Source organism: Ictalurus furcatus, chromosome 29 (assembly GCF_023375685.1).
Source record: "Ictalurus furcatus strain D&B chromosome 29, Billie_1.0, whole genome shotgun sequence".
NCBI lineage: Eukaryota > Metazoa > Chordata > Actinopteri > Siluriformes > Ictaluridae > Ictalurus > Ictalurus furcatus.
The window spans coordinates 3,424,096-3,496,003 of record NC_071283.1 but is presented as its reverse complement, the minus strand read 5'-3'; the positions used below and the strand labels follow the sequence as shown (position 1 = coordinate 3,496,003).

The 71,908-nt window shown below is 40.3% G+C and overlaps 4 protein-coding genes and 1 long non-coding RNA gene across 7 annotated transcripts; 2 read left to right on the top strand and 3 right to left on the bottom strand.

The window, feature by feature from the left end:
- Nucleotides 1-3,996: 3,996 nt before the first annotated feature.
- LOC128604411 (uncharacterized) lies at nt 3,997-6,685 on the bottom strand. Its single transcript, XR_008385180.1, has 3 exons — nt 6,181-6,685; nt 4,493-4,611; nt 3,997-4,369 (listed from the first exon to the last, which is right to left on the bottom strand). It is a non-coding gene; the product is annotated as an uncharacterized LOC128604411 (long non-coding RNA).
- A 6,753-nt stretch (nt 6,686-13,438) lies between these two features.
- Nucleotides 13,439-19,052, top strand: marchf1 (membrane-associated ring finger (C3HC4) 1). Its single transcript, XM_053619527.1, has 6 exons — nt 13,439-13,664; nt 16,727-16,794; nt 16,976-17,503; nt 17,578-17,758; nt 18,246-18,402; nt 18,760-19,052. Exons 1-6 carry the CDS (start codon nt 13,566-13,568, stop codon nt 19,035-19,037), a joined length of 1,311 nt encoding a protein of 436 aa, XP_053475502.1. The 5' UTR covers nt 13,439-13,565; the 3' UTR covers nt 19,038-19,052.
- A 2,045-nt stretch (nt 19,053-21,097) lies between these two features.
- Nucleotides 21,098-24,433, bottom strand: tma16 (translation machinery associated 16 homolog). The gene is made up of 7 exons (XM_053619658.1): nt 24,364-24,433; nt 24,144-24,253; nt 22,712-22,749; nt 22,474-22,558; nt 21,869-22,017; nt 21,724-21,766; nt 21,098-21,488 (listed from the first exon to the last, which is right to left on the bottom strand). The coding sequence occupies exons 1-7, from the start codon at nt 24,364-24,366 to the stop codon at nt 21,299-21,301; spliced, it is 618 nt and encodes a 205-aa protein (XP_053475633.1). The 5' UTR covers nt 24,367-24,433; the 3' UTR covers nt 21,098-21,298.
- A 3,121-nt stretch (nt 24,434-27,554) lies between these two features.
- On the bottom strand, nt 27,555-30,806 carry med28 (mediator complex subunit 28). 2 transcript variants are annotated; one of them, XM_053619642.1, is made up of 5 exons: nt 30,192-30,806; nt 29,891-29,957; nt 28,418-28,477; nt 28,216-28,328; nt 27,555-28,060 (listed from the first exon to the last, which is right to left on the bottom strand). In XM_053619642.1, exons 1-5 carry the CDS (start codon nt 30,378-30,380, stop codon nt 27,863-27,865), a joined length of 627 nt encoding a protein of 208 aa, XP_053475617.1. In that variant the 5' UTR covers nt 30,381-30,806; the 3' UTR covers nt 27,555-27,862. The 2 variants fall into 2 exon arrangements, with proteins under 2 accessions (XP_053475617.1, XP_053475618.1); XM_053619643.1 differs by lacking the exon at nt 28,418-28,477 and having other exon boundaries at nt 30,192-30,798.
- A 3,399-nt stretch (nt 30,807-34,205) lies between these two features.
- npy1r (neuropeptide Y receptor Y1) lies at nt 34,206-49,185 on the top strand. 2 transcript variants are annotated; one of them, XM_053619523.1, is made up of 4 exons: nt 34,206-34,399; nt 40,324-40,346; nt 40,441-41,242; nt 47,827-49,185. In XM_053619523.1, the coding sequence occupies exons 3-4, from the start codon at nt 40,526-40,528 to the stop codon at nt 48,241-48,243; spliced, it is 1,134 nt and encodes a 377-aa protein (XP_053475498.1). In that variant the 5' UTR covers nt 34,206-34,399; nt 40,324-40,346; nt 40,441-40,525; the 3' UTR covers nt 48,244-49,185. The 2 variants fall into 2 exon arrangements, with proteins under 2 accessions (XP_053475498.1, XP_053475500.1); XM_053619525.1 differs by lacking the exon at nt 34,206-34,399 and having other exon boundaries at nt 40,204-41,242.
- Nucleotides 49,186-71,908: the final 22,723 nt, after the last annotated feature.

Here is a 71,908-nt window from a genome sequence, read left to right as displayed (position 1 = left end):
ACGACTTTAAGAAGTCGTATCGTCATTTCTGAATGTGATGGAAATATTTTCTAATCACTTCTATGCCCAACCTTTGTCTGAAGAGCTTTTAGATGCCCTCAATTGTAATATTCACTCCATCATTCTTCTTGATATACCTATTTTAACTCTGCTGTATGTCATACACCGCTTTCTCCAAATCAGGACAGGGGTCATAGCAAAAACTCTGGCTTCTTTCTTTTGGTTCTTTTCAAACAATGTGGTGAATGCTTCATTTGTGGCCAATGTGTGCCAAGAAAGCGTTCTCCACAACATTACACCACCACCAGCAGTTTGAATTGTTGACACAAGGCAGGTTGGGTCCATGGATTCACGCTGATGACCCAACGTCTGATTCTACTCTCTCTATATCTGCAGAAATCAAGATTCTTCAGTGTACGTATAGTATCGTGATATATCTGTGCTCTCTCTCTCTCTCTCTCTCTCATTCTCAGCCAGACCTCTCTCTCTCCCCTGAGTTCATCCCACAAGAGCAAAAACACATTACGTTCCACTCAGAGGCTACACACACACACACACACACACACACACGCCTGAGTGTGTGTTCAAAGTGAGATTGTTATTGTTCGTGTCAAGTGTGTTCAGTCATATACAAACAGTGTGTGAGTAGTCAACAGGATGTTTTATCAGTATTGAACTTTATTGATTGTTCCTAGAGCAGATAAGAGTGGCATCCTCCCATAACCTTGCTTCCTCCTTAACCTTCAATTAAACCCCCTCTTCAACTTTACAACACACACACACACACACACACACACACACACAGTAGACTTTACAATGCCTATATAGTTACTACCAGGAAACAATCTCCCAAACCACACCCCATTCTACCTTTTTCACACACACACACACATGATCTACATCTGTTTTTGGCTTTTTCACACACTCATCAATGATCATCAGCATGTATGTATTAGAAACACTGGGTAGGACCCCGCTTTGCTCTCAGAACAGCCTCAATTCTCCATGGTATGGATTCCACAAGGTGTTGGAAAATTCCTTTGAGATTCTTCTCCATGTTGACACGATCACATGATTACTGCCGATTTGTCAGATGCTCATTCATGCTGCAAATCTCCCGTTCTATCACATCCCAACTGTGCTCTTTTGGATTCAGATTCAGTCACTGGGAAGGCCACTGATGTTCCCTGAACTCACTGTCATGGTCATGAGACCAGTTTGAGATGACTACTGGAAGTAGCCAGTAGAAGATGGGAAAGGGATTGCACGTGGTCAACAACAATACTTGATGCTTGATTGATACACAATCTGTGCCAGGAAACCATTATCCACACCATTGCATCAGCAGCAGCACCTTGAATTGTTGACACATGGCAGATTGTGTCAATGGATTTTCGGGTGTTAATATCAATTTCTGACCTGACCCTCTGCATGTTGCAGCAGAAATTAAGATTCATTAGACCAAGCCAGTTTTTTTGTGAACTGTCGCCTCAGATTTTTGTTTTTGGCTGACAGGAGTGTCAATTTGGTCTTCTGCTGTTGTAGCCACCCTGCCTCAAGTTCTGACCTCTTATGTGTTCTGAGATGCATTTCTACTCACCATAGTTGTCAAAAATGGTTAATTGAGTTACTATAGCCTTTCTGTCAGCTCGACCCAGTCTGGTGCTCACTGGAACTTTTCCCCACATTGTTCTGTGTAAACTCTCAAGACTGTTACGCGTGTGAAAATCCCAGGAAATCGTCAGTTTCTGAAATACTCAAACCAGTCTGTCTGGCACCAACAACCATGTGACAGTCACATTCCCCGCCCACTGTGATGGGGTGGGGAATGTGTTAATATGAGCAGTTAATATGAGCATTAACTGAGGCTCTTGATCTGTGGCTGCATAATTATATGCATTGTGCTGCTACCACGTGATAGGCTGATTGGATAATTGCATGAATGAACATGAGTACATGTGTATACATTTAGAATTTGATTGATGCTAGAGACATTTAATATGCTAGTGCCACATTATGTAAACAATAAGTGGATCTGAAAGTAAACACAGTGATTATTATTGCACTTCCTCCTGATTAAGTCGAGTCTCTGCCCTATGTCCAAACCGAAATGTTGATTTAACAGTGTTTAACAGTGGCTGATGAACTCAAAGCTCCTTGGTGATAATATTCAGTCATCAAATAAATTTTTTACGGGGGTAGTGGATTCAAGTGATAGTGATGAACCTCCAGTTTCACCCTGGTAGATGCAGAAATGTTAATTAGCTAGTTAGCCTACTGATGTAATAGTTTAATTACTGCATAGTGTAAATAAATAATGGGAGGATCCTTAAGAATATAAACTCAAATGTACTGCTCTGGTCACTCTGAAGACTGAAATTGAAGCCTGATGTACGAAAACAGTCAATGCATTACCAATGAACTGTGTGCATTTCTACTTAATACACTCTTTAGAGATGTATGTCGCTTTGACGTGTTTATGACATGTTGATTTGCCATAAAGAACTGTCAGAACATCTAAAACATCTAATGCAACTTGGTGTGTAAATCGTATGAATTGAACTAAAATATTGATAATATTGATAATATATACTTAATCCATAGTAGATGTACAAGGGATAGTAGTTTTAGGAGGTGTAATTCTGTTCTGTTCTGTTCTTTTCTTTATTAATTTTCTTTAACTGAAGGAGATGGCACCAGCTTGTAACCCTCTGTGTATGTGTGTGTGTGTGTGTGCGCGTGCGTGTGTGTATTACCATCTGACCGTAATGAATGACGGCAGGCCAGCAGAGGGCAGTATATTCACAGTTATGTGTACATGAAAATCTATCTATCTATCTATCTATCTGTCTGTCTGTCTATCTATCTATCTATCTATCTATCTATCTTACTAAAAAAAAATCCTACATGAATCCTTAATTTTTCACACTGACAAACTGTACAGGATATTCCTACAGGTTTTTTTTTTATTTTTTTTTTTTTAGAATTGATCCTTCAGTACAACAGAAAAATGTGGAAATTTCCAGCAGATTTGCTGCACAACGGAAAAATCCTGCAGGATTTTATCATTCCTGCAGGATTGATGCACATCTCCTGCAGAAATACAATGTTTTAGTCATGAATGACTCAGTGTTTTAACGAATCGGTTGAGCAAATGATTCAGTGAGTCATTCGCAACGCACAAAAAGACGCCAGTGAATGAATCTTTTTCGAGAAAAGATTCGATTCACTGAGATGACGTCACTCTTTGGCACAGTAGTCACACAGGTATTCGAATGCACAAAAAAACTCTTACCTCTTATTGTTTTTTTTTTTTGTTTTTTAGGTGTGAATTGGACTCAAAAACGTTTTAAATAGAGCTTTAGGAAATAATTCCTGGAGGATGCCATTTCTGAATATAATTGTTTCCTTCTTAGAATTCCTGCAGGTATATATCTACAGGAAAATGAGCTGAAAATTATGTAGGATATCTGCATAATATTCCTGCAGGATTGCTGTAGGGTTTTTTTTTTTGTAAGTAAGTAAGTAAGTCAGTCAGACTGTCTGTCCGTTTGTCAAGTCCTGCTGTAATATAACAATGAACAACACACACGCCACCCTTAAGTACGTCCTCTTACATTTTATTCACTCCACTGGTTATTTCCTTTTACACAGGCTATTCTATACAACATAAGGTCTTTTTCTTTGACTACACAACATATGACTGCACAATATCATCCACATGAAAATACACATATTGTCCATTTTACCCCCATGTACCAACATAAAAGACCACCATAGGCCCACCATTGCCCCGAGGTTATTTGGGTGATGGACCATTCCATTTTCAGCACAGCACTGACACTTTAGTGGAATAATAAGTGTGTGGTGCTGATGTGAGTGTATCAGCGTTGTGTAGCAGCACTGTGTACACTTACTAGCAACTTGATTAGACTAGTAGACTAGACTAGTAGACAAGGTTCTGTAGCCCAGCACCTTGCTGGTGCTGTAGGTGTACCGGTAAAGTGCATTAATCATGTTAATCGTCTTCTAGCCCTTAATCCGTGGTCAATTTCTGACAGCAGGACGCCATTAGAAAGATATTTTTGGTTGGTGGCTTGTTCACAACCCAGCAGTGATGTTTAAAAAGTTCTCCAAGTTTCTAGAAATCGTCTTGTACTTCAACTTAATGCAGTAACAGTGTCATTCATCAGGTCCATAAATACTGAGGAGCATAGAGTGTCTGGAAGGTTATGGATAAAATAGCCTTTTTCTCTGCCTGAATGTTTATGGAAGCCCCGAGTTTATTTTCTTGATGGTTGGAATTCCTGTTTTCTTTTTACTGTACTCTTATGATGGGTTCTGTTCTGCTCTGTCCAAATAATTTCACCTGAAATAGACATGCATGCACAGAAGCAGATGATCAACAGACACATACAAAAGAATCATTGGGTAACCGAATACGTATGTACATATAAGCTTCTGTGTATGTGTAATGTTGACACTCATATACCTTGGTTGCCTGTGTGCTGGCTGCGTTTATAGACAGCAGCCAGGCCGAACACACAGAACACGGTGAAGGCTAAGACGATGAAGAACAGCTCAAAGAATGAGAAGGGAATCTCCATAACACTATACACAAACACAGGTACACATGCATGTTTACAACACAAACAACACAGTATTATAACTACTATAAAAGTCTCCACCCAATGGAAGAAAGTATAATGTCCTTGGACACTGAGATACTGTAAAGACAGACAGAAAGCGTGATCTAGAACTATATAGAACAGTATGTAGAGGAAGTAGTAACATAGCATATCAAATAACAAAAGATAAACAATCCTCCTTTACTTATTTTTCTTGTGTCTTACTATCCCATACTGTACTTCTAACCTATACAGGCTATACTTTATTTCCAATAGCACCAGTGTAGCTGTAGATGCTGCTGCCTCCTTGTGTGCAGTCCCTTGTGTACAGTTTTCACTATACACTGAAGATGTTTGGGGTTGAGATCAAAACATGAATCCAAGATGATAGATCAGCTTTCATTTCCTGATATTTACGTCTAGATGTGTTAAAAAAAATATGGCACTTTTGGTGACAAACAGCCCAATTTTTAGGTGAGCAAAAGTATAGGAACATATAGTCTTAAAGTATATAACACTTAATATTTGGTTGCATATCTCTTGCTTGCAATAACTGCATCAAGCCAGTGACCCAGTGACATCACTATACTGTTGCATTTTTCTTCTGTGTTGGCCAGTCATGCAAGCCCAAGCCACTGTCACTAAGTCTTCCCTTTCAAAACAAACTCAACATTGCATGAGCTTCACACTGTGGGAAGCGCCCTCGTACGCGACTGGGCTCAGAACCTGGGGATCCCGTATGGATCTGAGGGGAGCGGGGGAACCAGAGGTGAGCACTGCTCTATCTCTTGCACTTTCCTCTGGATCTGACTCTCCACTTCTGGGTTTTGGAGCTTGCGTAGCAACTTCTCCTTCCAGTGTGGGGAATCAACCCACCCTCTCTGACTCAGAGGAGCCACAGGGTGGAGCCAGTGCACCAAAAACAGAAAGCAGCTCTCAATCCTATAAACAGCTGCTCGAAGTGATCACTAGGGCTGTTGAAAAACTGAATTTAGACTGGCCCGGGGAAGAGGAAGTGGCTTGTGGCATGCTGGACGAGCGCTTTCTCCCCAGTGAAAATAAATCTCCCTCACATTGCAGAAAACTCCCCATTTTCCCAGAAATACATGATGAAATATCACGCTTCTGGGGAAAACCATGCACCGCTGAGCTTGCATAAGTAGCTGGAGTCCGCTAGCGTGCACACGGGCCTTCCAAGAACTGGCATTCCAATAAAGTTCTACAGGTGTGCTACATGACAGCACCAAGGATGGCATTTCCCTGGGGGCTCATAAAATTATTATAACCGTTCAAAAAGAGGCAAAGCACCTACATCTGTCACAATTGCATAAGACAAATAAATTGCATAAGACAAAGACAAAGAAGTCTCTAAGGATGTAGACACTGCCTCGCACATATACGAAATTGTACTTTTAAGTGGACCCCATCTGATTTACAAAAGTTTCACATTCCAAACAATGCAGATCAAAAAGAGTAAGACAGAGAGAGAGAGAGAGAGAGAGAGAGAGAGAGAGAGAGAGAGAGAGAGAGAGATAAAACAACTGTATTTTACCTTCAGAGTTAAAAAATCTTGTTGCTTTCATGTACAGTACAAATGTGTGTTACAAAAGCCATACACTTCTTCTAAGAGTATCTGAGGTTCTAAGAGCCTTCAATAAACCACGTCAGCACATTACATCCACACCTTACAGAGTTGCCCTTTAGACAAATATAGCCACGCACTCCTTATCAGTCTTTGTTGATGGCTATAAATAATTGAATCTGGAGCCGGCCCCCAAACTCTCCGCTTTTGGATATGCCATATGAAAATCCAACAAGTTCCAACATATAAGTTCTGCTATGCTGGGTCCCAGGAGAGTTTTAAAATTGCATATATCCTATAAGTCTGTTGGTGTAGCTCTCATTCCAAACAAAGCCTAGGCTCAGACTATGAGTGGGTCTTGATGTTCTTCGCCTTCTTTAGCTAGAGAGCGAGAGAGAGAGAGAGAGAGAGAGAGAGAGAGAGAGAATTATGCAATGTTATTTTAGAATTCCTGTAAAACTTGTTTGGCTTGGTCTATATTATTTTTCTTTCTTTTCTTTCAACTGATGTCCAAAGCTATGTGCAGTGTGCATGATTTCTCTCTTTTCTCTTTATATACCTAATTTAGTTATAAAGATACACTATATGGCCAAAAGTATGTGGACACCTGGCCATCATAGCCATATGTAGTTCTTCCCCAAAACTCTTGCCGCAAAGTTGGAAGCACAGATTTCCCTTCACTGGAACTAAGCGACCTAGACATACCTTGGCACGACAATGCCACTGCCCCACAGCGAGCTCCATGAAGACATGGTTTGCCAAGGTTGGTGTGGAAGAACTTAAGTGGCCTGCACAAAGCCCTGACCTCAACCCCACTGCACACCTTTGGGATGAACTGGAACGCCGACTGCACCCCAGGCCTCCTCGCCCAACATCATGAATGGACACAAATCCCCACAGCCATGCTCCAAAATCTATTGGAAAGCCCTCAAAGAAGAGTGGAGGTTATTATAACAGCAAAGGGGAACTAAATCTTGAATGGGATATTCAACAAGCACATATACGTGTGATAGTCAGATGTCCACATACTTTTGGCCATATACACCAAACAGCCATAACATTAAAACCACCTGCCTTAGATGGTGTAGGTTCTCCGTGTGCCACCAAAACAACTCTGGCCTGTCGAGACATGGACTCCATAAGACCTCTGAAGGTGTGCTGTGGTATCTGGCACCAAGACGTTAGCAGCAGATCCTTTAAGTCTTTACGTCTGGGATGTGCTGGACTTTTTTGTCCAGCACATCCCACAGACGCTCGATCAGATTGAGATCTGGGGAATTTGGAGGCAAATCAACACCTTGAACTCTTTGTCATGTTCCTCAAACCGTTCCTGAACATTTTTTGCAGTGTTGCAGGGAGCATTATCCTGCTGAAAGAGACCACTGCCATTAGGGAATACCGTTGACATGAAGGGGTGTACTTGGTCTGTAACAATGTTTAACTGGGTGGTATGTGTCAAAGTAACATCCACATGAATGCTAGGACTCAAGGTTTCCCAGCAGAACATTGCCCAGAGCATCACATTGCCTCCGCCGGCTTGCCCCGTAGTGCATCCTGGTGCCATCTTTTCCCCAAGTAAGCGACACACACACACCCGGCTGTCCACATGATGTAAAAGAAAACATGATTCATCAGACCAGGCCACCTTCTTCCATTGCTCCATGGTCCAGTTCTGATGCTCACGTGCCCATTGTAAGTGCTATCGGAGATAGACGGGGTCGGCATGGGCACTCTGACCGGTTCACCGGTTGTTCTTCCTTGGACCATTTTTTGTAGGTACTAACCACTGCATACCAGGAACACCCCACAAGACCTGCCATTTTGGAGATGCTCTGACCCAGTCGTCTAGCCATCACAATTTAGCCCTTGTCAAAGTCACTCAGATTGTTACGCTTGCCCATTTTTCCTGCTTCCAACACATCAACTTTGAGAACTGACAGTTCACTTGCTGCCTAATAAATGTATCCCACCCCTTGACAGGTGCCATTGTAATGAGATAATCAACGTTATTCACGTCACCTCTCAGGGGTTTTAATGTTATGGCTGAACGATGTAGTGTATATCTGATATATCTGAGTGAGTTTGTATGGGTTCACGAATAACAATGCTATTCTATTCCGCTTTCCCATACTTCTTCTTTTCTAAAATGAGGAAAGTCAATACAGATTGTGGCCTTATCCTATTCAGTTCAGTTCAACATTAAAGCGCAAAACACCATAAGGTGGACCACCATAACTTTTTTGGTCTCATATTTGTCCTTTTACCTTCAGAGTTTGAGGTCATAGATATCCATATCAAACAAACAGAGATCAGTCTTTGAAGGAAAGAGCCATCGAGTTTAAAAGTCTGTAGACTTCAGAAGTTAGAAATTAGCTACAATTTTACTGGCACTATTTTATTTTCAAGTGACTAACAAAACAGCTAAACAATTAACGTATAAATGTAGCGCTGACATCAACACAATATATAACGTCAACAATGTCCTTTGCTATGGTTTTAAGTAGCCAGTTACTCCGTTTTAATGCAATTCAATTTTAATGTTGTTTTAGTACCTGTTGGAGGTGTGCATCGCTCATGTATCATGCCATGCAGAGTAAAGAGACTGAAGACTAGCAGAGAAAGAAGAATGATGTAGCATTCCAGCTCTGTGAAGGGAGAGGCCATCTGCTACACACACAAACACACACACACACACACATACGCACACCAATATTATATTAATTTCGACGGTAAAAAAAAAGGCCAATTCTTTTTTTAAAGTATGCATATGACTTATAGCAATTTTGAACAAACATGTGACTATTTACATTAATTATGCAAATAACCACCAGTTCTATGTTACACTGCAAACTAGCAATGAATAAATCACTAACCGACCTAGACGTTTGGTCCCAAGACACACTAACGTTGATGCTTCAACAAACTAAGGCATTACTAAGGCATTATTGCACACAACATACTCCAAACGACATGTACACTGAACACACGATTCTTACTGTTGTGTCAAGACTTCAGCAGGAATCCACAACACTTTTAACACTTTTGGATGCTCGCTGAGAGACAGTTAACCGTGTCTGTAGCTCTGTGTGTTTGTGTGTGTGTGTACACTCTGTAATGTAATATGATGGAACAGGTAAAGCCAGTGCCTGGCTCATATTGCCAGCTGAGTTAACCTACTGAATGGTCTGCCTTAGATACCTGCAGTTTGACAGACACACACACACACACACACACACATATACACAAACAAATGTTTACTGAATAATCATCCAAACCCCAGGCTGACTCTGAATGTGTTGTTTGGACAGTATGGGTTCCAATGTTGGGTATATGTGTATCCGTGTGTGTGTGTGTGTGTGTGTGTGTGTGTGCTTTCATACATCTTCCACCCCAGCTTGATACTTGTTGTCCTTGGTAACCCTGTTGTATATACATAATAACAGTGTTTTCACACACTGTTTTTGGATTTGGTGTAGCCTGGTAGTTTTATACCCCTACCTGTTACTTGTATTTGGTGATCTTTGCTTTGCTTTAAATCTTCGCTTTATTGCTCTACTCTCTGGTTATGCCTATGTGCAGTATAATGTAGCAGGTGATGGGTGTGGATTAATGGAAAAGAGTCATTAGCATTGAATCATTGAGTCATTCAGTCTCTTCTTCCAACCACAGTGTCCCATTCCTACCACTCTGAACAATGGAACAGGAAGTACAAGTTCAACCAATCAACCATTGGTTCTTAACAGAACAGCAGTTCTTAACCTTTTTGCGAGTGCGACCCATTTTTAAGAATGACAAACGTCTCGTAATACTCACACAGTGGGATGGTTGGGCGTTGACTATTAATGTTATTTAATGGGATGAATTTGAATGTTTTGTACAGCACTTTGGATCAACTGCTGTTGTCTTTATAAATAAATTTGACTTGACTTGACTTTGACAGAGGATGCGAGATGGTCCCGTCATGGCTGAGATGGGCTGAGGAAGAGACGCAAACTCTCTTTGACCGTGAGTCTGGCTCTATACTTGCTCTTCTTGTATACCAGCACTGAAAAGTGAATGTTTTTTTCAATGCCTCGTCACTTAGTTCTCTGTATTCGGCGTGTACGGATATCCAAAAATCCACCTGTGGCTTCTCTGTGAACCTCTGCGTACAATCGTTTTAAATTAAAAGTTTTCCCGTGGCCCCCCTTTTACCACTTTGTGACCCCCAGGTTAAGAACGGCTGAACATGAGGTTATATACCACAGTGTTTTTTACCAAAAATAATCATAAGGAGGGGCAACTAAACACAGGTGATGGAGTGGAGAATAGACCAAACATGTGATACGGCTGTAAACAAGGAAGGATTTCCAATTCAGGATGTATTCCTGCCTAGCGTCTAGTCTTCCCTGGATAGGCTTCGGACTCACCGTGTCCCTGATCTGGATAAAGAGGGTGCTTGAGATGAATGAATCAGTGAATCAGTTAATGAATCAATAATTGAGCCAGTTGAGGTGGTTTAGGCATCTGGCTAGGATGCCTCATCGATGCGTCTCTGCGGAGGTGTTTTGAGCATGTCCAATGGGAAGAAGACCTCAGGACTGACCAAGGACTAGATGTAGAGATTATATCTCTCGTTTGGCTTGGGAGCACCTCGGTATCCCCGTTGAGGAGCTGGAGGAGGTGGCTAGGGGGAGGGAGGACTGGGCATCTCTGCTTAGACTGCTACCCAGGCCTACTGTAGGTAAGCGGAAGAAAATGGATGGGTGGAAGGATGGACGGATGAATCAATTAGTGAATCAAATAGAGCCACTGTAAAAAAAAAAAAAAAAAAAAAAAAATTTCAAAAAATCCAAATAAACAAGTTCTGGAAAATATTGTCCGTAGTGTGTGAATGGGTGTGAGAATGTGTCGACGATTGTGTCCTGCTATGGGTTGGCACCTTGTCCAGGGTGTCCCCCGCCTTAGGATAAGTGGTATGGAGGATGGATGGATGGACATATTATAGCTTACTATGTATATAGGAAGGGTATAAATAAAACCAAACACTGCATTTAAGCAGAAACGTGTGTGTTTATTCTTAATTTTTTCACACTGCAGTGTAATTTGCTGCTTGCAAATTATTTTCTACACAGATTATCGTTTTGACGCGCCATCTTTGAAAACATGGTTATAGCAGCTATCTGTAGCCAGGCATGCAGGAAGTGACAAAATCTGTTTAATCTATTGCTTTATCAATATTTCTGTTGATTTTTTTTTTATTATTATCTCACTTTGGATTTAGTAAATACTATACATGTAAGAATATTAACAGGTACATGCCTCTTTTAATGAGATTTATTCATTCAGTCATCCGTTTATTATTAATTATTTCTAATAACTGGATCAATAAAGTTAGACGCTCACCGTTTTCTTTTTATCCGTCATCTATTGGCTGGTGGTTGAAGGATCGTTAGGTCTCAGCAATGCTGGAAATGGACTTTGGAGCAGAGTATTTATAGTTTTCAACACCTTTGAGAATCATTGCGTGCTGCTATCACAAGCCCGATCAAGACGTCTAACCACAAACCATTTGTGCTGTTTATGCCATGTTTCTCTTCCTGTTTTTTTTTTTTTTAGTCAGGTTCCCACAACATGAAATGAAAGAAAGAAAACAAAAAGCTGGTTATAAACGATAAATGAAATGCCATCTTTTTTCTTTCAGATGTTTTTTTAATGATTCATTTCAACAAAATGGAGAGGTGAAATATAGTAGTATAAAGGAATAAATACTAGGTATAATAATAAAGGGTAATACTAAAGTAGTATTAAGGGATAAATACTATATTTAATATTCAAATATTAATTTCAAAGGTTTTTTTTTTTTTTCATCAGACTGCTTGTTGTAGTTTACTGCGTCCCAGTGAGGCTTTAAAATCAATACGTGTCAAAATGATGAGAATATTAGCTAGTAAAGGCTAACCTAACAGGATTTCTAAGTGGATTTTCAGCTATAAATATATTATACATCATTACATCAAGTGGTTTACTCATCCAGGTATTACGTTCACCAGTCCTCCTACCCTATCAGCACTAAAATACTTTAATCAGTGGAAACATTGATTAAATGTAGAAGGACTGACCAGTTTAACAACATTCTTACCTCAGTTCATCCACCTTTTGTCCTTGTTAGTGATGTAAACATGAATCCATGCTCATCTCTGTACCAGGTGCAGAGAGGTGAGTGAATAGGATTTTTTCCCTAGACTTTTAAAAAAAATGTAAGTCCAACCACAAACCCCTTAACCAAGTTTCAAACACTGGATTCACTGATTTTTCTCTGGCCAGTTAGCATGGGCTAGGTTGACGTTTGGGCTTCCACATCATTTCCACACTCAGCTACAAGCTAGATGTGGTTTTCCCAGAGTCAGCCAAGCATCACCTGCATATAAACACTCTCTTTGGCAGACCATATGCATGCCACATGAGGGACACACATATCACCTGTGCCAGATACTACAATGTCGCTGGTGAGACAAAAGACAAGTTCCCACCAATTTTGAAGGTATAATAAAACATATATTGCTTGGATCTGGCCCGGGTCTGTTTGCCATATCTTGGCCAAATGTACAAGATTACAGCCACATGTGGATTCTATTTGACTCCCTGCTGATAGTGGTGCAGGTGGGATTTAGCACTCGCTTCATCTCTTCCTTAAAAAAGAGTGATGCGGCAGCGCTTTAGTTCTTTAGTCTGACCAGCTCTCTCTCATCTCATCATCTGTGCCCTCTGTACACACAGATCAGCTCCCAAAGCTTCAGCTTTCATGCCGGGTCTGTGCTGTAATGACACTTGCATTGGTGTAAAATGATTTGCCAAAATTACTAGAAATAAACCACACCAATGTAATTACACAATAAATAGGAAAATGATATGTGTTTAATTCTATTACTGTAAGTGTTCATGTAAAAAGGCAGCTTCTCTCTCTCTGTGTGTGTGTGTGTGTGTGTGTGTGTGTGTGTGTCTGAAAGAGGATGAGCCCCTGTGTGGAGGTCCTGTGAGTCTAAGTTGATTAGCTGCTCCAGGGCCATAGGGGAGGAGATTTCAGGACAAAATAACCACTAAGTCCTCACAACCACGTGTTCAGTGACCAGTCTAATACCATTAGTGTGACGTTCTCACTCACTCTCTCGCTCTTTCAGGTGGACTGTCGACAGCCAGGCTCTACTGAGTAAGGCCTCACTGACTTTCTGGATTTTACTATGCCTTGTAGACCGGATTTCAAGGATATGTGCATTTAAGTTCTTGAACGTGCAGCAACCATGTGAATGGTCTAGTTTGTTCCCGTTGGACGACTAAGCGAGGAGAAGTATCCCAGGATCCACTACACCGTTAAAATGCCTGTGCATCAGATATCCGTCAAGCCTATTAGTAGGGATTCCACGTGTAATGACCAGGGCAGCATCAGAACCAGAAATAAGCGTAAAGAAAATGAGGTGAGTACATCACCTTTATAGATATCACACTTTGCGTTTCATAATATAGATGTCCTGTAGTAAAGCAGTTGCTGAAGATGAATTCATGTATTGTGTAGTCAGTGTATGACAGCGTATGTGTAATTATACCACAGCGCTGATGAATTCTCAAATCTGATTGGTCAGAAGGTCTTCTTTCATTTTCGATAACAGCAGCTCTGGCAGCAGTTCCAGCTATAATCCCAATCACAAGTTTATATTAATTCACTTGCTCTAATATGTTATCGTTTCCATAGTAACAGCTTATTCAAACAGACTTGTACGGTACATGCTGTACATAATCCGAAACACACAGAGGTAAAGCCGTATGTAAAGGAAGAACCTCCAGAACGGAGGACATTGCAGTTTCTTGGTAACACGACAAGCTGCATTTTCTTTCCTAACAGGAACTAGCATGTCTCATAGACGTCCCACAACATTAAATGGCTAAAAAAGCATGACTTGTCGATCATCAATAAATTAAAATAATTCACCGTTGGCAAGCCGCTGTGATATAAGAGGAATAAAACGCTTCAGGAAATGCTGTGGGGAAATAATCAGCTTCTCTATAACAGCACTCCCTGTCGTTTTATCTCTTAACTTGTTTTCTTGTATCTAGTATCTTCATCTTTTCAGTGCAATGCTTTGAGAATAAATCTGATTATATTACTGTGAAGCATCTAAATGTTTAGACACTTTAATATAAGGGTTAAATAGTCAGATCAGCAAAGCAAATAAAGCTTCCAAACCGGATTTGGGTCTGGGACTGGATGGAGCCCAGACTGAGACTTGACCCAGGGATAGAGGCCAAGCATGAGGTATGATCAGTGCCAGAGACCAAAACTGGAGCAGGATCTAAGATCTGAAGCTGTGATGTGGCCAAGGAGCAGAAATAGACAGTGAGATCAGTGCTAGCTTGGTGACTTTTGTGAACTGAAACATTACAGCAGTCTGGACAAATGCCATCTTCATACTTTAACAATTGAACACCTATCACTTCTATAATAATGAAACCTTTCATGGATAGAAGTAGATTGCCCTGTCACCAAGACAATATCCCTTTTGGCAACATAGTACTTAGATAGTACTTATTCTTTAGCATGGTGTGTGTGGTAGTATGCAGTAGAACACCTCATTTGTCCTTAAAATTCTTAGCATTGATGAGAATGGGTGTCATTTACATACCACTGCCTTACTATTATTAATTATAACAATTCAATGGTAAAACTGACAAACTTGGCCTTCTCCTTTTCCCTCATGATTTCCTTTAATTTAATCCTCACACTAAACTCTGTACATTTCCTATTGATGGTCTAAGAGTTAACCCAGAATGTTGACGCATGTAATGGTGCAGCCTTAATAAGACTATAAGACTATAGGAGTCGTAGTATCATATGAGAACACATATAGGTCTCTTAATGGTAGGGTTTTAAACATAGAACGCACCAAGGTGGTTGAAACTCAGCATCATTAGTAATATTAGTGTTAGGTTCATAACGTATGTGCGTAGGTACATGTTTAATCCTTTGTCTTTAAGTAGTAGAAGTATAGCATTCTTTTATGCTCCAGGTCAGATGAGTGGACATTTAGGGTCACTATCTGGAGGTATGCTGTATGGAAGTGTCCTGATTTACCTCGTGTTTTAATATGCACAGCTGCAAAGTGCTCATTGCAATGGCACTGTTGCCCTTTCAAGATGAAACGGGCCTGTTTAGGACGTTCATTACGCCCACAACGTTAGGCAGGTGCATTCTGGAGTGGTATGGCAAATTCGGTCTTTTGGTCACTTACATATTCTGAATTGGCTTCACGGTTGTACAGAGCAAGCTAAAGATCCTGAGACAAAGCAATCAACAGCATGGCTTCAATGACTTGCTTTGGAGTGCAGACAAATGAATCTTGCTCATGCTTAGAATGGCGAAAAACATGATGCTGTTCTTGAAAATGTTCTTAGGGGAATGCTTAATTGTGTGAAAATAGTTTCATTCTCAATGCAACAATGCATGTTTCCTTGTCAAATTATGAAACTGCTCATCCCCCCCCCATGAAAGCAGGACCCGTCTGATTATCAAGCGAGTCCTGAGCAAATCCGCAGTGAATTTGATTTAAGTTGCCATTAGGGGTTTAACTTTGAGTTATAAATGACCTAGTACAATAACTATACGACAAAAAAAAAAAAAAAACGGATGCTTTTCTCTTTACATTTTGATGGTATAATTTTTTACAGTACAGTATAATATTAGTAAATGTTTGTTACATTGACTAAATACGCAATTCTGTCTAAAATGTTATCTAATTGACTTAATTTTGTCTTTATGTACTGTGTTCCTGTAATGTTTTTTTTTTTTTTTTCTTAGCGCCTATGAGGCATTGCTCACAATGTCAACTCAAAATGGCAGGAAAAATCAACAGAAATGCTTAGGACTGACCAAAATGGAGGCTAAAAATTCAAACAAACAAGCAAACAAACATAAAAGATTGGTAAAGGGAAGATTATGAGCATTATGAGAAAAGAGTACCTTTTTCCCAACAACGTTCTGTGTTTGTGTTCCTGAACTTCACTGAGATGCGTATGTTTAATAAGAACTTATAAATTGTAAGATGATTTGCTTTTGAAACTAAAGTGTATTAACCATGCTGAAAAGTAGTCATGTTCCCACGCACAAAACAGGCCGGGTTTCTTTATCCCGGCTTTGGTTCGAGTAATAGGATTGGTTTGTCTTAGAGCTTTGGTGACGTTAAAGTAAAATGTTACTTCAACTCTGCTAGAAAAGCATTTACTGTGGGCACCCTTTGGCCATTTTTAAACAAATCAATCGAAATCTGTGGAGGAAAACGAAAGTTTGTTTATTTTGTTCATCATTTGCGTAATGAGAGAAGTGAATTGTGAAGAAGGCATGATGTCCTGGGTTTGTTAAATGACTAATTTATTGTGTCACTGACTTCATGCTGACAGCCAGTAGCCTGAAGCTTGAACACCAGCTGGTGTTCTATATTGGTTCCATGTCTCCAGATAAATCTTTTATAAATCTATGTTGTTTTAGGCACATAGTTCCACCCAGGGGGCAGTACTCACTGGCACATCACAGCCTTCCTGTCTGGAAACGAACAGGTGGGTGGAGCTAAAGCTATTGTGCCATGACTCTGAGATCTTCATATTCTCCCTAGAATTGAATTTCCATATGTTTGGAGAAAAAACAAAACGATTTAGATATCATAGCAGATCTAGAATTACATATTAATATTTATATTTGCTTCTGTTTATCTTATGATTTCAACTCTGGAAATCCTAGCCCAGATCATACCACAGCCATCATTTCTGTAAGCCACACCCCCATCACTAAGCAACAGGTGAAGCGTCGTTACCGGCAGCAACGGAAGAGCGGTGGTTGCGTCGTAGAGTGTGTGGACCAGTCAAAGAGCGCACACACCCATAACGACTCATCTTCGGGAGACGAACAGTACCACAGGGCAGCTCGATCATGGAGCCGTGAGAAAGCCCGGCGCAGACGACGCCCACGCGTGCTCCCGTGCTCCCGTAAGGATGAGGCCCAGAAACAGGACCTCCAGACCTCTCAGGGGACATCCTTAAAGATGGAGGAGCTAGACAGCAAGTCAGCCAATCACGCCAGAGAGAGTGAGTGCGGCACTGAAAAGGGTAGCGAGGACGAAGAGCCAATCACGAAGACGTATGAGGAACGAGGATCAGGAGACGCAGATATGGCCATCCAAACAGCTCAGAAGTACACAGAGGCGTCCAATCAGAACGGGAAACTACAGGAAGCGTGCACTGATGATGATGATGAACTAGAAGTGTGCAGGTGAGAGAAAAAAAGAGACAACATTGAGAAAACATATTGAATGGTATTCTGTTAAAGGTGTGTTGTGTGTGTAGGATCTGCCACAGTGAAGGTGATGAGGAGTGTCCTCTCATCATGCCATGTAGGTGCACAGGAAGTCTACGCTTCGTGCACCACGCCTGCCTGCACCAGTGGATCAAAAGCTCAGACACGCGCTGCTGTGAACTGTGTAAATACAACTTCATCATGGAGACGCACCTCAAACCCTTGCGCAAGGTCTCTTTCTCTACACACAAGTACAACACACTATCTCGCTTATACGCAAACACGCCACCGGGTTCGTCATTGAATCATGCCACAAAGTCCTGCACATCTTCTTCTCCTGCATGCATACACACAAACAACGTCATTATGGAGACATGTCTACGGAATGTCTAAGAAAAAAATATCAATTTCAGGGCGGTAACAGTAACCCTACCAAACTATGTCGCTGATTAGTTTCCTGAAAAGAAGGAGCACTCGACCAAATCTTGCTCAGTCAGTGCTCTATCTTTGACTTGAGGGACATTTTTCAAAACCAAACGGTCCAAAACCCTCAAAATCAGACCATGAATGGTTCATGTCCACTTCCCCTTCCTACGTATATCTGCGTTTAATAAGATGTTTAAGGCTTTCTGATGTCAACTGGGTTCTGATGTGAACGCAAAGCTTCTTTCTCAGTTTATTTCGCTGCTTTTACTCGTTCAGTCTTTCTCTCTCTCAGTGGGAGAACTTGCAGATGTCTACAAACGAGCGCAGGAGGATCTTCTGCTCGGTGATCTTTCACCTGGTGGCTGTGGCATGTGTCGCCTGGTCGCTCTTCACCTTCGTCCTCAGGAACCACACTGCTGAAGGATTACAGCAAGGCAAAGAGCACAATGGTCAAATCCCTCTCTCTCTCTCTCTCTCTCTCTCTCTCTCTCTCTCTCGTGTTCTCTTACACTCACAGTGTTATTTATACCACAGAATATTTTTTGTATAACAACAGCTCTGTTAGTGGTGTTTATTTTTATATTTGTTCATTCGAATACGTCATCGTTTCTATAGCAACGACTTATATGGATGATGCTCTATATAATCTAAGTCTTAGTATAACAGTAAGTTTGGGAATCGCACCATCTTGTTGTTGATTATTTTCCTAGAACAACATGACCCACGCTATGCTCATGTCTTAGTGTAGCTGTGTTCTTATTGGATACATACAGTGTTGCTGCAATTGTCTCCTCTTGATGTTGCAGGACTGCTGGAGAGGCTGTTCTGGACCAAGCTTGGCATTGTGGCCCTCAGCGTGGTGGCAGGCCTCATCTTCATGTACATCCAGTGCAAAGTTTACCTAAACCTGTGGAGGCGCCTGAAGGCTTTTAACCGTGTCATTTTTGTGCAAAACTGCCCAGACTCGGTGTGCAACGGAGCTGAAAAGGCCCCGCCCCCTCACATTGTTCCCAACCACCAGACCCAAACAAACGTTACCTGCCCTGTCCCTGCAGGAGGAAGTGCAGATACGGTGCCTGTTTGATTTTCTATTCAGATGGTGGTTCAGTTGTGTTTCTGACTGTCATGGGAAAAGAAATTTCCTTCAACTGGATATGGACAATGGGTAGCTTAACTTCAAACAGAGCACTCAGAAATCAACCAAGACTTTGGCCATCTCAGAAAATCGTATAATTTCAAAGCCAAATCTACCGCTTTTACACACCAGGAACATTCGACAGAACCCAAAAATCAGTATTAAGTACAAATGCTTCAACGATCCACTAGCTGGTGCTCCATATACATGTCTTACAGATAAGATTCTCTTAGTTTTCAGTGACATTTATTCTTTAAAAACGGTTTTGAATCAAGTCAATTAATTTGTAAAATATATATATATATATTTTTGGAATGATTTTACAAAGCGAATTATTTTTGCTCTTTCTCTCTTTGCTCTGGTTCTGTTTTATAGCAAAATACAGTAGGAAAGCTGGGCACTCGTGTCCACTCTAATCACTAATGATGTTTGATTTCTTTTTCACACGTTGGACTGGAGTACTTTTCCTTGATGCAATAATCTTGATGTAAAAACCGGTGTCTGCGGTCATAACACTAAGGTCAATTATTTGACACTTTCATCCATGAATCTCAAAATGCAGGTCCGTGAAGCATAAGCAGGGTGTGTACATGACAATGTACTTGTTTAAAGTTGTTTGGTGGTGCCAGAGCTAAATTATTCAGCTGATGATTGTTTTGAATGACTTATTTGTTTGTATTTTTGGAAACACAACCAATGGATTCCATTAGAAAACACTGGGCTTCATTTATCAAGGTGGATATGAACAACGTGGATGCGAATATATATTTTATATATATATAAAATTTGTTTCACTCTGCCCAAGTTTTACATTCTTTCCTACATTCTTTTGAATAAAATAAAATATCAGATGCAACGAGTGCACCTTCTGCCATCATTTACACATTTGAATGGTCATGTAATACAAAGTAGATGTGATAACATGAAAGCGGTCATTTGCTGCTATTGTCAAGCAACTGTTTGACGCCGTAGACAACAGCGCTTCGTTCAGTGAGAGTGGGCTAATGGTTGAGAAGCAGGAATTTGGCCAGTAGTTTCTGAGAGCCTTTTATAATCGACCAATTGGTGCGTGAGAAGGCGGGAATTACAGAGAGGGGTTGAAGCAATGCAAATACGCACACACATGATGCAGTATTAGACCATAAGCACATCATAATGAAACTAAAGTCGAATCCCGGACACTCTCCCGAATTTTTAAATCGCATCCGGACGCTTTTTTTAAGGTCAGAAAGAGAGGACGCATTTAAGAGAACAATTTGTGTTCTTTTCTAGCAAATTAACTTCAAATTTGACAAATTTAGATGTATTTGCGCCTGCACCAGGAGGTTGCTCACGTGAGCCATGACTGGCAAGAGAGAACCAGAACTATAATCAAACAGCTGTCTATATTGTGTTATGCCAAAAGATTAATTTCTTTGGGTTTAAATGAAAAAAAAAAAAAAATGTAATCCTGATAGTATTTCTTTTTCTTTTTTTTTACAAAATGTCTTGACCTTTTATGGAGTGTTGTAGGCGGCACAACATGCGAACGTATCCAGAATGCGCTTTTCACTTTAAAGCTGGTCAACATACGCACACAAGTATAAACAAAAATCTTTTTTTTTTTTTTTTTTAAATCTAGCAATAAATTGTAGCTCATTATGGCTTACCAAAACATTTACACACAACTTGACTAAAAGATGGATGAACGAGGGCCACTGTGAGCAGGTACAATTCAAAATGAAATAATATAACAACAGCGGGATTGGTCGGAATTCTTTCAGGAGCGGGATTTTAAACATGCAACGATCTCGAATTCCAAGGGTTCAACTAATAACTTTGACTTGAGCTGATAAAGTAACGGGACAGTCCGTCATATACGGACATGTCTTTCACCAAAGGACGAAACACTAGCATGGGACATACAGGGACTCCATGCTTGGTCCTGAAACCCAAACCCAAGCATGGAAGATATGAATAGATCAGTGATAACGGAAGTCTAATAAATCGGTATAATAAATCTGACTGTAGAGATTTAAATAGGGATTTGTTTTTATTTTAAAATGGATGTGGCAGTGTCACAGAACCCCAACCATATTCTATACACATACATACACACAGAAAATCCTGACACGAATGAACTTCCATCACTTTGCACTCGAACACACACTCTTTATCAGTCATCCACACCGAACAAAACGATCACGAGTTTAGTCCAGAGCTGTTTGGCGTCATGCTTCATCTTCCAAAAGCTCTACATCAGAGTCCTGAGACACATCCTCCTCCTCAGCTTCATCTTCCTCATCCTCCTCTTCTTCAGTGTGTGTTTCTTTTACTGCAGTGTTTTTCTTCTCCGGGCCTTTCGCCGAAACCTTGCGCATCTTGATATTAGGCAGTTTCTTCAGGTCACCGTTCCACTCTCTGTTAAACAAATAACAACCAAAAGTTTACACCACTCTCAGGTTCTCAGTCACCCAGAGACATTTCTCTTGCGTTACATATATGCTACATTCCCATCGTTTGATTTCCATCCTATATTCCTAAGCAAGTAGGTTGTATATACACGGCATCCTCCAGAATTATTCTTGAAGGGTGCTAATAATTCTGGAATGTACTATAATTATAACATCACCTCACCTCAATTCGGTGTTCTCACCTGAACGTCTTCAAATGTTTGCTGTTGATTATATCCGGGATCTCTGTGAAAGCGAAGGAAGATGAAGTGAATTTTAAAAAAAAAAAAAAAAAAAAAAAAAAGATATCAATGGGGTTTTGGATAATAAATGTGAAAGATTACTCACCGAAGCCGTTCCCCTCGTACTGGGCTCGCTCTCTTTCCATCGTCTGCTTAATGACGGTCTCTCTGGAGAAGTGCAGTCGACCCTGACGCCCTTTGATGCTGTTGGCCAACTCGATTTGCTCTAACTCGCCATCAAATCGGTGCAGATACCTGTGTAAGACAGCACACGCTGGCATGACTACATCATGAGGTCCACTCTCAAGGTGTCCGCACGTATCCTCAGGTCAAACTGAATCGTTTAAAGGTGTTTAAGTACCGATTACTTGTATTCGGTGCCAGAAAGGCTGGTTTGAGTATTTCAGAACCTGCCTGATTTTCACAAAATGGTGCGAAAAGCAAAAATACAACCAAACAACATCATCCAGCAGCAGTCCAGTGAAAACACCTTGGTGATGAGAGAGATCACAGGAGGATGCTCAGACTAGTTAGATGCTGACAGGAGGTCTACGATAACCACTCTGTACAACCACGTCGAGCAGAAAAGCATGTCAGAACGCACAAACCGGAGGCGGATGAGCAACAACAGCGGATCACATGGGGTCACGAATGATTCGTCCGAACATCCGAGAACACGCTGTTAATAGCCATTCGAACGGACGGTCTTACCTCTCGATGATTTCACAAGCGTCTTGTTTGGAATATTCGACCTTTCCTGAGTCCAACTGACTTTGGAACCACGAAAGTTTTTCCCCTGTGGACGGAACAGGACAGGTAACGCTTACAAACTCGTACTAAACAGCAATGCTCTGTAAACGTATTAAGTTCTTATAATGATATTTATATATACAATATATTAAAAAAGCAAGAATTTACCAGAAGGCTATGAAATACTTGCAAGACTTACGAATTAAGTTTAAACGCTGGGCCTTTTCATTTTTCAACCTGGAAAAAAAAAAAATCGATTAGTTGGCCGATTATTTATTTATTTATTTTGATTACTCGATTATTCGGATGGGGCGGGGCAAACTTTCAGTGCCTTTTGTTTTGTTTATTTAAAATAAAATCCACATACTGAGGGTTACAAATATAAACTTTACACAACTAAAACTTTACACAACTGTTTGTCCAAAACAAAAAAGAACCCAATACACTGCACCTTGTGGTTTCTGTTACTCACTGTCTTCAGGAATATTATTTTACTTGTTCACTTTTGATCATGATGTTTTAATTAGACATTACAGATCGTACTCGCGCTCACACTCTGTATCAGCTCGTCTACACCGCACGTGATCAGCAGTACGGCCTCGTTACTAACACATCGCTTCCGTTATAATAAACGACAGAATTGACACCGCAAGCACGCAAATACACCATATAATGACAATAAACTTACATTAAACTAAACCTTTTAAGCAGTTTGCACCAGTTTCCCCTGCCCCTTACACACAGTAGAGCATTTTGGATATAAACATAAGTTTGTCCTCATGCATCAGTTGAATTTCCACGGTGTTTCAAATCCTTCGCTGCATTAGAGGACTTGGAGGATACACACTTTCTTCCTTTCTCACTTTTATTTCATGTTGGGAATAAAAGGTAACGCTGACAGAAAGTAAACTGTAGAAAGTCGTCTGCTAATGCTAGCGTGCGTATGACGTCACGCGCCGTCGCCTATGACGTCACGCGCCGTCGCCTAGGAGGTGGCTTATACTTCCGGTTAGTAAGAAAAACAAACAACAACAACAAAAACACACTAGTGTTATATTTGAGATGATATTACCTTTCTAAAATCCACACACTAGACGGTAGTGCAGAGTGCATAGTGTAAGTGTATAGGACGTCATTTGGGACACAACTTTAGTATTTACTCTCCGAAGCGTGTTTTCGGAACAGAAGTAACGTAATGAGTAAATCTCCCCCGTGCCGCACGCAGACCGACGAATCGATAATGAGATTCGTTTTCATAATCGATTATTATCGATTAGTTGTTGCAGCTCTTTTATATATATATATATATATATATATATATATATATATATATATATATATATATATAAACCTATACATGGGTTGTATTAGCAAAGTGATTTGTGTCATCTACTTTTAATATGAAATGGCTATTTATTCAAATGAAATAAGGAGTTGTGAGACGTGTGCATGTATTCAACAAGTCTATGGAGACACAATATCTGGCATAATTCATAAACAAAAACACACACAAGACATAATAGCTAAGATTGTGTTTCCACATTAGTGCATGTTTGTAAACAGTGAATGAAGGAGCTGTCCACTGTCCAAACTGTCCACGACAAAGCAGGGCACTACACTTACAGACTTACCTCTCTTTTCTGTCCTGTCTGTGAGCTGATCTGGCCAGACACGCAGCTTTTCTGCTATAAGGATGAATCACTTTCTTCTCCACCGCGCTCTTCCCTTTCAATGCTTTCGGCTGTGGGGGAAACAAATATATATGATTAGATAAATATATGATTTAACACACGCTCGTAGTGCTTTTTATTTGTCTACATCAATCTAAACGTATCATATAAACACCCTTGCCATGTCTGCTGGTTTAAGTCAGCGTCTTGCACGTGTGTTGTTTATGGTCCGTCTGTGTTTGCGGTCCCGAGTTTCACGTACGGACACAAAAGGTTCCGCTTTGTTAACGAAGACTGAGTCAATGAGACCTGCCCTTTTGAGCATCTAAAAATGTACAGGTTATAATGTAGGAGGTTATTATAGCAGCAAAGGGAGATTAAATGACTATTAATGCTTGTAGTTTATGTAATAGGATGTTCAGCAAAGCACATATGGGTATCATGGTCAGGTGACCACCTACTTTTGGCTTTAGAGTGTATGTACATGACAACAGAGGGTCAGAATTGGGGAATTCAGTGGACGCTTTGGTCTCACCTGGACAGACTTTGTAGATGACATAGTTCTAGCATTTCACAAACACCAGCACATGGAATCCATGATATCCTGGTTAGTGGTCATATAAGCCACAGACAGGCCTAACCATTAATAATGCCAAGATCATGTGCATAAACAAGACCAGTGACAAGCTGGGGGACCTTGGCAGCGCCATGAACAAGGATGGAGGGATCGACGCAGACATCCAGGCAAGGATAGAGAACGCAGACCCTGGAAACCTAAAAGGTAACCAAGAACACTAAGATCTGAAGATTTAACCCAAGTGAATACAGGGCTCGTCTACGGCTTACAGACAGCAGCTAAGTCAAACACAAAACTGGAAAAAGACCAGGCATCTTCAACTTGGACAGTTGCATGAAGGTGTACAGGGGCACACGGTGGCTTAGTAGTTAGCACGTTCGTCTCACAATGTCAGGGTTGGGGGTTTGATTCACGGCGGTGTGCAAACTCTGCATGTTCTCCCTGGGCTGTGGGGTATCCTCCCCCAGTCCTAAGACATGCATGATAGGCATGATTGGCATGTCCAAAGTATCTGTAGTGTATGAATGTGTGTGAGTGTGTATGTGATTATGCCCCGCCTTGTGCCCGATGCTCCCTGGGATTGGTGCTAGGTTCCGCTGCTTATAACCCTGAAGGATAAGCAGTATAGAAAATGGATGGAATATAAAGTCAACAACATTGCTATGCTGTATATACCTTTGGGATCATATGTGAACTTTTCATCCTTCATATCCTGTAGCTCCTGCTGGTATTAGCTGCACTCAATATTATGCAGGTAAAACTTCAATGCCCTACTTACAATGGATTACTTCTGGATATTTACGACCATTACGACAAAATGAAATATGGGTTCGGTTGTTTACCGGCCCGTTAGGACCTGTGCTTATGGTGGCCTATAAACATCTTGTAGGGTTTTGACAATATCAATGTTCATTTTGTGTCAGTGTTTCAGGAGATGAATGGTCATGGTTTTGTGGAGCTTATGAAAGCTGGAGGGAGAGGGAGGGAGAGAGAGAGAGAGAGAAGAGGGGCATAAAGGAGGAATAGTGCATATTACTGTAAATCACTAGGCTTTAATATTGAGCTCCTTAAGTTACAATGAGATGGACACACACACACACACACACACTTTTTAACACTCAGAAACTTTTGAACAGGATGATTGGTGTAAATTGTTATATCTTCTGGGAGACATGTAAATATCTTATGTAACTTCTGAAGGGCAGTACTAAATGAAAAAAAGAAAGATCTTCAATCATCCTGTTCAAGAGGATGATGCCTTCATGATCATTCAAACTCTGCACACATGCATATTCAATGTGACCGACACATGACTCCCTTTAAATTTCCACACCAGTAAAGATGACTAATTAGGAAAACGTGTAACGTGATCATATTATTATTATAATTCCCCGCGGCCCACGTGACACCTACTGTTCCCGAATATGCTAGTCCCAGTGATAAAGTGGGAGCCCCTAGAGTAACTTAATAAACTTAACCTTAGTAAAACCAGGTTCAAAAGGACAAAACAAAACACCGCTGCTGTGCATCAGTATTTTTAATTTGATAGAATAAATGGTGCTCACTCCAAGTGTTTAAAATAATTGACCTCAATAGTACATTTCTATAGATCAGTGGTTTTCAAACTGAGGGCCACCAGGGGGCGCCCGGAGGGCCTCAACAATTTGGTGTGAAAAATAAATAAATGTATGTTTTCTCATTCTCACTCTCAGACAAGCACACACACACACAATCAATTCGTAATGTAATGTAATGTAAAGATGTAAGATGTAATTATTAAAAAAAAGGGGGATATATTCAGAAGTCTGTATTTTTAATGTGTTTTAAAGACATCTTGCAAAAGGGGCGCCTCAGTCAAATGTTAATGCCATTTGGGGGGCCTTGCCCTGGAAAAGTTTGGGAACCCCTGCTATAGATGACTTTAGGGACACTTTCGATGAGACACACGAGAGTGTGGTTTTGATTTATTTGGAGATTACTTCCACTAGGCTTTTTTTTTAAAACTCAAAAAGGTAAAAATAGTGCATTATTAAGTACACACTTATTACATCACCCACTCCTTTCTCTAGCTAAACCACACCCCCTGACTGCCACACATGGGTTGCGTTGCACTCTTCACAACAGTGTGGATTAATCTGAAGGATTAAAATCGAGAGGTCTTCATTGAGAGTTGTGTCCCAAACTGCTTTTTGCATGCATCACATCCGTATGTGCTTGTTGAACAGCTCATTCCTGATTTAATCCCTTCTTTGCTGGTACAACAGCCTCCACTCTTCTGGGAAGGTTTGCCACCAGATTTTGGCGCATTAGTGAGATCAGGCACTGACAATGGAAGAGGAGGACTGGGGTGCAGTCGGTGTTCCAGTTCATCCTAAAGGTGTTCAGTGGGGTTGAGGTCAGGACACTCGAGTTCTTCCACTCCAACCTTGGCAAACCATGTCTTCATGGAGCTTGCTAATGTGCACAGGGGTATTGTCATGCTGGACCAGGCTTGGGCTTCTTAGTTCCAGTGAAGAGAAATTGTAATGCTAAAGCATACAAAGACATTCTATACAATTGTGTATTGATACCACAATACTTTGTGGCAACAGTTTGGTGAAGAACCACATACGGGTGTGATGGACAAGTGTCCACATACTTTTGGCCATATAGTGTAGCTACTCTGACATAAGCGATAAAAAGAACTAACTTGCTTCACAGTAAATGTAATTAATAATTGATAAAAGTACAACGTGTCGTCCTTGGCAAACAGCTGTAATACAAAATATCTAATAAACACATCACAACACACAAACTACAAAATGTAGACATTTATTCCAACACTCACCCTTCTTAAACTGTACCCCACATGATGTTTAGTATTGTATACAGTATGTATTTATCAGAATCTTGACTCCAGTGCTCTGAACAGAACTACACGATCATAACCAAAAGCCATTTCAGTTGAGAAAGTTCCCTCTCGGTTAGAAGTTTTAATTACTATCCAGACAGTGAATGATAATCTCACCAGAGCACTGGATTTATACAGGCCAATGTTGCATCAGAACTTTAAACACGTTATTAAAAATACTCCAATGAAGACGCGCACCATCACAGGCACTGCTCAGTTGGGTTTCATGGGTGCGGGCAGGTTAGCTGAGGCTTGTTCTAAAAAGGCCAGCGGCCCCTGTGGTAGCTCTGTAGGCTTTTTGTGCTGGACGTTAATGTCCTCCAACACCTGCTGCCAGTGATGAATCTTGGTCAGGTGCTTCTGTATCAGCATTTCCTTCCTCTGGAGCTCGTTCCTCAACTCTGATATGTCCTGCGTCACACGGTACATACACACGTACAGAAAGAAACAGGCGGTATGTTTTGATCACTACAATGGAGGAGAAAAAGTCTGAGGTCTAACGCTTGACAGACGTAGTCACAGTAACCAAGGATACTTAATGAGGGAGGAAGCAAAATGAAACCCACCTCTTTCTCCACCTGCTCTGGTTTCTGTACTGACAGCTGGAGCCTCTTTTGAAGAAAAAAGCATTCGGTCTGTCTGGCTACGTCAAGAAACCTCTGTATGCACTGGTCAACCCCTTTAGAACATGCACACAAAACACAAAATGGGAGGAAGTATGGCTTTTTTCTTTTCTTTTTTCTTTTTGTATAAAGTGTTTCAGCTCACCAATAACATCTGACTCTCTTTTATAACCAGTGTTCTTATCATAACCAAGTTGGGTGGTACCTGCAGATAACCGATTAATCAGCAAATAAGCATAACACTCAAAGTAAAATACTGCTGAACTTTATTACAAAAATAAACAGTACTGACTGTAGCGTGAAAATGTACTGTACTTTTTAAAATACAAAATTTATGAATATTAACTATTAAGATATACATCCAAACTGAACCAAAATAAAAGTAACATCCCAAAGAACAAATTAAAAATAGAGACATCCAAAATGAATCAAAAAACACTTAAAATAACAGCAAAATTTCAGTTACTATTTCACCTCTAGAGGCCGCTCTTGTGCTGTGTAATAATGACAGAGGACACTTCTCAGAGGAAAAAACTCTCTGTGTGGATTTTTGCTGATTGCCGATAACCAAGCAATCTGTTATTGGTGCAGATCAATCGGTTGACCTCTATTTTGTCCTACCTTATCAAACTGTCCTACCAAAACATGCATTTGTACGTCATTGTAAAACAACCAGTTCACCCAAGCAATAGGTTCGCCCATTCGCTTAAAAAAGAGTCGACTCAATGAGCCAACTCGTTTGGGGAAACGACTCTCTAACAAAGACACAGTTGCAATTGCACGTGACGGTTCACCGGGATTACGGGAAACACTGGGCCCAGTTGTTGAAGAAGTTTAATCTGGATCAGAATGATCGGGATTTAAAAATCCCATGTTTTGCTATCCAGGATCAAGTAATCCATCTTACTTTTGAGTCGGATTTTCAAAGCAACATTGGATTGGATTTACTGTACTGGAAGGATAATTGGTAGCCTGATGTATACTTTATCTACATTATGAACGTAGATGGGCCCCAGTTTTTCAGAAGTAATCTGATCGTATTTTGGATTGGATCCGATCTTGAAAATGGGTCGTTCCTATCAAAAGGGAAAAAAAAAAAAGGATTCTGAAATCGGATCAGATCATGTAATCCAATCTTGCTTCCGATCTGGATCAAACCTTCAGTATGGTGGTGTTCAAAACTTTTTTTTTAGTAGGCTTGGGATACCCGTGTTCGAAAAAAAAAAAAAATCAGGACTATCCTGATCCCAGCATAAGGGTGGATTCAGGGAGGATTTCAGGAGCAAAATGTAACAAAACTGGTCAAAAAATAAAATGTTCATATCATGTAGTATATACATTTATTTATATTTTGCCCTTGATTTGTTGCAGTGATAAAGTACATAAAGTGATCGAGTAATCTCGGATTTGGTCATCTTGAAAGGTTTATATGTGGATCAAGGCGATCCAGTCCAATGTTGCTTTGAAAGTCTGACACAAAAGTAAGCTGGATTACTTGATCCTGGTTAGCAAAACATAGGATTTTCAAATCCGGATCATTCTGATCCAGATGAAACTTTCTGAACAACCTGGCCCTGGAGATTAGACATGAGAAATGGACGAACAGTCTGTGTTTAACCTGTTCTGATTTCCTCTTGGTCTGTCCCGTTCACATAGTCTTGGCTGACTAATGATGCAAAACATGCCTGCGGAAGAAAGACACAGACACAAGATATACTTCCAGTGAAAATGAACCATTAAAACTATTTACCAAGTAAAATATAGAGGAAAATTAAGCTACAGAATCCCTGTAATGTTCTTGTTTAACAAACACCGAGAAATATCATTATTATCTCTTTTTGCTAAGTAGCTAGCGCAAGCCTGCTACTGCTAGCTACAAGCTAACACAGCATCACCAGACTTCCAAGAAGCGTCCTTACTTCGAAAGAAGCTTCCAGGTCATCGACTAAAGTGTTGCCTGAAGCTCTGCTTCCCGGAGCTCCGGGACCGGGAGGCGGTGGATGCGCGCCGGGAGGCTGCTGTTGCTGCTGCTGCTGTTGTTGTTGTTGTTGCTGCTGCTGCTGCTGTTGTTGTTGTCCCGGGAACATTCCACCCATGGAGGACGCCATCTTGGACTGTTATTTGTTCACTGTTTACTGTACCTTCCCTCTAACGGATATTTAGTGTACAGCCCCCTAGTGGATATTAAGTGAATTGCTACCAGGCGAATGTGTGGTGTACTGCCCCAAGTGGATATTGAGTGAATTGCTACCAGGAGAATGTATAGTGTACTGTCCCTAGTGGATAGTGAGTGAATTGCTACCAGGCGAATGTGTAGTGTATTGTCCCCTAGCGGATATTTCGTGTACTGGCAACTTTATTTGTTTGTTTGTTTGTTTGTTTGTTTGTTTATTGCCACATGAAGTAGATGCATGTAATTTATACACACAACCGTTCCCTCTAGATATATTATTTAGCAAGAACACAGTTGATTTGTAGTTAAAATGAGCAAGACAGATGATTTTTGCATGCAGTTTGTAGTTAGCTACAGTATGTATGCACTAACATGGTGCTCCCAGAGAAACCATGGCAACAGGTAGCAGGTAACTAAAGCTAGGAACGCCCACAAGCTCCTTGCACACAGGGTGCGTTTCGATCACTCAACCAGCAGAGGGCGACATTGCAGCGTGAACACTATGGCTATAGGTTAAAATGTCAAGTTTTCATTCGCCTCCTATAAAGTAAAATAATCACATGTGCACAAAGGCAGAAGGGGGGGGGGGGGTCTATATTATAATCGATATAAATTGACAAAATGATCTTGTAAAAAGCTCCCAGCAAAGTTTAGATGGAAAACTCGTTATATTACTGACCCTGTTGAAAAACAACAACATCAAGCCTTAATGGGTTGACTTAATGGTGCCCATCACATTCCTGATAAATACCACCAGGGACCAGAAAAACAAAATGGTGGCCGTCCAACCTAAAGGCATGCCCCATGACAACCAAGCATGCCATGCAACAAGTCAATTGCTGCGTCCCAATTTGCCTACTATCCGTGTGGACACTTTTTCAGCTAATATTGTCCACAACTCCTTGCACGAGAAAGGAGTTTTGTGGAGGTTTGCTTACCGAATTCAACCTGCAAACATTGCGGTTGAGTGTAACGCGTTTAGAGAGGTGTGTAAACATAAGGTGGGAAAATAAATCAAGTGAATGGTAAATGAAATTATATAGTATAAATTATATAAGGAATAATGAATGAAGAAAAGCTGAAATACAACAAAGGAGTTTGTTTATGGTGACAGTATGCGTAACTAGGCAACAACATTCTCTTCTGTTACATGACGTGTTAGTATGTCCCAGTACTTGCGTACTCTTTTGCTACACACTCAAAAGTACATACTTTTAGTGCATAATATAAGGAGGCGAATTAGGACGCAGCAACTGTTGGCGCATCGTTGCTGCCTTACAGCTCCAGAGTCCCCGGTTACATTTTGAGCTCGGGTTACTGTCTGTGTGGGTTTCCTCCTGGTTCTCCGCTTTCCTCCAACTGTCCAAAAACACACCACTAGGTGGAGTTTCGAAACTAAATTGCCCTTAGGTGTGGGTGACCGTGTGAACGTGTGCGTGGAGATACCCTGTGATGGACTGGTATCCTATACAGAGTGTACCCCCCCTTCACGCCCAGTGTTCCATCCATAGGCTCCAGATCCTCATGTTACAACGTCTATATTCAAACACGCGTGAATCTCGCATGACACGACTCGATATAATTACCATCAGTTTACATAAAGAAATGAACTGAAGCGACGTAATAAACGGTTCCTCTCCGACTTCGCTTTGTATATTTGGTTACGAAATTTAAGCAGACATTTAAACGTTTATTACTTTGCAGATATGTAGACATCATTCTGTGAAAGCACGAGGATAAAAGTAGGCTTAGCAGATGTTGGTTGCATCTTTATAGACACACACACACACACACACACACACACACACACACACACACACACACACACATACACACACAGCCATGTCTCAAGTAATTATTTAACTTGGAGTATGGCCCCATAAAGCACCTCCGTTATTAAGACTGACCTTGAATCAGTGAATCAGAAGGAGTGTCCTCAGACAGACAGGAAGTGACAGTTCGTATCCTGAAGTTCACTGACATTTCGAGTTGCACATATTGACCCTCGACTAGGCACGCTCTCAGTAAAGAGGACAAATTTTAATGACTGGAAATTCCTCAACTACGCATGCATAGTATAAGGCTCTAATTGCGTCTGACGGGAAATCTATACACCCACGTTCAAGACAGATTTCTGACAATCGGTACTCAGGAGAGCAAAGGATGCATGGTGTATAGTTTTGGTAACATGTCCTTGCTGACAAGCTGGTCATGCTGGACAAGTTACTGACATGCTGTTTCAAACACAATTTGGGAAAAGAACATAAAAGTGCTGACCCTGCGCTCTCAGAGACGATGAACCCAAACGGTACCTTTCCTTGTCACCGGGGTGGAACTATCAAGGGGACATCTTGTGTTCCTGTAATTAGTGTAACGCTTTAAAGGTGTTGTACATCAGTGGTTCTTCAATTCTAATACATGAAATTCTTTTTCAACGTGAAAGATATGTATTAAAGGTACAAAAGATGTGCCAACCCTGCCACGAGGAAAAGTAAATTTCGGAAGTTTTGCCCCTTTCATTCACGAAAACTGACAGTGATTATTAAACACAATTAAACACTGGCCACTTTATTAGGAATGCTCATTCATGCAGTTACCCAGTCATATAGCAGCAGCACAATACATAAAAGCATGTAGATACAGGTCAGTTAATGTTTTATATTAAACATCAGAATGGGGGGGAAATGTGATCTCAGTAACTTTGACTGTGATATGGCGTTTCAGAAAATACTGAGCTCACACACAATTGTACAGAAGGGTGTAGAAAAAAACCGAACAAAAAAAACAATTCAGCGAGCAGCAGCTCTGTGGCTGGGAAAACCTTGTTGATGAGAGAGGTCAGAGGAGAATGCCCAGACTGGTTGGAGCTGACAGGAACAACATGTCAATCCTTGAGGCGGATGAGCTACAACAGCAGAAGACCACATCAGTTAGTCAAGAGCAGGACTTTGAGGCTAGAGTGGACATGGGTTCACCGAAACTGGAAGATAAAGGTTGAAAAAATGTCGACTGAGAGTTTATGTATTCGTTCGTTTAAAACTAGTGTTATTGTAGACTCGTTGAAGGAGAGTGTTTCGTATGTGGACCTATGGCCAGAACTAAATCGATGTACACAGTGGAAGGTAGATACTAGCAGATTCAGGGCAGGCCTATCCATTGGGTATGACTGAGACACAAGGACTTGACAGCGGTGGTCTTTTCTATAGTGGTCTTTTCCTACTGACATACAGAGGTATAACAACAGCCAGTTGTATATCTATAAAGTAATAGCTACATGATAAGAAGTGTACATCATAGTTAAATTATTTTACTCTGATAAACATAAACAGTCATTTATAGAGTCTCACATTCTCATTCTCTGACACGCTTTGTGTTTCTCATTTTAAACTCGAAGCTGACTCCAACACTGGATCCAGCACATGCACCAAGGATGGGTTTTTTTTGTGTGTACTGGAAAAATCAGGACATCTACTTGTCACTTGGGACGCATCCTCTGGCTTGCATTCAGAGATCGCTTAGGTTGAGGTTATCACTGAGCCACGACTCACCAGTCTGTCCCAGCTTCGACCTCATCTGCCCTGTGCATGAACACATGCACGCGGACATGCATGCATGCATGCGCATGCACGCTTGGACGCACAGAAACACGCGCGATCTAACACTTCCCTGCAGAGACATGGACGAATGAGCGAGCGAAAACACACACACACACACACACACACACACGCAAAATAATGAGAGAGAGAGAGAGATACACAGATGTGACAGTCTGAGCACTGAAGATCCTTTGAAGAGGATGCTTGAGCGTGATGCCTCCGTGACCGCGCGCGCGCGCGTGTGAGTGTCACCCTGACCGTGTGTGTGGGTTGAGTTAGCCTAGTGTGTTAGAGAAAGTGTTGGCACCAGTGTGTAAGCTCTCAGACCTCAGACTCCAGCGGCTGCACGAAAGCGCAGGTAAGTCCACAAATATAGTATCTATTCAAATGTCTCTAAAATGCACTTTCTTTCTTTTTTCCCCACCCTTCTTTAGTCTTCTGTTTTCTTCTTGTAACGATAAACGGATAAAGACTGACGCTGAAAGCCCGAGAGGCTGAGACGCGTCCACACAGGCACGCCAATTCAGATTATTTCCTTGAATTACAAGCGCGCGCTCGGTCGTTATTTAAGGAGGGGTTTTTTAAAAATATTTTTTTTTTATAACGATCAGTTTAAAATGTTGTAGGGAGAGAGAAAAAAACAATCCAACAACCCTCGGTATTTCTAAAGACACGGAATGAATGCGGTGCAATTCTGCGGTGGATAAAGTGTGCACCGGGTGTACTTTGACCTGTTTGCGCGTGGACGCGTTAAAAGCGCGCACCTGTGATATGGATAACCAAGTGCTACCTCCAGGCATACATAAAACCCCCCCTGAAACTATGTGTAGGCTATGTGTGTTCCTAAACAGTGTTTAAACGTCTAATATCCATAAATTGCTCACAGATGCAACTATTTGGGCTGAACAACGCACGGTATCATGAAATGATCCCATTCGGTCTCCATTCAAGCTTGAGCAATTGAGCAAAAAGGAATGCATCCAGATAGCCTATGCAAAGCTTACAGAGACACATCCTAGAAGATTTAGCAGCTGTAATCGGACCAAATATTGACCCTAGGAGGGGTTAATACTTACGCAACTAAATTGTTTTTGCACCTTCAAACGTTATACATATTGTGCGTATATCAAATGGGGGGAAAAAATCCCAATTAAATCCATGACATCTTTATTCCATTACAAAAAAAAGGGGGGTGAATATTTATGCAGGGCAGTTTGTTTAGACAAGGTCTGCTTAGTTTATTCTCCAAAGGCAGTTTAGGGAAAGAGGCATGACAGAGTTTCTCTTCTGGCTCATCTGGCATGGTTGTTGGTGACAGACGGCTGGATTGAGTATTTCAGGTACTGCTGATCTCCTGGGATTTTTTTTTTTTTCACACCCCACACAACAGTTTTCATAGTTTACACACAATAGTTTGAAATTTATATATATATATATATATATATATATATATATATATATATATATATATATATATATATATATATGTGTGTGTGTGTGTGTGTGTGTGTGTGTGTGTGTGTGTGTGTGTAGCTGAAATCGACACCAGGTTCCTCTCCTGTCAGCCAAGAACAGGAGCTACATAGAGCACAGGCTCACTAAAATTGCACAATGTTTTTTTTTTTTTTTTTTCTATCTTAAAATGTCCAGGGGATAACAACACAAATATAAATGCAACAACATTGTTAAGCTGTACATACCTTGGGGATCATACAGTATATCTGAACTTTTCACCTTTCAGATCCTGTAGCTCCTGCTGGTATTAGCTGCACTCGATAATGCGCAGGTGAAGCTGAAATGCCCTACACCTTCAGGATATTTACGACCATTACGACAAAATGAAATATGGGTTCGGATGTTTACCGGCCCGTTAGGACCTGTGCTTATTGTGGCCCATAAACATCTTTGTAGGGTGTTGAAAATATCAAAGTTCATTTTGTGTCAACGTGTCAGGAGAGGAATGGTCATGGTTTTGTGGAGCTTATGAAAGCTGGATGTATGGTGGGGAGAGAGAGAGAGAGAGATAGAGAGAATACATATTACTGTAACTCACTAGGCTTGAATATTGCCTTAGGCTGGGCTCTCTAAGAAATACAATGAGATGGAGACACATGCACACACACACACACACACACACACACACACACACACATAGATAAGCCAGGAAAAATCCATAGCTTCTAAGAGCACAGTGCACTCACAGCTAAAAGTGAGGCTTTGAGTGAGACCTACTGTATTTGCACTAGCACCAGCTCGCTACACCTCCTTCCATAGCTCACCACCGCCTTCTATTTTCTCCCTTAATCACTCTCTCCCTCTTCCCTTTTCTCTCTTATTCTCGCCTGTATTCATTATCCCAGTTTTGCCTTTTCATCCTTCTTTCCTTGGACCTCTTGTTCTCTAATCAGCGACTCGGAGGTTTCTGGTGTGTCTTGATCTTCTGTTTTTTCTTCTCTGGTTCTGTACTTTCTGATCTGGCACACAATATCTTTATATCATTCGTTTTCTTCTGCTACGGTTCTGGCTCTGTGTAGCCGTGTACCGATAATACTTTATGCATTTTACCAAGGTAATTGTGGATGTTTAGAACTACTGCTGGTCACCGTCTTTGTCATGGGTGTGAAAATTATTTTCTATGACGGTTACATTATTAAATTTACAGCTAGCGTTGGAAAAAGGCATCAAATTATATATACAGCTAATATTCCCAACTGCGTTACTCATCCATCCATTCATTTTCTGTACTGCTTATCCTACACAAGGTCACAGGGAACTCGGAGCCTGTCCTAGGGGAGTTGGGGCACCCCCTGGATGGGGTGCCAACCCATCTCAGGGCGTAATCACACACCACAAACAATTGAGAGATCTTTGGACTCTCCGGAGAAACCCCAGAAGCACAGGTAGAACATGCAACCTCTGCGCACAGAGGGGGGAGGGGGGAATTGAACCCCCATCTCCAGAAGTGCGAGGCAAACGTGCTAACGTATGTGCAAAAGTTTGAACACCCTTTTAATTCAGCACTTAGTAACACCCCTTTGTAAAATATCACAGCTTACAAATGCTTTTCCTAGCCAGCTAGGAGTCTATCTATTTTTATTTGAGGAATTTGCAACCACTTTTCCTTGCAGAACATTTTTAGTTCTGAGACATTCTTGGGCCATCTTGCATGCACAGCATATTTAAGATCTATAGATTTTCACTGATGTCAGGGGACTGTGAGGGCGCAGGTATGGGAAGGGCATTGATAGCTCAGTAGTTAAGATGATGGACTACTGATTGGAAGGTTGTGAGCTGCTACTGCTGGGCCCTTGAGCAAGGCTCTAAACCCTCAACTGCTCAGTTGGATAAATGAGATAAATGTAAGTTGCTCTGGATAAGGGTGTCTGCCAAATGCAATAAATGTAAACGTATGGTTTCATTCTGATGACTCTTCCATGCAGATCATGTTTGTGCAATGTATGTGTAATGCTCCTATGTCAGCTAAACCTTCGTTGCGGTCATTCGAGGGTTTTGCTTTGCCTTTCTGGCCAACATATGAACAGTTCTATCTGAAAGTTTTCATTGTCTTCCAGATCTTGCCCTGACTTCCATAGTTCCCCTTAACGGCAGTTCTTAATGCCATCTGGGAGAGTGGAAACTGCGAGCTGGAAATGCTTTGATACCTTTTTTAATAGCCTGCCTCTGCTTTGTATGCACCGATTAGATTACATTTCAGATTCTCAGTCAGCTGCTTAGAGGAGCCTATGGTTGTTAAGTGTTAGGTTTGAAGAGTTTATTATGCTCTGGAAATGTCATCAGCTGCCAATTACTAATGATAATTCTTAATCTTAGTAGCAAGTCCTACCAAGTCAATTAAGGCCTAATAAGTAAATTATGTTCCGAGACTTTATAACAGGAAGGATGTCCAAACGTCTGCACATGCCATAAATTGCTGCAGAGGTTGTGTTAATGGCGTTTCACTTCAAAAATCAACTAAATATTTGATTTGGCCAGGGGTGCACAAACTTTTGCATACAACTGAATTACACTGTATACTGTAGCTGCTTTATAGTAGGGACCCGTTGTGGATTCCAAACCATTCATCTCTCTCCTTATTTCAAACAGCTTTCTAATCTCACACAAAAATAGAACATGACTTGATGCCATTAAACGAATTAAAAAGACGTGTATATTATTTAATATATAATATATTGTATTATATAAGCTATTTGCCTGAATGATCTGAGGCAGTATTTCCAAGATGGCTATTAGGTGTCAAATGTAATCCAACAGGTTGAAGTTGAAGGTGCTTATAATGTTAACAGCACTGCTGTGAACCCGTAGCCTAGCTGGAAGCCAGCTCCATGATGATTCATGATGAAGGAGAGAGAGCTTACGAGAAGAAGGATGTAGTAGGTCGTTGAAATTTTCTTGCTTGTAAGACTATTTTTGGGCTCATGTATTATTCTTAGAGATGGGTCCTGCCTTTCTTTGATCCACTTATGTCATATGCATTGAAATTCTCAGTGACAGCATGTGGAAAATAAACGATTTTGATCGTTTTAATGTACATGAAATAATAATCCGGTGCTGCTTTCATGCCTTCATGATAACTCAAACTATTGCACACCTACATATTCAACATGATAATGTGATCCGTGTAGTATCTATAAAAGTTGTTTATGAACATCCAGTGGTGAAGCATGTGACAAGTAATATAAGCGACAGCGTAGGCCATATGTCAACTTAGAAGTTTCATAGGTAATGAAATACCACAAAGATTGGCATAAATTTCTTCTATGAGTAATAAAGCGTGTAGTGTTGCCTCTCTCTCATTCCTAGTCTGTGTGCTGGTGTGTATGTCCCTGTTTCTGTCTCACACTTCTGCACCTACACAAACAAAATGACTGCTGTATGATTGGCACCAACATTCTGGCCATGATTCAGGATGGGGCCATTCAGGTTCATCCCGAACAGTCGAAAATAATTTAAATATTCCACATGACATCTTCAAGATTCATTCTAACATGACATTTACTGGACTTTGCCTGAGAGAGCTTTCAATTACCTTAATAGCTGGCTGCTTTTAAGGTCACTTCGTAGAACACTACTGTCTAGGGAACGATTTTTGAAGAGAGCGCAAGCTGCTTGACTTTTGTAGACCGTGCTATTGGCAGGCGTGTAGACAGGGAAATAGTCCTGTCAGTTTCACCATCTCCTGACTGAATCTTTGTGAACGTGCGTGAAATAGGAGTGAAAAAGAGTCGAAAAGAGATGGGATGGAATTGCAGAGCTTAAATTGTTACTCTTGTTCTCTCGATAACGTGATTCGTATTCAGACCTGCTTTAAAATTAAGCATGAGTAAGGATGACTAATTAGGAAAACGTGTAATGAAATATCTTGTACAGTAATTACCTGCGGCCCACACTATATCTACTTTTCCCGAATATGCCACTCCCAATTACAAGGGTGGGAGACCCTACAGGAACTAACGAGCTTAATCTTATTAAAACCAATTTCTGCAGATTAAAAAAAAAACAATACGTGGCTGCTGTCAATCACAATGTTGCTTATTTTATATACAGAATATTCAAATAATAAAGGTGCTAACTACAAGGGTAAATTCAGGTTTCACTAGTGGTTTCAGCACAATTGTGCGATATTGATGTTTTTCTTGTTCATGATATTAACAATTCAGTGGTCCAGAATCAAGTGGCTAAAAACGACCTGAGCATTTCAACCATTTCATGTTTAAGGAGAGTACAGGAGGGCTTACTCATAAAATGATCAGCTGTGCAGTCAGGAACTGCTTGCTGGCAGTGGCAATCGCAAAAACTCAGCTGGATGGCAGATTTCGAGGTGATTCCGCAGTAACGTAGAACAAACAATGAAAACGTTTATCGTACATTTCCGATATAACCCTATTTTAAAAAAATATAAATCAGTTGTCTAATGTCAACATGATCAACATTTTCACGGTTGATCTGCGGGAAAAAATTTGAAAATGGAATACCTGTACTGAGTACCTACTGTATATTCGCATGAAGCCAGTCTGCTCAGCCCTAAAACCCTGAGACTACCTTTAGAGTTCGCTGACTCTTAAAGTTTAACTTTTTACATAACTACTAATTAATGACTAATATGTAACTGCGGTAATAGATGTATATTTTTTTGGGTGGGGGTTGAGAGGCAGACTGAAGTCTTTGTCCAAGCAATGGTGTTTGTGCTTAATAATAATGACATTGCTAAAGTATTTGCAGTTTGATGAGTAATAAATAACGTTTGATTTTTTTTTTTTTCAGACCCAGTAAATGAATTAGAATCAGTAAGTAAAAAAATCCATGAAGAAATAGGATATACAAAAGGACAACAGTCTTTTCAGTGTTTTGTTCATATCAGTTGTTTTCTTTTTTCGACAGTGCCTACATCGCTGCTACATCTCAAAAGTTGACAAGGACCTTCGACTAGAGCAGTCCGCCAATTACAGTGAAAAGAGACGTCACAATGCCTGACACTTACCTTCTCCCTCCTGCCCCGCCTCTTGCCATCCTAAACTGCTCCTCCCCCAACTGTACCCTCGCCAACTTTTCGGCATTTCATGGTGACGAGTGCCATGCCGACCAGCCCTTATTTGTGACCCTTGCTGTGGCCTACATTGCTGTAGCCTTGCTGGGAGTGACTGGTAATTTGGCATTGATTGTTTTGATCTGGAGCCAACGTGAACTCTCCAATGCCACTAGCGTGCTTATTGCCAACCTGTCAGCCTCGGACTTGCTGATGGCACTAATCTCCCTGCCTTTCACATTTATCTACACGTTCATGGACCACTGGATATTTGGTAGTGCCATGTGCAAGATCAACAGCCTAGTGCAGTGCACCTCTGTCTCTGTCTCCATCTTCTCCCTTGTGCTGATTGCCATTGAGCGCCACCAGCTGATCGTGCGACCACGTGGCTGGAGACCCAGTGCATTCCATGCCTGCCTGGGTGTTGGCCTCAGCTGGGCTCTGGCCCTGCTCACTGCCATGCCTTTTCTACTCTTCTCCATTACCACTGATGCACCCCTGCAGCAGCTGCCCGCCATTATGCGTGAGCACTACCAAGGCAAGGTGGTGTGTATGGAGCAGTGGCCTTCAAGCCAATTCAGGCTTGCCTACACCACCACCATGTTGCTGCTGCAGTATGTCGCACCCCTCACTTTCATCTTCATTTGCTACCTGAAGGTAAGAAGTGTCAGCTTTGGTCTAGGTAGTATTTAGTAATGATGCACAGAGCCTGTTATATTCAAGACAGGGCATTAAAGGCTTTAAGCAAGAAATCAAAACAAAGCATTAGTGATGCAAGTGACCACAACTCACAAACTGAATTATTTCTCTATAGACTCTATAAGCAAGTAAAGGTAAAGAAATACCTGCAGAAGAACATTTCTTAGCATGGGTTATGTTGCCTTATTCACCATAGTGAAGAACAAATGAAACCTGTGAGAGGCATTCAACACGAATTCAGGGCTGCGTCCCGTATATGGACACCTGACCATCATACCCATATGTATTTGTTGAACGTCTCATTCCAGATTTAGTCCCCCTTTGCTGCTATAACAGCCTCCATTCTTCTGGGAAGGCTTTCCACTAGATTTTGGAGCGTGGCTTTGAGAATTTCTGCCCATTCGGCCACAAGAGCATTAGTGAGGTCAGGCACTGATGTTGGGCGAGGAGGCCTGGTGCACAGCCAGCGTGCCAGTTCATCCCAAAGGTGTGCAGTGGGGTTGAGGTCAGGGTTCTGCACAGGCCACTTGAGTTCTTCCACATAAACTTGGCAAACCATGTCTTCACAGACCTCAGTTTGTGCACAGGGGCATTGTCATGCTGGCACAGGTTTATCTTAAATCGTAACGCTACAGCAAACCCTGCTCAAAACAAGCCCAGAATATTCAAGTAATTGGGCCAATTGTGAAAACGCCCTAAGTGTGGTGACCAAATTGTGCGGAAGCATTGCAGCAATAATAGCGATAATGTGTTTATCGAAGATGGTGCTCACAAAATCTGTTGAAGGCCTGGGGTGTTGATTGCACATTTCGAAATCAGCAGTTATTTAAAGCAGAAACACCTGCACTGAATTCTGAAAGACCAAAATGGTGTCTTTCAGAATTACAATTTATTATACATATACAATACATATACACATAGATAATTACTTGCTTCTTTACGAAACGATAGGAGATATATTGTATTTATTATTATTATTATTATTATTATTATTTTCTTAAATTGTATTTCAGACTTGAGAGATCCATGCAAATAAGTTTCTCAGTGCAGGTGCAAACAATTGGAGAGGAACTCGACAGCCTCCTACATTAAGAAAAAGTGTTAAAAATGTGTCGTGCTTTGGAAGTTTAAAAGAACGTGGAACGCTCTTGCACGTGTTTGTATTGTCAGCTCATTCAAATTCTAATAACTCAGAAGTACATTTTGAATTTAACGGTGAACAGATGAGATATATGATGTTTCCTTCTCCTTTTCTTTTCTGAAAACACATTAAAGGGACAACACTTTACAAGTCAAGACACAATGTGATCAATTCTATCCAGATTTAAGCATCTAGACTGAAAAGTGCGTCACTCCCAATGACAGCAGTTTGTTTAGCTCTGAATTCAACTACATGGAGAAAAGAAAGAAACCATGGTGATGTTGGCTCAGTGGAGAATATGGATGGTTGTTTTCCCAGAATATGACACAGTTTAGACACAACTGTCTTCACCTTATCAGCTAATCATGAAGCTCTTTATCAGCATGATGAGGTCTATTAGGACAAGGCAAACACCAAAAACATGCTAAGCTTTGACCTGCTAGGACAGTCAGCCCATCCCTGATCTAGACACTGATATTGTGAAGGCACATCCTGGAACTGTGCATGAACTTTCACATAGTAACAAAAAGTTACAGTAAAAAACAAAGTGTGTGTGTGTGTGTGTGTGTGGTTTTTTTTTTTTCTGTTAGAGTTATGAAACAAACAAATACACCTGTGACCTACATATAAGTGCTAAACATTTTCTTTTTCTTGTAATATGCTGTAACTTATGAGGTTCTAGAAATAAGCTTGTAGTCAAGCTTCATTTCCAATAACATCCATGTTTATATATGTATTTATAAATGCAACGATATGAATATTACAGACTGATACTAATAGCCTAGGCTGTCGGAGTCCACAATTTTTAAATTAAGATTCATCAAACAAGTGGAATCATTTATGTTTATGATAGTTCCTAACAGTCCCTTGACTGAGAGTGTGTTTATGACATATTAAAAATGCATTTATTTTGAATTTGACTAATAATAAAAAAAAAAATCAAGATTTCAAATTCACTGCTCACTTTATTGTGTTTAGACACCTTCCTGTAAAAGTGCATTAAGATATAAATTACTGAAAAGATTTTGTCATATAAGTGTAACGTGTGGTTCTATGAGGAAGGACGCGCGCGATGGTGTAAAAGCAGCGTGATATTTATTAGAGGCAATATATGAACTGTCCATTTATTAGAGGCAATCCATCATCGCGGTCCATATTTTTTACACGGAACTGGAACTAGAAAACAAGGCTTGGACTTAAAGAGACAGAAAGGCGGTAAGATTTTGCATTTGCAACTAGACAACGACACAACAGCGTACAGGGCTGTTGCTGAACATTTGGCGTGCACTGAGTGACAGCTCACTCAATGGCCCCTTATCCACACCAGTCATATCGTTTTATATGCAACAATGACAGAATTACTGCTTTATTATTTTGGATGAGGGGTAAAACAGTTTAATAAAGAATACAATAAAAACAACCACTAGATACACAATGAATTAAACGTTGAATTTGGCTTAAAATTGACCCGTATGATTAAAATATTTCCTTATAGCATGTGAAAAATAACTATTAGACCATTAGGCTACTGGGGTCTTTATTAGCGGAGATTGTCTTTAAATTAGAGTTTAAAGGGTTAGAGATGAACTTTTTCTTGTTCAATTACATAGACAAGTGGAAGCAAGTTGACTAAAATCAAATTAATTAGCATTAATTTATCCTCTTCTGCTTTTAATTGTGTGTGTGTGTGTGTGTGTGTTTTGTTGTTGTTTGTTTGTTTTTTACATACATTTCAAATGCTAACTATATAAGGATAAGAGACAGTGGTGTTATATTGATATTTTAACCTATACTAAAAGAGAAATTTAGTATAGTCTATGTAGTATAGAATAAGCCAAATAATTAGCTTACTTCACCGATTATCACTTAAATTTGCAGCCATTTGTTTAGCACACAGCCTAGGAGTTAAGCTTTGACTAGCATAAAACAATTTGTGCTAGTTATACGCTGTTTCAAATCAGGTGGCCAAGTGTAGGAATTGCTGGGGGTGACCTTGTCGCTGGTTCCCACAAGGAAAAGCTGCATTCATAATTATGTAAATATAAGGTCCCCACAAGAACTGTAGGACAAATGTGTGTGTGTAAGTTTGAAATGAGTTGGCATCTATGGAAGGATTTTATTTGCATTGGATTTAATAAAACCGTATGCTGTGGCAGTGAACTGACTTGGTATTTTAGTGTGTGTTTGTGTGTGTGTGAAGCCATTTCCAGAGGCTTAGTAATGACTGGAGGTTTACCAAGAACCCTCTCTGCCTCTTCTCGTTCTCATTTTCTTGGTTGATTAAAATCTCCACCCCCTTGAGAAGAAAAGCAGAAACACACTTACGCAAAATTCCCCCAGAGCAGCTGGAGTGCTTGTACATACCAGCCTCTCCAGGGCCCTTCATAATATTTACGATCGATATTATAGTGGGCTTGGAACAGGGCATTGTGGGATAGTGTAGAGTGTGTGTTGCTGATTAAACATTATTAGCATGAGCTCAATAACATGCATCACGCATGCACGCAGATGCTGTATACACACACGATGAGACTGTAGAAGAGAGAAAGAGAGAGCGAGAGAGAGAGAGAGAAAGGGAGAGAGAGTCGTACGATTAGAGGGAATTGTCCCAAACCTGGAGATGCAATACCTCCAGACCTTAGCTCAAAGGCCATAATTATGCTCCGTGATAGAGGAAGACAGATGCTTTTAGAAGCGTAGGCCCATTTTGAGCAGGTGTCAAAGAAATAATAGACAAACGCATAAGTGTTAATATGTAGACTTCATTTTCCAGCCATGTAGAGGGTTATGTTTGTTAATGGCGCTGGCGGGATTTAAATGAAAGCATCTGCAATTACTGCAATAATAATTAGCCGTTTTTAAAGTGATAGCGGATATTCAGCCAAAGTCATTTACAGTCGTCTTCAACTCGGTTATGCTTTGCACTTAATTAACCGCAAGCTGTGAAAAACAACACTTTTTGTTCCTCTGAACCTAAATTACAGCTCGCGTGGCATTTGTATTTTTTGTCCCTGTTTATATCACACAGCATTTTTAAAAGCTAATAGGGCAAAATATGCTTTTATCTAAAGTGTCCTGTGGATAAGTTGGCTTTGCTTAAGGGCCCAAACAGTGGTTCTCTGGCAGCCCTGGGATTTGAAGTAACAATCTTCCAGGCGCTAATGGATAACCTTAGACACTCAACTTCCACTGCTCAAGGACTTTCTTTTTTTTTTTTTTTTTTTTTATTTGGCATGTATCTGGTCCCTGTCATTGAGCATTTGGCATGCTCAATGACAGGGTACATAGCAATGGTGGTAGAAAAGCTCACTTTAAGATGACATATAAAATCATTTGCTACAGGTGGGTAACTACCATACCGGCCATTTTGATGCATACCTTAGCTTGCTGCTTGAAAGTGTATTAAATAGTCAATATTGGTGGGACGTCTCAAAAAAACATGCACGTTTTCATCCCGCGGCTTGATGTTCTCCTGTGCGTAGCTACGTTTGCGAATTTAACTCGGAATCTCGCATAAAACATAAACTGCCGCATCTCGCTCTCCGCCATTTTTACTTTTTTCGGAGCCAGTTATCCAATCACATGATTTGTTGAGGCAAAGTCATGTGACTATTTATTTATTTTTTTAAAAATATGCGTCAAGGAATTTATTCCGTAAATGTGTTTCCAACATAGTTCATGCGCACGGCTTCGTCTCGAATAGAAAACGTATCCACCTCAATTGAGCGCATATGGGTTTTATGCACATTTTGGAGATTTTATTAGCATCTGGTGTTTCCACTCAAGGTTTTTTTTTTGTGTTTTCAAAATACGTGGATGGAAACATAGCTAGTGTGAGGACGTACAGCAGATATGACCAAACAGGATCATGTGACTCAATAAACAAATAGTGGACAGAACTGGCTAGTCAGTGGTGTTGTGGTCTAAGTACAACCTAAAACACATGCAATATGTTTATATTATGGTTGGTCTGTCGCGCCGATCAATGCAAGTGCAGTTACAACAACATTTAATAGTAGAAAGAAAATCGCACCGATCTCAAACATAAGGCACAGCTAGTCAATTGGAAAAAATACTTGAAATGTACTTTAGAAAAGCTGTACGAACCCCAGGTGACACAGTTTATCGTATTAATAATCTAATGTGCCTCCTGACACTCTCTGTCATTTTCATAAATTAGCCAGACAACATCCTGTAGCCACTCAAGATTACATCTGTAAGTCTCGATAATGATGTTAATGCTACTATTATGAGCTTTTTTTTCCATCCAATTCATTAGTCTGAGGATGTACTAGATCTAAATGTGTTACACTGTCATCTGTTATTTCTTCTTGAGGCTTCTTGCACAAGCGCTGGCGGCACACACCAAGTAGTGAGAACAGCTCAAGACTTATACAATTAACTACAACTACCATGGCAACTGTGACTCATTAGGAAGACATACTAACCCGTGTAAGAATACGCTCTGGTTATACAGCCACCGATGACGTCAGTGACTGTCATTTTGCGTTAACCCGCGCCACAATCCCTCCGGGATTTTCTGCGTCTTTTAAACGACCCGATTATAGAGAATCAGCGAACTCAACCCCAGAGCATGCGGAACTGCGAAAACCCCCAAACAATTCCAATTCGGATCACGTTAAACCACTGCGAAGAGGAAGATAATGAGAGATTAAAAGGGGTGGATGAGATGCAGAGAGACACATTAGCCAACAGCATAGGACCTGTTAGTAAATACTGTTTTCTGTGAATCCTGCTGTGTAGTTGCTCTAAATAACAAGAGCCTCTGCCAAACAAATCGGCTGAAGAGAATTGATTCAGTCATTTTGAGATCCAGGAATTGGACCAACAGATTGATGAAGCAAGAGCGGAGGAGGATGAAAGGACAGAGACTCTTAAGAAAACACACACACACACACACACACATAAATTCAAAGGTAAAATCCATCCTGAATGACTTGCAGATTAATCCTTAGAATTACCATGTGATCTTCAATGGCGTTCACACCCCACGATGAGCACGATGCAGCAGCACTTTAGTCTTTTAGTCTGTCCCACTATCGCATCCTCATCTGTACACTCTGCTCAGACAGATCAGCTCCCAAAAGCTTGAACGTTCATGCTAATACCACATCAACGCCATCACGTTTGTCGTCTCGTAGATCGCTAACTAGCCGAGTTGAGTCTCTGCCATAACTGTGTTGTGTAGCTGCATTGCATTCTGTAACTGAGTCAGCAGTTGCTATCTCCACTACTTCTACACTGGATTTCTCATTAATTTGACACTGAACCATATACAATATATACAATTAAATAATATATTCCCCTTTTCTATCTTTCTCATTCTACTACTTTTCTCCTTTTCTCTGACGTTCACTCTCAAACCCACCTCCCCCCCCAGATCTACGTCCGTCTGAGGCAGCGGAAGAGTGTGATGGAGCGAATGCGTGAGAACAAGTACCGCAGCCACGAGACAAAGCGTATCAACGTCATGCTGTTCTCCATCGTGGTGGCCTTCGCTATCTGCTGGCTGCCGCTCAACGTCTTCAACGCTGTCGTCGACTGGAACCACGAAGCGACCATGAACTGTACCCACAACCCCCTGTTCCTGCTGTGCCATCTGACTGCCATGTGCTCCATCTGCATCAACCCCATCTTCTACGGCTTCCTGAACCGCAACTTCCAGCGTGACCTGCATTCCTTCCGGCTCTGTAAGAGGCTTTCGACAAGAGAGGAAGAATACGACACCGTCGCCATGTCCACCATCCACAGCGACCTGTCCAAGGCGTCTCTGAAACTCAGCAGCACAGATATCTAAAAGAAGCTCTCGAGGTGCAGCTCTTTGGGCACTACGTCATTTGGGTGCCACCAGAAAGGTGCAAGAAGCTACACGGTGTACGTGGTCGTGTCTGACGATGATCACATCCTACGCAAGATTTGCAAAACGCAGTGCTTGCTGAAATACCGTATAAGATATACAAAGGTTCACTGGGACAGCGTCGGACCTTAAGTAAGTAGTTTAAGCCTTCCAGTGCTTTCCATCTCGGAAAACAAATGGAAAACTTCAAGATAAAGGACTCTCCTAGGAGACTGACTTCATAGTGTTGGATCTCATACAAAAACAATGTTGGTTTGAATGTCAGTCCGCTAGAGAGGCTCCAAATATAGGAGTGGATTGAAATGTAGGAAATCATGATTACTGGATTTTACTGAACAAGATCTGGTTGAGTTGCAAGACTACTGAGTTAAAATAGGAATAGCTTTATTGCAGACTAGTCCTTACTTTACATGGAATTTTATATTTCAGTTCCGTAATTTTTAATATCAATATTGGTTTTACTGTAGCCAAATCTTCAGAACAGAGTTACCACAGAGCAGTACTTGTTATACACTCGTGAATGTTACTGGTTTATATTTGTTCATTCTTATTTAGAATAAAATTTAGAATAAAAAAAAAGTTAGATTTAGAAAGACAGATGATTGTAAGACAAAAAAAAACAACAACTTTGTGTTTGTCTATTGTGACCAGCTATGAATGTAAATGACATGAGTTTGGTATTGTAATTGCTTAGGAGTGTTCATTCTTGACAGTAATGTTATTTAGAGCATTGTGGTCTGAGTAATTTAATATTCTAGAGTTATTCATTGGTATAATCATGATACTTATGGTATAGAGATGTTTAATGTACACTCACTAGTGACTAATACTAGGAGGACTCAGTTCTTCATGGCATGGAATCTATAACCTGTTGGAAAGTTCCTCTGAGATTCTGGACTATGGTGATTGATCTATGAAGGCGCATTCATGTAGCAACCTTCAGGTTCTACTACATCCCAAAGGTGCTCTACTGGATTCAGATCTTAGTGTCTGTGTCGTCGTGTTCACGGAACCAGTTTGGGACTTGCGCTTTGAGACATGTCGCATTATCATTCTGGAAGTAGCCATTATATAATGTAAGATGGCAATTTGTGGTCATAAAAGGGATGCACATTATCAGCAACAATATTCAGACAGGCTGTGGGATTTAAACAATACACGACTGGTATAAAGGGACCTAATGTGTGCTAGGAAAATATTCCCCGCAACATTACACCACCCCACCACCAGCCTGAACGGTTAATACATGGCAGGTTGGGTTGGTGGATTCATGCTGATGGCATCAAGTTCTAAACATACCATCTGAGCAGAAATCGAGATTCATCAAACCAAGCAACGTTCAACTGTCCAGTTTCGGTGAGCCTTTTCAACACAGAAATTTTGTTCACTGGTCTTCTACTGTTGTTGCCAATCCACCTCGAGTTCCACGTACTGTGCATTCTAAGATGCTTTTCTGCTCACCACAGTTGTAAAGAGTGGTTATTTGAGTTACCATACATGCTAAAAAATGCTGGGTTATTTTTCTACAAAAACACTGGGTTGAACGTTTTGGGTCATTTAACTGGGTTATTTTCTCAGTCTGGGTAGTTATTGGGTAGTTTTGTGTAACCCAACCACTGGGTAATTGGTTGGGTCATTTTCACTCACAGTTGAATCAATCCTGGTTCATTGAACAAGCATGAAAAACATCGATTAAACCCTTTCCAATAAAGATCCGTAAAACTTATGTTTATCTTAAAAAATGATCTTTAAAATACAGTCTCCTGAAAAAGGGACGTTTCTATTTTTGCTGAGTATGTAAACACCACATTAGCAGCTCTAGACATAGCTCAATACATTTCTGAACACCTTCTTGTGTAGAAATAAAGGAGATATCATGTTGACATATTTGTTTATAATGTTGATATATTTGACATTTTCACAGGGTAAAAATAGCCCGGAAAATATGAACCCATTTATGAAATAAAATGAACCCAGCATTTTTGTAAAAAAAAAAATGAAACCATACTTCGGGTTGAAAAACAAGCCATTTACTTGGTTTAAAATTAATAACCGAACTTGATGGGTTAGTTTAGCCCAAGCTGTGTTCTGTCCTATATTTACCCAGCCATTGGGGTAAAAATAACCCAATTTGGGTTATTTTTAACCCAGTGTTTTTTTTAGAATCTAGCCTTCTTGTCAGTTTGAACCAATCTGGCCATTCTCCTCTGACCCTTCTCATCAGCAAGGCATTTCTCCCCAGCTGCTGCTCAACAGATGTTTACTGCATCCATTCTGTGTAAACACTATAGACTGTTGTGCATGAAAGTCCCAGGAAATGAGCAGTTTCTAAAATAAAGCAGTCTGATCCGGCACCAACAACAATGCCACGGTCAAATTTCCCCCAGTTCTGATGTTTGATATGAACAAGCTGCCACAAGATTGGCTGATTGGATAACTGCACGAATAAGCAGGTGTACAGGTGTTCCTAATACAGTGAGTAGTAGGCGTATATTTCATACTCGGGACCATATTCAGGTAACTTTTTGGGTATAGAAATGTAGTGAATTTAGTGAATTTTTCAAATACTATTTATTTAAGACTAGTCTTAAACAAGAACGCATATAATATATTGCAGGATTATGAGGTACAATTGAGGTATTTATAAACAGAATTCTTGTGCATATTGTGAATTTCAGTGTGTGAAATCATGTCTTTCTGTTTCTATTGAATTTTTTTTTTCTTTTATAACTGCTATAAAATAGTTAATTGGATAGCACCAATTATTAAGTATCATTAGTAATGTTTTAAACATGAGATGTTGATTTAGGGAACGCTTCAACCCTGCCACAAGAGCTTATTGACACTTTTCCCAACGTGCCACAACACAGACAATCATGTCAGACAGATTTATAAACAGACGATAGACACAATGTGTGTGTGTGTGTGTTTTAGTCTGTAAGCACCATGAATTTGACATTAAACGCTTCTTCGTACATGCGCATACAAGCAAGTCGACTGATATTGTGATAGTGATATTTTTAGGCACAGAACAGATTAAATCTATGGCTTACAGCGTGATTTGATTAAAACATTTCCTAATTAGCTGCAATTTGTCTAATTATGTCTACATGCAAGATCATAGGATATCAGAATATTAGAAAACATGTGCTGTGTCAAAGTTTTTAAAGGAAGTGTACAGGAGGGGCAGAGTTCCAGACGTGGAAGTAGACCTTAATATAAGTCCAGGATTGACAATGCTCTTGGGTTAACCTGTTAAAGTACTTGCAGTAGAATTGAAACTCATTTCCATCTCTGGTCCAGTGTCCAGAGTTGTTTTTCTATGGTACAATTTGGTAGCTTTCACCCCAGTGTAGATTTCCTGTGGACTATATAATGATGTTCTATGGATCTTCGAACCATTTTGATTATAGAGTCTCTATATGACTTAACGTTACTGATTTCTCTCATTGTGTCAAATTCACACAGGTCGAGTTTAATAAAGAATATCTCTTTACATCTCTTTTTAGTGTTGTATACCTATTCTTCCATAGGAATACACACACACACACACACACACACACACACACACACACACACATACACAAAACACTCCCCGCCCAAATGTTCATTCAAAATAATTCTCATTGTGACTATGATCTCAAGACATTCACTTTACAGATTAAACACTGACCTTTGAACTCCAACCCTCAGTGTTTAAATGACAGGAACACACACACACACACACACACACACACACACACACACACACACACACAATGGCAAAGTTTGGATTTCAGCATGGAATCCATGCATGTTGATTAAATAACTTGGACTGGCAGTTCTGAGAGACATGAACCCTTCTATCCTGATTTCCCACATCGTAGTATCGTAACAAAAAGGAGTACATATTTATATAGAACTCCATATACAGTATAAAGCAGCATTTTAACTGAAAAGAAATTTTGAAGGCATCTACGGTGGCCAGTAAGCGCAATATAAATTAGCAAACCAAAAATGTAACTGCAAAACCAAAATCACCACAACAAATGTGAAAATTGCAACAGCAAAATGACTCAAAATGGAAAGGGTTGGCCTAGTCCTTCAAGAGCGAGGATGGGTCGAGGCTCATCAATCTGCTAACAGATGCAACACTTTGAGAACGATATTCCCCAAAGACAAATCGGTAGGATTTTGGGCATTTCACCTTCTACAGTACATAATATAATTAAAAGATTCAAGGAACCCGGTTAAATCTCGGTGCGTAAAGGGCAAGGCCGAAAACCACTTCTGAATGCTCGTGATCTCCGATCCCTCGGACGTCACTGTCTTAAAAACCGTCATGAGTCTATAATAGATATCTTGACATGGGCTCGGGAATACTTTGGTAAACCTTTGTCAGTCGACACCATCCGCCGCTGCATCCACAGATGCAAGTTAAGGCTTTACTATGCAAAACAGAAGCCGCACATCAACACTGTCCAGAAGCTCCGCCCACCTCTCTGGGCTGAGATGGACAGTAGCACAGTGGAATCGTGTTTTGTGGTCCGACGAGTCGATGTTTCAAATAGTTTTTGGACAAAACAGCCGTCGTGTTCTCCGGGCCAAAGAAGAAAAGGACCATGCTATCAGTGTAATGTTCAAAACCCAGCATCTGTCATGGTATGTGGGTGTGTCAGTGCCTATGGCATGGGTAACTTGCACATCTGTGAGGGCAGCATTAATGCAGAAAGATATGTACACATTTTGGAGCAACATATGCTGTCATCCAGAGCAGGATAACGGCAAACCACATTCTGCCCGGATTACAAACGCGTGGTTGCGTAAGCAGAGAGTGCGGGTGCTAATATGACCTGCCTGTAGTCCTGACCTGAGAATGTATGGCGCATTACATGCAATGAAGACCCTGTACAGTCGCGCAGCTTAAAAAATGGATGAATGGAGGAAAATTCCACTTGCTAAACTTAACCAAACTTAACTAGGCCTGGTGTGAATTCGAAATGTTATTGGTTTAGTGTGAAAACATAGAGTGCACTGAATGAAATAAGGCAGCAGGCTACGTCTGGCCTGTGAGCCTTGAAACCTGTGGTCTAAATGCAACATTTTATTTCACTTCATCACTTTGTCTTTTCAGTCACTATATACGTCACTCTGTCCTGTCTTTTTGTTCGTCGTGTTGTTTTCACCCCCCAGCCACCTCAAGGCATGGACTCCACAAGACCTCTGAAGGTGTGCTGTGGTATGTGGCACCAAGACGTTAGCAGCAGATCCTTTAAGTCGTGTAAGTTGCGAGGTGGGGCCTATATGGATCGGATTTGTTTGTCCAGCACATCCCAGTGACGTTCGATCAGATTGAGATCTGTGGAATTTGGAGGTCAAATCAACACCTTGAATGCTTTGTCATGTTCCTCAAACCGTTCCTGAACAATTTTTGCAGTGTTGCTGAGCGCATTATCCTGCTGAAAGAGACCACTGCTATTATGGAATACCGTTGACATGAAGGGGTGTACTTGGTCTACAACAATGTTTAGGTAGGTGGTACGCATAAAAGTAACATCCACATGAATGCAGGACCCAAGGTTTCCCAGCAGAACATTGCCTAGAGCATCACTCTTCCTCCGCCAGCTCGCCTTCTTCCCATAGTGCATCCTGGTGCCATCTCTTCCCCAAGTAAGCGACACACACGCACCACATGATGCAAAAGAAAATGTGATTCATCAGACCAGGCCACCTTCTTCCATTGCTCCATGGTCCAGTTCTGACAGAGTCATTAACTTTTTCAGCAATTTGTGCTACAGTAGCTCTTCTGTGGGATCGGACCAGACGGGCTAGCCTTAGCTCCCCATGCGCATCAGTGAGCCTTGGGCACCCATGACCCTGTCGCCGGTTCACCCATTGCCCTTTCTTGGACCACTTTTGGTAGGCATTAACCACTGCATAACAGGAACACCCCTCAAGACCTGCTGTTTGTCCCTTGTTAAAATCGCTCAGATCCTTACATTTCCCCATTTTTCCTGCTTCCAACACATCAACTTCGAGAACTGACTGTTCACTTACTGCCTAATATATCCCACCCCTTGACAGGTGCCACTGTCACGAGATAATCAACGTTATTCACGTCACCTGTCAGTGGTTTTAATGTTATGGCTGATCTTCTAAATCAGCGGTTCTCGAACTTTTTGCTCGTAATAACTCCTTTAACTGTCAAATAAATTCCACATATCCCTTTTTTAAAACACCATAATACAACAATTTAAATATTAAGTTCATTGTTTAAATATGTCTATTGACTAGAGCCTTTCATTCCTGAACTTTACGCCAATAGAACACATTAGGTGCAATTCTTTTTTCTTTTTAAAAATGATTTATTTATAGGCCTATTTGTTATTGAGTTATTGAAGTTGGGATTAAACCCATTCAAGTTTAAATGACCCCCTGGTTATGCTTCACAGACACTATACTGAGAACCAGTGTTCTAGATTGTTGACTTTGATGTTGACACAATCGCTAATGTCAACAGCCTGTCTAGTACGATAGATCCTAGCCAGCGTAATTGAACATTTTTTTGCCTAAGAGACTGCTTTTCAATTTGCATCAATGCAGGATTCACCAAAGGGTACGTAAAGGATGCACAGACAGCCCTCGAATACAAATAGCGGAAGATCCTGCAGCCTTGTGAACGTTGCGCGTGGGTAAACGAGGGCCGTGAGACTGCAAACACGCATACGTGTGAATATGCAGTGTGGTCCCAAGTACAGCAAACATTATCTTTTCTACTTCATACATTCCTGTGCATGCAGAAACACATTTCATTTGATGGTTTATTAGGTGGTGTGGTGTTAGTGCTTTTAGGCATTAATCCAATGTTTTTTTAAACTTTGAGTTTTCTATGAAAAAAAATAAAAGTACAAAACCTTTTTTTGGGCATAGACCCTAACAATGCCATTTCGTTCTTTGTTTAAAGATCAGCATAGTTAAATGCTTCTGACAGTCGCTGTCAGGAATAACTAACATCAAAAAACCATGACGGCAGGCGCCACTGAGAAACATGAACTCCATTCATGTCTGCATGATCAAGCGTAGCATTATGGGTAAAAAAAATAAAAAAATTAAAAAATCCCACACGATTTCAATTATTTCAACTGTTTGTGCATTTAACTTTCCTACTTTAAAAGGAGTGATTTTGTTGCTAAGTATCAATGAAAGTAAACAATATTGATCACTAGATCTAGTCCCTGGATGATGGTTGATTTTTGAGCTGAAACATGAAGCTCAGATTGTTGAAAGTATCAGGACTAAACAACCTAAGCTGAATCTAGCCCAGTGTTTAAACCCCTGTGACAGAATTAAATAACTACATTGCTGCGGGCGAAAACATGGCAACAACAGCTGTGGCATCGCTCGCAAGGTGAAGAATGGTGCCAATACTAACGGTTGGACAGCTTGAGAGTCTGGCAGAATGTATGAATTAGAGGTATAATGCAATGATGCTTATCTTTATCAGTATCTGAAAAACACTAGAAGGAAAAAAAACAACAACAACCAGAAGTAGAAATGTCAGCACTGTCATCATGGCCTGTGAAAAGATATTACTCGAAAGTTGTGCATGGGACTTTTTTTTGTGTTTTTTTTTTGTAGTGACCTCTGCCTTATTAGTCTGAGAGCAGGTTGTGAAATCTCGATTGGCGCACATGTCTGGGGACGATTAGTTGTGGTTCAGTGAACGTTCCACTTGCATATTATTGAACCGATTGTACTGACAGGGATGTTAAAGATCTTCGCTATGGCTCTGTATGTCTTTCCAGTTGAGTATTGTTTAAAAATGCGGTCCTTGAGAACTTTTGGAAGCTTCTTCACCTTCATCACGATTGACACTCATGTAAAATCTTCCCAGTCTTCCCAATGACAACACACTTTATAATGGCACGAGGTGCAATTTGCAAAAGAACATGTCATCTTTACACACTATGTATATTGTATATTTTATCTATAGTTCCTGAATGCTTTTTTTATGGAAGGCGTTTCTGCCACAGAGAAAAATAAAAACAAAAAAGGTTTATTTCTCACAATTGCACCTTTATATCTCACAATTTTGTTTTCTTCAATTCTCACAATTCAGACTTTTTATTTCTCACATAGTAATTTAGACGTCCACTTGACGCAGTACCGGAAATGTGACTAACTTCATGTAACGAGCGTGTGCTAACATCTGGATTTCCTTGTCTTGACTAGCCGATGTGTGTTGTTTTTACTGTATATAGCCTATTTATAGAGAATGATTGATGCTTTGTCTGTGCATGCTGTGTAACTCACTAAATGTCAAGTGGACGTCTAAATTGCGAGAATAAAAAGTCAGAATTGCGAGATTTAAACTTGATATCGTGAGTAAAAAATGTCAGGCTTGTGAGATTTAAATTTGTAATTGCGAAATAAAGTAAAAATTGTGTGATATGAACTCGCAATTGTGAGAAAAAGTCAGAATTGGGAGATTTAAACTAAAATTTTTTTTGAAAAAAGTCAAAATTGTGAGAAAAAAGTCCGAATTGCGAGATTTAAAGTAAAAAAATTGAGAAAAAGGTCAAAATTGTGAGATTTCAACTCAAAATTGCGAGAAAAAAGTCAGAATTGTGAGATTTAAAGTAAGAAAATTGAGAAAAAAAATCAAAATTGCGAGATTTAAACTCAAAATTGTGAGAAAAAAGTCAGAATTGCGAGACTTAAAGTCAAAATTGTGAGGAAAAAAGTCAGAATTGCGAGATTTAAAGTCAAAATTGTGCGAAAAAAGTCAGAATTGCGAGATTTAAAGTAAAAAAATTTAGAAAAAGGTCAAAATTGTGAGATTCAAACTCAAAATTGTGAGAAAAAAGTCAGAATTGCGAGATTTAAAGTAAAAAAAATTGAGAAAAAGGTCAAAATTGCGAGATTTCACCTCAAAATTGTGAGGAAAAAGTCAGAATTGCGAGATTTAAAGTCAAAATTGTGAGAAAAAAGTCAGAATTGCGAGACTTAAAGTCAAAATTGTGAGAAAAAGTCAGAATTGTGAGATTTAAAGTAAAAAAATTGAGAAAAAAATCAAAATTGCAAGATTTAAACTCAAAATTGTGAGGAAAAAAGTCAGAATTGTGAGATTTAAAGTCAAAATTGTGAGGGAAAAAGTCAAAATTGTGAGGAAAAAGTCAGAATTGCGAGATTTAAACTCAAAATTGTGAGGAAAAAAGTCAGAATTGCGACATTTAAAGTAAAAATTGCGGGAAATAAAAAAACGCGAAACAGGCTTCCATATTTTCTTCCATATCAATTTAGTTTTTAAAACCTCTCTTTTTTATGCATATGAATACATACAAAAAAGTCTATTCATATACTCATATATACAAAAATACATTTTTTAAAAGACTAAATACATTATGTATGGCGATTTGAAGTGTATAGATGTGCATGATGTATATTAAATAACAGAAACGCATTACTGTATATCAGTGTTTCTCCTGGGTTGGGATGAAGACCTGCCACCACAATTCGTCCGTTTTTCACTGTAAACCCTTGGGTTAAAATATTTTCACCAACAGTTTTGTAATGTGCATTGCTTTATCTTCCCAATAACTGCTGCTTCGTGAATATCCCCGGGGTGATACAAGATGACTTTTAAAAGATAACAATAAAACACAAATGGTCTGCAATGTCCCAGACCGCACACTACTGATGAAATAGTATGTCAGTGTTTTATAAACTTGTCAAAGCATACGAGCTCTGCTAGGTGCAATTATCTTAATGTAGCTGCTTCCACATTACAACCTGTGTGCTAAAGGGAGACATTTTTGCAGAAGAATGTCTCAGGGGATATCTGTTTGAAAGAAAAGGTTCAAATGAGCTGGATGACACCAAATCTTCTCAAACAGAAAAAACCCAGGGTTTTGCTGGTAGAATTAGTTGCTTAGCAACAAAGAGGTGGGAAATATCAAACGGTTCAAAGTTGTAAAAAAAGAAAGAAGGAAAAAAAAAAGAAGAAATGAGCAGTACGAGACAGGGGAAGCAAATGCTATTAAAACAAATTAAATGCAGTTACAGTGGTGCTTGAACGGTCTATATACTGTATCTGCATAAATATGCCCTAAAACATCATCAGAAGTCCTTAAAGTAGACAAAAAGAACCCAATTAAAGAAATGAGACAAACATATCACGCTTGGTCATTTATTTATTGAGGAAAATGATCCAATATTTCATATCTGTAAGAGGCAAAAGTATGTGAACATCTAGGATTAGCAGTTCATTTGAAGGTAAAATTCGAGTCAGGTGTTTTTCAATGAACGGTATGACAACCTGATGATCATGTTCATGCAGATTTCTAGAAATTTCTACATACTTTCAAGCACCGCTGCAGTGAATAAGAAAACAAACGTAAAGCAAAAGTAAAGACATAGAATATGATGAAATAACAGGAATAGCATGGTGGAGAGCAACCACAACTCCAGGATTCCCAGTCCTATCTAGGAACAGTGTCTATATGGAGTTCCTCTGCGTTCTCTGGTTTCATCATATCTCCCTAAAACACGCTTGTGGGTGGATTAAATATGGAAAATTGCCCCTTGATGTGAACGACTGTGTGTGTTTGTGTGTGTGTGTGTGTGTGTAGGCACAGTGTCCTCCAGGTTGTATTCCCGCCTCATACCCAACATTCCCAGGATAGGCTCTGGATCTACAGCGACACTAACCAGTATGCATGTTCAGTGAGGCAGCACATGATGATCTTAAACCGTGATTTGGAACACAGTCTGTCAGGCATTTCTCCATGTTTAAATACTATGAGAGATTTTGGCTGTCACTTATTGAAATAGTACTTTTGGGTGTTTACGCCCCGGTTTGTTCTGATGGCACTCGAGCCAGCTAGGCTACGAAACCGAATTAATATTTCATGCTGGGTTTATGTTTACTTCACAGCATCTGAACGAGCGCCTTGTGGGACTCGGGCATTGTGACAGCACACGGATGTCGTCCTAGTATTCTTCATTTCAAATGCAGCAAGTTCTCTTTCTTTTTCTCTAACAAGTCAGAGAGAGAGAGAGAGAGAAAAGAGAGAGTGTTTTTACTTACATAATTAATTGCATGGTAGCCTGGGAAAACCTTATTTCATTAAGTGAACACTCTTTATTCGATTGATCTCTGTCCAGATGGCTTAAAGTGATCTTTGCAGAAAGCCTAGGCAACTTTAGAAACATTTCTACACCGAAATATTTCCATAGCTTGCCAGAATTCACCCACAGCGACATCTGACAGGTTTTCCCAGATAACTGCAAAATGATTTACTTGAATTTTTATTTTTTTGTTTGTGATCTAAAATCGAATCAATTTGGATTATATTTTGTGTGATTAAGGGTGCGTATGCATGTGTGTGTCATATTTTGAGGTCATATATTTCTGATGACAGCCTTATTGGCTTATATTAAGCGTGACAGCGGCAACATCAATGCAATCATTCTTTCTCTGTGATGCAAAATGTACACGTAGTAGTAACATAGAGAGAGAGAGAGAGAGAGAGAGAGAGAGAGAGAGAGAGAGAGAGACTTTCTCTAACCTCAAATTACTCATCATGGTAGTCTAAGTATGTCAATTACTTTGGCTGTGTGTGGTTGTATATGCATGCATGAAGGCAGACACAATGTGAAGCTACATCTCTGCAATGGGCCGACCTTATTATCGTGCACAAATCGATATAATAAGACACGAACAAGATAATAGCACATTCTCAGTCATAGTCACCAGTGGGTATCACACCAACCTACACAACCCACACAGGCTTCCTGGTGTGGAATGGGCTGTTTACTAGCACTGTTTTATTTTTACTTCTCGCACGTTGCTTTAGCAAAGAACAAAAGCGTGTTGTTGTTTTTCTTTCTAATCTTTTATTATTAATATTATTACTAATTATGAAATTATTGTTGGTAAGAGATGACATGAGGGAAGAGCGACTGCGTCTTCTCGTCGTTGCTATCATGTATTGAGGCGTGTTCGCTCCGAAAGGTCACACACTCTTTCATACCGGCTCTAAGTGAGTGCAACGGAAGAGTAATAAATAAAGATGGCTGAGATAACATTTAGATAATACCTTTGACCTCTTTGATACTTATCAGCTGTCAGCCTGGATTAGTGTGTGCAGCTCGTGGCCAATATGAAAGAAACCCCAGCTTGCCATGTTACTTAGAACCCGGAAAACCTCAAGTCTGCTTCCCTGAAGTCTGTTCTGTCATGGAAAATGGAAAGGAACAGCTTTAACCACTGCGTGTTCAAAAATCGCAGACACTGGAGACCATAAATATGAAATCACCTTTCAGAACTCTTCACCATATCGAGAATTATAACACACGTTCAACGACGGCACTTTTTAAATGAGCTGTTTCTATAGAAACCATAATGCACTACTGTCAGAGCTGCCGTCGTAGAAAAGTATTTAACACCTACCTTCTGACCATTCAGATTCAAGAATTCGAGAGTACTGTGGTGTAAAAGAGTACATGTACGTGTGAACACTTTAATTTGCTCTCTATTTGTGAGGGTTGACGTGTTAACCTTGCGACCTGGGCTTATTTTTGGCAAAGTTCATTTAATGGCTAAAAAAAACCCCTGAAAATATTTCTCTTTGGTTGCAGATATAATGATGATACAGGGTTAAGTTTGGGTATGGTGTAGTGGAATGTATATAGAGTATTACTCTAAATAGAATAATAACTTGTACTGTATATCTTGTGCATTCATAATCGGAGAGACCGAGAGAGACGATATTACTCAACTGAAGACAGCTGACAAATGAAAGGAAAAACAGCATAAAGAGTGTTAATAAGGTATTGCATCACCACAAGTCAATAGAACAGCTTCAGTGCACGGTGGCATTGATTCTACACCATGTCCGGAACTGTACTTGAGTGACGTCTAACATTTCGCTTCAAAATCTCCCATTGGTGTACGACTGAGTTATGATCTGGTGAGTGCATGTGATTTACCACTGTACCCAGTGAGGTCACCGGGATAGAAAGGTTTCATTATAGGATCAAGGTGATCAATCAAGAGCTGTATCGATTTGCAGTTACTCTTCCCAAACCATACCAGTGTCTCTCACAGCAAAACAGAGCCAGCATTTTCCCCACTTTAATTTGTCGCCTGTCTGCGTTTTAACATGCCCTTGTTGACTTCAGTTCTCATTGGAGAAACCCCCTTTCCCAGGTTAATGACTAGTACTTTATCAGTTCCTGTACAGTTTGTTTCGATAAACCCCGTGCTTGTCGAAATTCAAGAGCCGAACTTGGCCACGAGGCATGGCGAACAGAAGCCATTTCTTATACGAAGCAGCAGAGAGGACAAATAACCCTGTTTGTAAATGTAAATAAAAGCAATAAACTCATTACGATTTCAAAATATAAGATGTTCAAATGAGAAGTTATGCCAAATACTTTATCTATGCGTGACAGCTGACCGTTGATCATTTGCCCAATGGATAAAAGGAAATAGAGTCTACAAAAGAAATTGCTTCAGCTACTATATATTGTGTTTGCTGCCAAGGAAAATTGCACTCCATGCAGAGAGGAATTATTAAAGTTAAAGCTAGGGATTTGGGGCCATATCTGTGTTATGGCTTAGGATCACTAAGATACAAACATAACACGTGTATGTGTCAGACAGAGAGAAGAGAGTTATCTATTTGTGTGCCTACAAGGTCTGTCTAGACCATCTATTGAACCGAAACCTTCATACGTCTTAAGACGGAGTGACATTTCCCATCACACATGCTTGGAAAAGAAAGTGTCCCTCAGAAAAATATGTCCCCTCTGGCAGGCTTCACTGTGTGTGTGTGTGTGTGTGTGTGTGTGTGTGTGTGTGTGTGTGTATGAGTGTTTGACAGAGCAGCTTGCTGCTGGCTTAGAAAATGGTGCCAGTGTCGGCCCACAGACAATCACAAAAAAACATCTTATAAGGGAGGCAATCTTGAGCCACAATACTGCCAACACGTAATTGATTTTTTTTTTAAAAATAATAAAATAAAATAATAAAAAAAACCCATATTGTTTAATATTTCATAATCTGCATTTAAAGAGAAAACATATTTGTAATATCCATTATAAAATGAAAAGAAAAGGTCTTAAAAAAAAAAAAAAAAAAGAACCATACAAAGAGAATCTTTGAAGTTATTCTTAATGTAAGCGCAAAAGGCTGGCTGTCTAAAAACGATTACAGAGGATTCACATAATTCAAAGGTTGTGATAATCGCTTATGACGAGGTAAAAGAGCCTAGCATGAACACGAACACTTGAAATGAATTCAGAGAGATGGGTTTACTCCAGGAGAAGGTTTAGCATCCATATCCAGGAAGCCTTTATTGACAATACACAATCCAAAATTCAAAACAAAGCACAAACCAGGCACCAAACTACAGAACCAGAACAATTGAACAGGCAAGAGGTCTAGACACATTCAAGGCTAACGAGAATGAATAAAGTTCAAAATGTACAGAACTGGTGAACTGGCAAGACTTCGCAATGGACTACTGAAATCTCAGAGCTTATATGTGAAATGATGAAGAGAACAGGAAATGGAGCATTAGAGGTCATTCTAGAGCCTCTGTTAAGGAGGGGTAATATGGTAATGTCACGAGCTGGGGTTACACATTTGCTCTCTGCAGGAAAGGGAAAAGAGAATAGTTGTAGTGAGTGTCTTTGGTGTTGGGGCAGCCATGCAGGAGTTGGCTCAGGAAGAAGCATGCAGCAGGATCAGAATCTAAGTGGATCTAAGCCTAGTGGAGATACTTCCTCCAGTGAATAAAGCTAATGCATGGTAGTGCATGGTAGTACACTCTAGTGTAGCTCAATCAGCACCTCAATTTTCTCTCCTGGTGTGTCTTCTTATCTAGCCATGTACTCGCTGCCAGTTCGGGTTACTCAACGTAATTATTGTATGCAATCAAGCCGTAAATGAATAGGTCTGGCTTTGAGTGCATGTGTTGTGTTTCATTAAATTTCCTGGTCACTGTGGTCTGTGCCATTAATGCTCCAGGTGTGGTGAACTCTTTGAGGCAATTTCGAGGCATTCATCATTGTCTTCACCCCTGTGTATATCTGTTTTTGGTGCATACCTGCTGGAACAAAGTGTATGTGGGTTTAGTAGTCTCCAACCTACAGTGTAGGCCTCGTCTTCTGTGTGGATCTAGTACATCTATCTATCTGTCTGTCTGTCTGTAGTGCAGAACAAGCCAAGCATAACAGACCCAGCCTCAGTGCCAAGCCTGGGCTTTCAATCACAGTGTCCGCAGGTGGAAGAGGCCATTCATATTGTTGTGCTTGCTTCCCGCATTGTCAGACATCAACCAAGTTAAGTAGCATCATTTGCTTGGACCGTCCATTGGTGGATTGAAAATCTGTGATGAAAGATCTCTATCTTTGCAAGCTGTGTCCAAATGATTCTGGGTTTGAAAAATTATTGGGTATTCCTCACCTACACATTCTTGTGACAACACAACCATTACAGTGGTTGCACAGGCATCCATCTGCAGGACAAATAGCTGACTGTCTAGGTTTATTAGCACCAGTCCCGCTGTTCTGCTGAACGATGCTTTCAGCCGTTGGAACTCATTTCACCATCTTAAGCCCAACTTTTTTGTTCAGATCTGAAAAATATGAATATGGGGGAAAACGGAGGCACAAAACTTATAAGAACGTGAGAACCTCTGAGGGTGTTATTGCATGTGTTCTTGTATATCTGGGCATTTGTTGGACACATTGGGGATAGTTCTTCACAGAAATTTATGGAACAGACTATCAGGTCTCTAGCCAATAAGCTAGTTGGCGCATTTCACTAAGCGTTTGGTTTTGCCACTCCACCAGACCACTGGTTTAATGGTGATAAACTGATGTCTTCTATTGAAGACACATCCACCATGAGTTAAGAAAACCACCCAACCCATTTGAAGATCCTAAAACAGGTCTATATCATTATCAAGGGTACACTTAGTGAGTTCTTGTGCCTTGGACATCCTGGCTTTCAATAAATCCTTGGTGAATGTTTTCAATCAGACCACCAGCTCCTATGTGACACGCTGTTGTTGCACTGTGGTCATCAGGAGATGCTGTAAAGAAGACTTCCAGTGATGTGATAGAATTAGAAGCATTAATACATGGTATAATACAGCTCATTTACTTTCTCCATCTTTTTCTCTGGTGCACAGCTTGCTTATCTGGCCCCACATGAGCCTGACAGCCTGGGTTGCTCAGTGTAATTATTGCTCTCAAGCAACAAATGTGTGGCTCAGGTGCACATTTTGTAAAGCAACTGCTCATGAATGGTTGTATAGAGCTGATCCATAATTACTCAAGATTTATAGGTACATATTTAATATTCTAACTACAGATGGAATTTGTCACTTGCCCAGGTGCAATTGCATTGTTATATGAGACAAATGGGCTACATAGCTGCCTTTGTGCAACCACATTAGTTATAAAGTAGTCCTGTTTGTCGGTACCTCTGGAGCTGGGGGTTCGATTCCCGCCTCTGCCCTGTGTGCTTGGAGTTTGCATGTTCTCCCCATGCTCCGGGTACTCCGGTTTCCTCCTCAAGCTGATTGGCATCTATAAATTGCCTGTAGTGTGTGAATGTGTGTGCCCTGCAATGGGTTGGCACCCCATCCACGGTGTCCCTTGCCTTGTGCCCAGAGTCCCCTGGGATAGGCTCCAGGTTCTTACACGGCCCTGTGTAGGATAAGCGGTATAGAAAATGGATGGATGGATGGATGGATGGGTTTTCTTACCACTACGGTAAGGCCATGGCACATTTAGAGGGTAGATGCTGCACATGGGATATCTTTTAAGAAGTGCTTTTGGAGGAAATTCATTTGGACTAGCCAAATGTCTCCACAACATTAAACATTATTTCCATATGGTAACATATTGTTCTAAAAAAAAAACTATAAATACATGCTCCCATGCACTTTTTTTTTTTTTAAGTGTGTTATAAACAGAACTACAACATTGATTGATTCATGTAGGTGTTTAGAATATTTTGCATTTCAGTCTGAGTCACACTGTATGTTTATTTGACTTGGATGTACAGTTGCACTAGTGCCTGTGTCACATGGTAAATTTATGAACCTCTGATGTTACAACTACAGAAACCAAGCAGAAATATGCAAAAGAGACAGATGGGAGGACGGACAGAAAAGCCTGCATACTAAAATAAATGGAGGCTGTATTGCTGAACTCAGACGTAAAAAGATAGCTTCATGCTGGATATTTTTGATAAATTGGATTATATTTTGTCCATATGGCATAGCAAATTAGGATAATGCTCATTTTCTGAAATAGCAGATGGGTAATTGTAACTCTACTTAAAACTGTTGCACTTCTTTTCGGTAGATTTATAATAAACCTAAAAGGTTTTTTTTTTTTTTTTTTTTGCCACAGAAAAATCAGTTTGGGCTGTGGATGATATAGTCCGTTCAAGTTATACTTGACAAGACATTAATCACTAATGTAAAAATAGCAGTAGTACAAAATTACATCTGAATGGAACAATAACGATAATTGTGTGATCAATCAACCTTTCCAACAGCATCCACTTTAAAAGCAGCCCACTTGATTGGATGCAGTAACCCAAAGACTGACTGGATGTTGGAAGCCGTGTAAATAGATGATATTTTGCAAGGGTACCAAGGTGATCTCTTTTCACCAGACTGTGTTTTCGTGAGTCTGCTCCATGTTTAATGAGCTACTCTGAAGAAGGCCCAGATGAGCGCAGTGTTCTTTTAACAGTCCTTTGAAGTGCTTCCCAATTTGCAACGTCTTATGTTATTGATTTCATAAACAGCCGCCATGGTTCCACTCAAGCTGTGGGGGAAGAGACCAATAACAAAATCCTTCAGAAGGATGGAGCAGGCATGCAAATCACGATAAGCCTGGATTCCAAGCACAGCCACGAGCACTCTTTAATCAATGGCCGGCAATTATTTCCTAATAACCGGAGTGTTTTATCATGAGGATGAAGTGAGATGTAATCAGTTTGCCGGGTAGAGTGGGGGCATTGACTTTTGCTGCTGTATGAAGACTCTTTTTTCCCTCCCTCTCTCTTTAAATTAAACATAAATGCATTTCTGTAAATATTTATATAGTATTTACAATAATCTTATGTGAATAATCACTCTTTGCACCATTAGTTCATTCAGCAAGCATTCACAGGTTAGCATACATACAAAAGGACAGTACATTGTAGAGAGATTCTTTAGGATACTTTTGTAGTTTAATGTCGTTGTGGATGCTGGTATTTCTTTATTATTAGTTTAGCGCTTTTCTTAATAAGCAGAAGGAGCAATCGAAGCTCCAGGCTTCAATTTTTCTCCAGATTAGGTTCTAGTACATGTGGCAGAGTATTCTTTAGCACCTTGAAATTGCTCAATTAGCCATTATTCGGCACTCCTGGCAGGTGGCAAATCAAGCTAGTTAGTTGTCAAGTATTTACATTTGAATTGGGACTCATTTATCAAGCTGGATACCAATGGATCTATTCATAAATCATATATATGGAGTATATTTACAGCATTTATAAGATGCCCTTATCCAGAGCAATTTACAGATGTGCAGGGACTGGGACTAAAGGTACGATCGAGAAAGTTTATTGAAATCCATTTGTTTGATAGAATTTTCATTAATTAAAGAATATGAATAAAAAAAGAAAAGAAAACAAACCAGGACAAACCCATATATTAAGACAAATAAAACTTTCATTCAGTTATTACAAACGAAATACTATTGTATAAACAGAGGACGGGCCAGTGTGTCTGAGCACAGCCGTAAGCCATAAACAAATGCCTCGGGTGACAGAAGATTTAGTACAGGTCACTCTTATAAGTGAAAGGATGTTTAAAGATCAGTATGAGGTGGTTTGTTTTTTTTTTCTCGGAGGACGAAACTGGCTTATAAATCGGTTCCGTTCGCCACGGCATCTTCTTTTAACACTTCGAAACACTTCTAGCACATCGGCCGAGACACTTAAAACAATTTTATAATAGTTTCCCCGTGTGACCTGCTCAGTATGCATGATCACGTGGATACAGTATGGATTTTGTTTTTTTTCTCCTCTGATTTCATGTCACACCGTTTTAACTTAATTCACAACGAATTCATCTTTTCTGTAATTGCACTGCTATATATATATATTTTTTTTACTGGTCTTGAATTGAGTTAAAATAACTTCCATTTCTTGCTTTCTGCCTTTTCTTTCACCATTTAGTAGCCATTTCGTGTTTCCAGCCCTCTGTGAATGTGACCTTTTATGGAGTTTTGTGGGTGTCATTAAATGCAAATGAGCTGGGTCAGGAAGACGCTTTGCACTTTATGGGGGATCAGCAAATCAGTGTTTCCCAAACATTTGTAAATCAGTTGGAAATTTTCCGTTTGGGTTGGCTTATGCAAACATTTACACACAATAGCCTTTTCTCAAGCAAGAAACTCATGCTTGGACCCACAACGGTTAATAACAACTGACATATTTCCCTCCTTACATTCCTATCCAAGAGCTTGGACGTGGAATGCTCAGATAGGTGTCTTCATGCATTCAGCTGAATGAGCTCCTGGATCCCGTTCATTTTAGTCACAAGGACACGCATTCTTTGCGCAAAGCCATCTATCCTCCGTCTCCTTGAATGAGCTGCTGCCTCTGACACTGTGAACCACCAGATTTTCATTTCCACTCTTGCCAACTTGGAGACTGAGAGTAACACTCTGACCAGGGTCGTATTATATTTACAGAATCAATGATGTTTATTAAGGTTGAGATGTCCTCTGCAACCTATTTATCCTGACTGATACAAGGAACATACAAAGTACACCTATTTCTATCAGCACTAAACACAACTGTTGCAGTCCAAGATCCCATACTGTGGACATAATAAGTGTTGTTCAGCCCAAAACTAGTCATGCCTAGTCTTGTTTTACAACATGGTAATAAAAACTTACTGACAAAAACAACATTCTGATATGTACTTGAATGACAAGAGCTGCCTATGTGGTTGATTACAGCCTCCGATGTGTGTACGTGTTTCAGAAAGAGAGAAAGGTTAGCTGTGATTAAATCAGATACAGAGAACTAGATTCAGAGAGCACAAGTGTGTAAGAATAAATTGTGTGAGCATGTGATTAGGGAGATGGAAATGTCTGTTGAGAGTTCATATTTGAAATGATGAATGCTAATTACTGGTTGAAGTTCTTGCATAATGTATCACCATAAAAAAAATCTTACAGCTAGGAGCCTACGCGCCCCAAAACATTTTTTTCCCCAAAATGCCTTGCACTGGTCCCAATAATATTGTAAAAAAAAATATATACCCCTAGGGGTTAAAGGCCGTAGTTCTTTAATGGGTGCCAACAATTTTGGAATGGCACCGTTCAAATTAAGTGATCAACATTGAAATTATGCAACAGTTTTATACAACAGTTGTATAACCAAGAAATTAATACTGAGCAACTGATATTTCAGATTCCCTGTTTTTTGGGGAGAAAGGTCGATGTAATGCTGAATGCAAATCAAGTCCACAGAAAACATTTACACATGCGAATGCCAGAAACTTCATGAGAAGGATGTAGAAAAGCAGCTAAAAGCTCCACTGGTTCAAATGTAATAATCCTTCATGCTTTAGATCAGCGCTCATCAACCATCTTCCTTGAGATCTACCGTCCTGCAGGTTTCATCTCCAACCAAAATCTCCAAACACACCTGTTTTAGTTGATTAGATGGTCAGCTGGTCACGATTATGGTTGGAGCTAAAGTCTTCAGGAAAGTGGAGCTCCAGGAGTAGGGTTGGTCACTGACCACTGCTTTAGATGACGACCCCCTGGGCAATGGAATTGTAAAATTGAGGACCATCTCCCTAGGCTCCTACATAATAAATCCATCTCCTTAACCACTAAGTCCTTTCACAACCCTATATTGCTGAGCTTTCCATGTCTAACACCACACAAGCTTTCTATCTTCTGGAGTATGGGTGAATTAAAAACATAGTGCACCCAACATTACAGCGACTGTAAACTCCTTTCCATGTAGGAACAAGTCAAAAGTCCCATAACTGCACAAGCTGTTCAAAATTACACCCACATCACACATGGGACTGTGCCATTAATTTATTGGATCACCCCTATGCAGTCATGGTTACTGATTATTATTTGCTAGGACCTGTGCAATGGAAAAAATATGTGCAGAAGGTGTCCTTCCAGTTTTTTGGCTATTGCAGGCTTCTTGTTTGTGGAGAAAGATGATGGGAGTCTTTGACTCTGCGTTGATTACTGTAGCCTTAATGTGATCATAATGAAATACCATGACCCATTACTGTTGCAGGAGCGGTGGTAAAGTGGAATACAGCTTCCACCAATGCACCAGACTGCTACGAGTGTATGTATTTGTCAGCGCCCTCTCAGTGCAATTGATATATTTCTCAATATATCAATTGCATCCTTATTTTCTCACTGCCTAAGGGCAAATCCAAATCTCTCAATTGGAATGACTCTGCCTCAGACACCTGAAGGATGTCTGGGATCATCCTGACCCATTATTGCCATTCGTAGTAGAGATAGACGCTTCAGAGATCAGAATAAGGGCAATTCTGGCACAGCATTATAAAATCCCCTGAAATTACAGCCCTGTGCTTTCTATTCCAGGAAACGTAGCCCAGCAAAGGTACTAGCTGGAGGGTGCAGAAAATTCCCAGTGACCACAGAAACCTTAGATCTGTGAAATCAGCACAACAATTAAACTCCTACCAAGCTTGTTGGGATATTTCACCCTGTTCAAATCCTCTCAGCTTGCGGAAACACAAGGTGCTATATCGTGAATTCGTGAAAGATATCTTGAACCTCAGTCCAAACGAAGAATTCTGCATTCTTACATCTATTCACTGGGAGATCATGGAGAACATCACCAGAGCCCAAAATGACAAGTCTGAATACCCCCAATACAAGACATTTGTTCCTCAGATTAAATGGGACATCTCATAGAACTTAACATCTAAAGAACAATCACTCTTGTTTATGACAAATTTTGGTGGTCATCCCTAATCAAGGCCAAAGCCCTTATCAAACATCCTTGCTGACTATCCAAATCCCAAGGCTTTACCACAATAGTATTCATCCTTGACTGCTTCTTGAAAGCTTGTCATCTTGTGCCACTCCCCAAAATCCCCACTGCCATGCAGACAGTTAAAATTATATATACTGGATATTGTGGTGTTCCAATAATATGGTATCCCACAGGACACGGACATTATAAACAAAGGGGAGCAATTCACGTCACAAAGCATTCTGTCAAATATTCGATATCAATGTCAGCCTTTCATCTGGGTACAACCCATAGACTATCAGGCAGAACATCAAATAAGAAAAATTCTCAGGTACTGCTGTACTAACAACCTACATGACTGAAATGGTTTCTTCATTAGTGATGATAAACAGCTCTATAGCTTTAATATAATTTTGCAAAGTATTCCTATTAAACTCTAAGCCAAGTTCCTGTTCATTTTGAGTTACTCCCTTGTCTGCTTTGCTTTGATATCTGGATTGTGTTATCCACCATGATTACCTGGATTTTTTTTTTTTTTTTTTATAATAAACTGCCTCTGCACATGAATCATTCTCCTCCTGAATCTCTTAGTGTTAAACCCATCCCTAACCTTAACCACCTAACATAAGAAGAAATGCTGTTTACAAAAGAAGACGTGTCGTTGTTATTGTTTTTAGTCTTTTTAATATTATTACACATACATACATACATACATACATACATACATACAGAGACCTCTTTAAGGAGGAATGTAAAGCTGTGTCATTCTGAACATGAGAGATGCCACAGGAACAGAACACCTGCACATCTGGCTGCATTGACATGTTGTGTGGGTTTGCGTCTTTCTCAATATTTTCTTTCCTCCACTTGTTTTTTAATTTCATGCACCACTTTGTCAGCGTTCCAAACGTCTATTTTTAGCCCCATCACAGAACTTTGATACACATAATAAAAGCTGGTTCGCATGTCTTTGGTTTAGCTGTGCACGTATGTACACAGTACACACAGACCTTGTACGATACAAATAGGTGTTGCTATGTGAGTACGTAATAGATTATTCCGAATGGTTAAACCTCAGGTTTTGAATCCAACTCTTTGCCTTGCTATTTTATTAGCCTTGCTCATTTTTTTTTTTATTGTAGGATTATGGCCAATCGAGATTAATATTCTATTAGTCTTCTCAGTAAGAAGCACTTGGAAATGTTTGCCAACAACATCATGAGGAAGAGAATTCAGCTAATCGGAAAGCTTCTCAGAAAAGCCTGCTGCACTCACACCACTGGGAGGCGCAGTACTGATCTTGTAGAGCAGTGGTCACCAACCCTGCTCCTGGAGATTTACCTTCCTGTAGCGCCAACCATACCTGTGAACACTTGGCCATCTAATCATTGCCTTAAGAAGTTCTTGATCAACTAAAACAGGTGTGTTAGAACCACAGGTGTGGTTGGAGATGAAACCTGCAGGAAGGTAGATCTCAAGGAAGAAGGTCGGTGAACACGGTTGAAGCGCATCATCGGTGCATCCATCAGGTCACACCACCACTGAAGGTAT

What these genes read in the sequence shown, in the direction of transcription:
- marchf1 (XM_053619527.1), top strand. Translation starts at nt 13,566, where the DNA reads ATGCCTGTGCATCAGATATCCGTCAAGCCTATTAGTAGGGATTCCACG. An exon ending in ATAAGCGTAAAGAAAATGAG is followed by an intron (nt 13,665 to 16,726) that starts GTGAGTACATCA and finishes ATGTTGTTTTAG; the next exon opens with GCACATAGTTCCACCCAGGG. An exon ending in GATGAACTAGAAGTGTGCAG is followed by an intron (nt 17,504 to 17,577) that starts GTGAGAGAAAAA and finishes TTGTGTGTGTAG; the next exon opens with GATCTGCCACAGTGAAGGTG.
- tma16 (XM_053619658.1), bottom strand. An exon ending in CCAGCGTTTAAACTTAATTC is followed by an intron (nt 22,559 to 22,711) that starts GTAAGTCTTGCA and finishes TTCCGTCCACAG; the next exon opens with GGGAAAAACTTTCGTGGTTC. An exon ending in GCTTGTGAAATCATCGAGAG is followed by an intron (nt 22,018 to 22,473) that starts GTAAGACCGTCC and finishes TGTCTTACACAG; the next exon opens with GTATCTGCACCGATTTGATG.
- med28 (XM_053619642.1), bottom strand. Translation starts at nt 30,380, where the DNA reads ATGGCGTCCTCCATGGGTGGAATGTTCCCGGGACAACAACAACAGCAG. An exon ending in ACCTGGAAGCTTCTTTCGAA is followed by an intron (nt 29,958 to 30,191) that starts GTAAGGACGCTT and finishes TTTCTTCCGCAG; the next exon opens with GCATGTTTTGCATCATTAGT. An exon ending in CCAAGAGGAAATCAGAACAG is followed by an intron (nt 28,478 to 29,890) that starts GTTAAACACAGA and finishes GGTTATCTGCAG; the next exon opens with GTACCACCCAACTTGGTTAT.
- npy1r (XM_053619523.1), top strand. Translation starts at nt 40,526, where the DNA reads ATGCCTGACACTTACCTTCTCCCTCCTGCCCCGCCTCTTGCCATCCTA. An exon ending in TCTTCATTTGCTACCTGAAG is followed by an intron (nt 41,243 to 47,826) that starts GTAAGAAGTGTC and finishes CTCCCCCCCCAG; the next exon opens with ATCTACGTCCGTCTGAGGCA.